This window comes from Saccopteryx bilineata, chromosome 2, assembly GCF_036850765.1.
Source record: "Saccopteryx bilineata isolate mSacBil1 chromosome 2, mSacBil1_pri_phased_curated, whole genome shotgun sequence".
NCBI lineage: Eukaryota > Metazoa > Chordata > Mammalia > Chiroptera > Emballonuridae > Saccopteryx > Saccopteryx bilineata.
Window position 1 is genome coordinate 391,534,231 of NC_089491.1, and position 70,899 is coordinate 391,605,129.

At 53.0% G+C, this 70,899-nt stretch overlaps 1 protein-coding gene across 1 annotated transcript; it reads right to left on the bottom strand.

The window, feature by feature from the left end:
* Positions 1-23,324: 23,324 nt before the first annotated feature.
* On the bottom strand, positions 23,325-57,329 carry PMP22 (peripheral myelin protein 22). The gene is made up of 5 exons (XM_066264313.1): positions 57,174-57,329; positions 55,301-55,413; positions 53,924-54,023; positions 34,220-34,360; positions 23,325-24,725 (listed from the first exon to the last, which is right to left on the bottom strand). Exons 2-5 carry the CDS (start codon positions 55,376-55,378, stop codon positions 24,562-24,564), a joined length of 483 nt encoding a protein of 160 aa, XP_066120410.1. The 5' UTR covers positions 55,379-55,413; positions 57,174-57,329; the 3' UTR covers positions 23,325-24,561.
* Between the last annotated feature and the right edge of the window lie 13,570 nt (positions 57,330-70,899).

Below are 70,899 nucleotides of genomic sequence, written 5' to 3' on the forward strand. Positions count from 1 at the left end.
GGACTCAGAGCACACCTCGCTAACAGACTCCTGTCTGGAGCCCTCTGCTTATCATGCTTAATTCAATTTAGGATAAGGCAGAGACATCCTCAAATTCCCTCCCTGGAGCGGAGCGGGATTTTTTTTTTTTTTTCTTTTTTTCCCTGAATATCTTCAGCAGGAAGGGGGCGGGTCAAGGGTTCTTTCTGCATCTCGTTTCCTCATAAACAGTTTAAAATCAATACCCCAAAAAGGCAGCTCCAAGCTGGCAAAATCTTGGTTCCCTTGGTAGGTTGAAAAGCCTACCCCCCCCCCAATCATAGAAGTCAGTCTGATGTTACCGTTAGACACCTTTTTTCTCCTGCGACTCAGAAATGGCCCTGTGTTGCTGATGTAAAACGACTGCCATCCTTCATCGTTACATTCCAATAACGAAACGTTCTGTGGGAGGACATTTTCAAAGTTGGCTCCCCATGATCATCAAAGAACTATCGTATCTATACTGTATATAACATATTTAATATATAATAGATAGTGTATGACAGAGTCTATTCATTCAGCCAACAAATATATAGTGTCTACATTTAGACCCACGCCGGATGTGGGGGGCGGGGATCCACAAGTAATCATGGCGGCAGGCTCTCTACCCTCATCTCCCCGGGGCTCGGGGCAGGGGGGCGGCAGGGTCTCTACCCTCATCTCCCCGGGGCTCCGGGCAGGGGGGCGGCAGGGTCTCTACCCTCATCTCCCCGGGTATCCGGGCAGGGGGTTGGCAGGCTCTCTACCCTCAGCTCCCCGGGGCTCCGGGCAGGGGGGCGGCCCAGGCCACAGGCCCTGGCAGATTGTGATGGATACAGGCTGGGGGGCGACAAGCAGGAATGGCCGTGGAGGCCCCCCACACCGAAACGCAAGGTGAGTGACCCACCGGTCAGCCAGCAATGGACGGCAAGGCGGGTGAGGGCCAGGGAGCTGTGGGTGACCATGGGGGGAGCAAGGGGCAGAGCCAGTCGACTGTCAACTAGGAGGGGAGAGAGGAGCGGAGCTGGGGGCCGCGCAGGCGGGCGGCGAGTGGAGGTAAGACTGTCTGAGAAGAACACGTGTCTCTTCAGGGGGCTTTCTGCCGAGTGGGCTCTAACCCCGTGTTGACGTGGGGGTGGGGGTGGCGATAAGGAAGGGAGACGGCCGAGAAGTGGGAGCCAGCCGGAAGCAGCCCCGGGTTCTGCGGGCAGGGGTCTGTCCACCGGGGGGCCGAGGCTGAGGACAGCTGGGGCTCCTTTCTGTCCTCTGTGCCCGCACCGCGGCCCTGCGCCTCTGGGACTCGGGGCAAGAGGGCGCACCTGCTGCCTACGACTGTCCTTCAACCGCAGGTGCCAGGGGCAAAGGGGGTGCTCTCGGGATGGCTCTGGGGCTGGGGAGACAGGACCCAGACGCAGCAATAAAGAGGCTCCCGGCCCAAAGCGCGTCTTCCCTCAGCTCGCAGTAGCCTGCCGAGGCGTCCCAGCGGGGTCACGGCTTCTTATGACCCACAGAGAAGGAGAGGGATTCAAGGTCGGTGCCCAAGCCCCACCGAGTCCCAGGGAGGCTGGAGCCTGCCGTGCTGGGCCCGGTCCAAAGGCACGGGAGCGTGCTGGGCCCGGTCCAAAGGCACGGGAGCCGAGACCCGCGCGGGGCGTCCCCTGGGCCGAGGAGGAGGGAGGGGCCGCAGGAGGGGGTCAGCTGAGGCTGAGGGGGCAGGACCTCGAGGCCAGAGAGGCGCCAGGGGAGGGAAGGTGGTGCTGGGGGAGGGTCCCCGCCCCGTTTGTCTGTGTCTAGTCCCCAGGGGCTTCTGCTCTGGTGGCCCTCGGGACCCGGCCCACCAGCCCTGCTCTGCGCCTGCCTGTGGATCGCGAGTGCCTCCTCTGTCCGCCTCAGTCTCCGCTCCGCGCGGTCAGCTCCTCCCGGGGCTCCGGTCCTCCCAGGGCTCAGCTCCTCTCGGGGCTCAGCTCCTCCGGGGCTCCGGTCCCGCGGAGGGTTCTGCGCTCCAGGTGCCCCAGCGACACCTCGGCCACTCTCCGCAGCCACTGGCCGCGCCATCGTCAGCCCTCCCCACACCTCGCTGGGCAGTGTCTCCCCTCTTCTCTCCTGAGGGAAAGAAATTAAGGGTTTCAGATTTACCTGCGTGGGAAAAGGGACAGACTGGGCCTCCAGGGAACCCTCTGATTGGCAGCTCAGCCTCTGCTCTGCCCCCCCGCCCCCCCCACACGCACCCCAGGGACGGCAGCCCATCTGCGCTCACATCGTCCGCAGTGGCTTTAACCACCGTGCTGACCTCTCCGCGTCCTGGACGGCATCCGTCCTGTCCAGAAGCTCAGATCATCCATTCCCTCCTCTGTGCAAGGACACACTAAATTTTTGATGAATGAATTTTGCTGCATATGCATGTATATCATCCATATTAACCCAGGCGACGTCCTAGTTTCTCTTAATGAATTAATTATGAAATATATTCTAGTACTATCAAATGGCATAATAACACAATTATATAATCTATACAGGTACCGATGAATGAACTATCTCTTCCTGTAAGAATAAGAGCCCCTTGAAGACAAGAGGTGTTTTTTTCCATCTCTCTAAGTCAGATAGCTAAGACTTTAAAGAAGGGCCGATTAAATGAATGAATCTGTTACAATCTTGCTGTGGACATAGAGGCCTGTTATTATAGTTATTTATTTTTAAGTATTTTTTAAAGTCATAAAGCTATCGGGCTTTTTTTGTTTGTTTCTTCTTGTTTTTATAAGAAGGCAAGTATAGAGACGGGGAAACTTTTCCCTCATTTTTTAGTTCTTGCGGGTGGCCATACAATTTTAACGATACACAGCAGATTAGCAGGAGAAAATAAAATCTAATATATGCACACGAGGAAGTCACCTAGACAGGACAACTCCAAAGATAATAAGGCAAAAGGAAGGATGCGTGTCACTTTGTACCCAGAGGGCTGGGGAGGAGGCAGACAGCTCACAGGTAGATGAGCAAACACTTGGTGAACAAATCCCTGCCCGGTCCCCTGGAAGAGGGGGACCCAGTGGGGAATCCAGCAACCAGGTTTTCGCTTGGGCCCTCCCGGTCCGGCACATTCACTCCCTTTCCTGAAACAGTTTTGTTATCATCTGAATCTTCTTAGGCAGGTAAGGGGGAGGTAAAATAAACAAACAAACCAACCCACAACCCACAGCTCTTCCTGAGTGGATGGGGTTTAATTGCTTTCAGCTGGAAACAGTCAGCATGCATGGGGGGGAGGGGGGGGCTGGCACGTTCCAGAGAGACGCTCTTGCCCTGCCACACAGGAAGCCACTGATTTACCAGTGTGTTTGAGTTTGGGGGGTATATACCCAGTAGAGGGATTGCTGGGTCATATGGTACCCCCAAAACTCCAACACACTGGTACGTCAAGACACATGCAGCCCCATGTTCATTGCAACATTGTTGACAGTGGCCAAGACATGGAAACAACCAAAAAGCCCGTCAATAGATGACTGGATAAAGAAGATGTGGCACATATACACTATGGAATACTACTCAGCCATAAGAAATGATGACATCGGATCATTTACAACAACATGGATAGACCTTGATAACATTATACTGAGTGAAATAAGTAAATCAGAAAAAATAAATATATGATTCCATACATAGATGGGACATAAAAATGAGACTCAGAGACATGGACAAGAGTGTGGTGGTTACGGGGCGGGGAGGAAGAGGGAGGAAAAGGAGGGGGCAGGGGGAGGGAAGGGGCACAAAGAAAACCAGATAGAAGGTGACAGAAGACAATTTGACTTTGGGTGATGGGTATACAACATAATCAAATGTCAAAATAACCTGGAGATGTTTTCTCTGAACCTATGTAGCCTGATTTATCAATGTCACCCCATTAAAATTAATTTTAAAATAAACTGATTTACAAATGCTGACATTTCTTCTAAACAGACCATAAATTCCAGACTCATAAAGAGGAAGACTGAGTCATTTATACACAAAAAGGTGTTTTTAAACCTCTGTATTATCAATAAAAAATGATAATAATAAGATCACCTGACCAGGATAGAGAGTCAACGTGGGACTGCTGAGGACCCAGGTTCAAAACCCCAAGGTCACCATCTTCAGCATGGGTTCACTGGATTGAGCATGGAGTGGCTGGCTTGAGCATGGGGTCATAGACATGACTCCATGGTCACTGGCTTCAGCCCAAAATCGCTGGACTGAAGCCCAAGGTCACTGGCTTGAAGCCCAAGGTTGTTGGCTTGAACCCAAGGTCACTGGCTTGAGCAAGGGGTCACTGGCTCAGCTAGAGCCCCCCAGTCAAGGCACATATGAGAAAGTAATCAGTGAACAACTAAGGTGCCACAACTATGAGTTGATGCTTCTCATCTCTCTCCTTTCTTGTCTCTCTCTTTCTCTCTCTCTCTCAAAAAACTTTTTAAAGAATTTATAAGGTTGGTGTAAGAATGAGACGGCACTCGAATGTAACATCCACCGGGTACAAGAACAAACGTCGGAGACTTTCAGGAGTTAAGATGTTACTTTATTGGCCAGTTTAACCTGCGCAGGGGCAAATTCCCGAAGTGTCCAGAGACACTGTGCTCACAAGGAGCTGCAGATGGGAATCGCACCTAGCGCTCACAGCTAAATCTTTTTATAAGCTAAGCAAGCAAGCCTAATACAGAAGCAGATGTGGCGGTAACCTACTTGCTAAGGGGGCTGCATATAGCATAGCAACAGGGGCTGGGGTCTAGCTCATTGGCGAATTCCAAACCTAAACTTCTGATAAGGGTCTCTGACCTTCTTTGTTCCCAGCCTCACAGGAGCCATATCAGTCTCTGCTTCTTGAACGACCTTGGGCATGTTATTCCTAACAGAACAGGAGCAGGACCTGCCTGTAACCCTTAAGTTCCCTGTTCCATTAGTGCCCTGCTTATTTTCTAATCTTCTCTTGGTCCTTACATCGAACACCAGGTGTGCAGGCTTTATTAGAGGAGAAAGACCTGCCGGGGCACTCCTCCAGGAGAAGTGCACCCAAACAGATTCTGAGGCTAATTTTCTATAGGGTCAAGGGAGAGCTTTGAGCAAGTGTGTGTTGCATCAGCAGTTCTGGTGTGCTCCCTCCTGTAGTTTTATGATATCGGCTTCTTGGAACGCTTCTCCTTGGGGTGGCTGACCAGCTTTCTAGAACTTTTCTGTTTCAGGGGCGATAGTCCAGTAAGTCAGGGTGGGGTCAGATAGACAAGCGGAACAGCAACAGGGCAGTTTGGAAGTTTTGGTAAATTCATGTATCCATCAGTTGGTATAGCGCGCATCTTGTAATTTACTAAACGTTTCACTGTAAGACTATTTAAAATAGTTTGTTCATCTGCTTCATTCTTCTTCGCAGATAACACTTATTGCTGACATTTTATTGGAGTGTTAGATATATATTTTTTTTTCCTCTTCTTCACTTGAACAAAGCTCCATAAAGTCATGACCTTGTTTTGCTTATGGCTGCATTCTAAGGGCATAAAATGATGCTCAATGAACGTTTGTGGAGTGAATGAATAATAAATAAGTGATGGGTCCTGCTTCTCACCCCATCCTGTTGGCGGCCAGCCACTTCCGGGGTACAGAGCTCAGTGTGAGACCATGGTGAGGAGAAATGTATACACATGTATCCAGGCTTAGAAAGACAGACCCATCTCTGCAGGGCACTTACAGTTTGACCGAAGTTCAAGGGGGCCAGGCTGCACCCCGAAGTGGACGACAATAGTGACACCTGCCGTTTTCTCAGCCCCTGTCCTAGGTCGCACGGGGCTGCTGCCACACTTTGTTCCACCCGTGACGTATGTGAAGTTGGTATGAAAATCTGAACTTACAAAACAGGATAATTAAAGGGTGACTCTTTGTATTACAAAAGGATTCTTTGCTGTATAGGGTACGGAAGGATTAGTGTAGGGCTCCTTTAAACAGCATCCTCCCCCTCCCCAGTGTATCAAACTGTTTATTTATAGATCATTAACTGCTTGACCAAGATGCCTCAGGGCAGAGCAGCTAAAAGACAACTGGTCAGAGGGCCCTTCCCATTGGTGGAAGAATAATTAAATTTGAAGACAAGGAGTCTCAGAAATGAGGCGTCAAGTTAACGAGGAAAGGGGGCTCACTTGCCCAGATTTGTTCCCCCCCACCCACCCATCGGGTGGACGGCATACCTACCTATGTGTTCCTGTTTACACTGAGCCGAGGCAGACGCGTTCTCCGCGGCGTGTGGCTAAAGCCCAACACGTCCAGGGTCACAGCTCTGCTTGGCCTCCTTCTGGTTGTGCTGTAATTAAGAGGTAAAATTATTAAAGTGGCAGATGTTTCTAGCCCGAGGACCTGGGCCCCCCTGTTATATCAAGCAGATGGTCCCAAGCAAGATAGCATCCTTTAATGAAGAAGCATTTGCAATTCATGAGCACTCACGATGTCCATTTCTCTTATGCCCCCATGTTCTGCTTGTCAGGGGTCCCATTGTGCGGCGAGGACGCATGATGAATTAGGCAAACCCCTTCTGGTTTGGGACGGAGTCTTGCGCTGATGAAAATTAAAAGTATTATCTCCCAGAAGATCAAGAGATCCAGCTCTCCCGAGTGGAGACTTCTCCTGCCTTCCCTCTTCTCTGCCTGCTGATCTGTTCAGGGTCAACATCTACCTGACAGGCCCGACCCAAGATATGCTTTTGCCTCAAGGACCCAGAGCTGTGGGAAAAGGAAAAAAAAAAAACAACTTTCTAGCTCCTCCATTAAAGCTGTAACCATGGAATTGGCCCCGGTCACATCTGGGGTTCACGTTGATCCTTTGCCAAGAAGACTGGCAGGTAGAAGCTCAGGAGAGACTCGGGCAGAATATCCTGACCAGATACTAGAAAACTTGGATTCTGCTTCTGATGCCTAAGGGCAAAGTGCACACACACACACACACACACACACACACACACAAAATCGGGGAATCACAGTTACTCCATTTTTATGTAGTCCAGTGGTGGTCAACCTGGACCCTACCACCCACTAGGGGGCACTCCAGCTTTCATGGTGGGCGGTAGCGGAGCAACCAAAGTGTAAATAAGAAAGATAGATTTAACTATAGTAAGTTGTTTTATAAAGATTTATTCTGCCAAACTTAGCGAAAATCCAACATAAAGTACTTGGTAAGTAATCATTATTATCTGCTTTAACTTGCTGTCACTCTGCTTTATAAATTTTATAAAGTAAAGTTACTTCCCTATTTATAAATCACCATGACTGTGGAACCAGTGGGTGGTTAGAAAATGTTACTACTATCAGAGATACAAAAGTGGGCGGTAGGTATATAAAAAGGTTGACTACCCCTGGTCTAGTCAATAAATGGTTATTAAGAATCTGGGCACTTCAGTTAAGAAAGGCGGGTCATCAAATGTGCCTTCTTTATCTCACAACAGAACACTGAGTACCCAAGGCGACAAATGAAAGGACACTATGTCCAAGCAGGACTGTACGTCAATTTAAGAGTCAGCGGGTCAAGAGTGACACCAGACCAGGGCATTCTGCTCTGTGGACTGTGTCCAACGGACAGCAGCACCGTGTGCTCACAGACACATCACCTCGTCACACGGTGGGGCATCACACGGGACGGGATCCTAAGCTCATTCACTGGACTTCATGCCTCAGCCCTTTTTAAAAGCCGGAGTCTGTAAGCGACAGCCACCGTTGTGTATGAGAGAAGGTTCAGGTGCTCTAAGTCCAAGTTCCTGAATCTCTCTTTTCTCAAATATCAGGTGGACAGCAAAAAAAAAAAAAAAAAAAAAAAAGAAAGAAAGAAATTGGATGCAGGCTTCCCTGGAGTCAGGCTGATCCGGTAGGTGTCTCTCTGCCTTTCTAGCACTTTCTCCCCCTTCTCAGTCCCCCTCTGCCCCCTCTGTCTCCCACAACCCCCCAGCATCCTGGCATGTTCAGGGGACTCCGTGCAGTGACCCGGGGAGGGATGCATCAGTCTTGCAGGAGAAGAAAAGAGCGATTCTTTTCATTGCACTTCTGAGTTCATCCCCTGCAGGGATGGTCTAGCCCTCCCTGCATTCTCCAGAGAGGGGAGAGGACTGGAAATGGAGTTAGTGATCAGTCGTGACCACAGGAGGAAGTCACCCTAAAACCCAACAGTTGGGGTTCAGAGAGGCGTCCAGGTCGGTGAGCACAGCCACACCGGGAGGTGATGCACCCCAACTCCATGGGACAGAAGCTCCTGGGCCCGGGATCCTCCCTGGCCTCGCCCTTTGCACCCCGCCCTCTGTTTGCTCACCTGAATCCTTTATCAAATCCTCTACTGAACTGGTAAGACGCACGTAAGCGATTCCCTGAGTTCTCTGAGATGCTCTAGCAAGTTCGTCGAGCCCCTGGGGCGGGGGTCACGGGGACCTGGTCTGTAGTCCCGTCAGACTGGAGTTGTGGGCCAACCTGGGGACCTACAACTTGCAAATGGCATCTGAACTGTGGGGATGAGGCTGTAGTCCGGCGAGCCTCAGCCCTTCACCGGTGGGAGCTGATGCTGTCTCCAGGCAAGACAGTGTGAGAGTTCAGCTCGGTTGTAGGACAGCCGGCCACGGTCCCAGAGAATTGTCAGTGGGGATGCCGTCACAGAGGGGGTGTCAGAAGTGCTGTGGCTGTGGTGATGATTTGAGAGTGAAAGAGACACACACAAGCACACATGGTCACAGGGCTTGACGGCATCCTCGGAATCTCTCTCGCTCCCTTCACCTCCTGGGAAGTCTCGCCTGTGGTTGGAAACGTCCCGTTAGGCTCTCTCCACACGGCAACACGTGGCCTCCAGAGCCACCGGCCCCTCCGGTCCTACGGGGAACATCCTTTTTGATCATTCTTACGAGGCCAAGTTCTAGGCAAGGGCTCCGAATGGCCGGACCTGGATTGTGCGTCTATCTTTGAACCAGTGTCGGTGGGGACTGAGAAACTAATTCGCCGGACCTGCATACCACAGGCTGGGTAGATTAAACAACGGACTTTTATTTTCTTGCCATTTCGGAGTCTAGAAGTACAAGGTCAAGGTGTCAGTGAGGCTAATTTCTTCTTCTGAGACGTCTCTCCTTGGCTTGCAGGTGGCTGCCTGCTCACTGTGCCCTGGCACGGGCTCCTGTCCCTACAGAGCCTCCATAGTGTCCCCCTTGTGTCCTAATCAGTCTTTACAAGGACACCAGCAACGCTGGATTAGGGCTCAGCCTAATGATCCCACTTTAACTTAACCATTCCTTTGAACGCTTTATTTTTAATTGTAGTCACGTTATGAGGGAATGAGGGTTAGGGCTTCAACTTACACATTTTGGGGTGCGGCACAATTCACTCCGTGATAATCAACTCCCTCACCCTCCAAGCAAGCCAGAGAATAAGGCTGCGAAGTCACTGACAACTGTCATGTTAAACCATCCGAGAGCAAGCGTCCGCACAGACTCCACTGCTGCTCCTCTTGAGCACAGAGACTCCATCTCCGAAACGAGAGAGCAGGCAACGCCAGCAGAACACAGCGGAGCGAGCATATTCATGTCAGAGGGAGCTGGATTCAGGCGAAAGGCTAATGGAACAAGGAGTGCTGGAGTTCTTTATTTATTTATAAAAGGAACACTGTACAATAAAGATATAACATCATAAAATTTTATGTGCCAAATAGACGTAACCCCGAAGGTCACTGGCTTGAGCAAGAGGATCACTGGCTGAGCTACCCCCCTCCCCCTGTCAAGGCATGTATCAGTGAACAACTAAGGTGCCACAACTAGGAGTTGATGCTTCTCATCTCTCTCCCTTCCTGTCTGTCTCTTTCTCTTGCTCTTGCCAAAAAAAAAAAAAAAAAAAAGAACAGAAAAAAAGAATGCCAATATCATATACTCCCTCTTTAAAAAATATTTATAGGCCCTGGCCGGTTGGCTCAGTGGTAGAGCATCGGCCTGGCGTGCAGAAGTCCCGGGTTCGATTCCCAGCCAGGGCACACAGGAGAAGCGCCCATTTGCTTCTCCACCCCCCTTCCTTCCTCTCTGTCTCTCTCTTCCCCTCCCGCAGCCAAGGCTCCATTGGAGCAAAGATGGCCCGGGCGCTGGGGATGGCTCCTTGGCCTCTGCCCCAGGCGCTAGAGTGGCTCTGGTTGCGACAGAGCGACACCCCAGAGGGGCAGAGCATCGCCCCCTGGTGGGCGTGCCGGGTGGATCCCAGTCGGGCGTATGCAGGAGTCTGTCTGACTGTCTATCCCCGTTTCCAGCTTCAGAAAAATACAAATATATATATATATATATATATATATATATATATATTTTTTTTTTTTTTTTTTTTTTTTTCAAAGAGAGGAGAAGGGAGAGAGAGAAATGTCAATTTGTTGTTCCACTTAGTCGTGCTGTCATTGGTTGATTCTCATATGTGCCCAGATCGGGGATCAAACTTACAACCTCGGCACGTTGGGACAGCACTGAGCTACCCAGCCAGGGCCACCTCTAATCCCTCTTAGTGCAGACACTGCCACTGTTCTCTCAGTCAAACGGCTACTATAGAACCCTATAAAAACTGTCTTCCGGGTAGGGAAGACTCAGAGAGAACAAAGACTTCATTGGCTGTTGAGCTCCGAAGCAGGCCTTTATAAATCTATATTTTAAATACAGATTTAAAAGACATAGCTTTTCAGCAAAAAAAAAAAAAAAAAAAAAAAAGATGAAAGCTTTGATTTCTTAGAAACTTGGCTGCCAGTGGAGGAATCAGAAATGAAGCTTATAATATCTATTGGAGTATGGGGGAAATCAGTCATGATATAAGAGTCTTCTCTGCCCAGAACAAGAAAAGATATCAACCTCAGGTAAGAAAGAAAGAATGAGAGGCTATTTGAGGTTGGAGGTGATGTTGAAAACGCATATGCGTACAGAATCTTCAGAGGACAAGGGTCTCAGAGCGGAACAGGCTATTTTCAGACCCAAAATGGAGTCACTTATACTAACAAACCGAGACGGAATTATATATAGTTTTTGGCCCTCTAAGAAACGGGATGTTAACGCCCATCAATCAGGAATCACCTGGTCAGCAGTCCTAAGATAATCGGCCTCCTGGACCCCTGCCGTCCCACAAAGGAAAGTGACCTTGTAGTAACCAACCTGCCTTTCCTGCCTCGTGCCACTTCCTTGTTCTTTCTGCCTGTACAAGTCTTTCATTCTGTCTGGTGACTCGGAGCTCCTCTCTTTAGATGGGATGCTGCCTGACTCGTGAATTATTGAATAAAATCAGCAAGATCCTTAAAACCTGTTCAGTTGAATTCTGTCTTGTAACAGGCCTACGTCCAAGACGACAGAAATAAATCGAGCCGTGGGTGTTAAGCTGCCCTGGCTGAGGTTGGCATGAAGCCACATGGATGTGAAGGGGGACTTGCAGGTTCCTGGGGGGGGGAGCAGCTCAGACGTCCCCGCCTCCCACCCCCTTCACAGAACCTGCCAGAGGCCGGAAGCCCTTGCTTTCTCCGCTAACCCGGCTATGTTTCTGGAGGTCCTTCCTGTCTCAGGACGCTCCCCGGTGCTGTAATGCAAGGAAGGCCTGTCCTTGGCTGGTCCTAAAGGGCCTGTCCTACCAGAGGAAGAACACGGCAAGTGGTGGGTGGTAAGAATGAGGTCGCACAAAACGACTACACCTTTCCCAGTGCTGCTCACAGCAGCCTCGAATCGGAGTTATTTCGAGCTGAGAAAAACGGTGTCCCGAGGGAGATGGAGAGACTTTACCCGAGGAAAACCAAGCTACGGAGGGGCGGCAAGAGCATGCGGAAGGCAGCTTCTGTGCTTCCCTGCTGGTCACCTCCTCCCTCCAGCCTCTCTGGGCAGCGGCGATGGTGATGGCTCCGGCCAGGATGAATGGCAATGAACTTTTAATGAGGTCTTAATCGAGCGCTTCATTACTGGGACTCTCGGGGAGCCCTTAGGAGACAAAAGCCAGTATTCAAGCCAAGAGGGCTTGGGAGAGCTCCCAGGTTCTGCCCCCCTTTCAAGGACATCACTGTCCGCTGTGTCACCCCTTTGCTCCCACTGCCCCGAAGTCCTGGACGCAAACGAAAGGGAGCCCTCGGATCTACTTTGCATGATTAGCTCTGGACTGACTGCCCTTGGCCTTGGTGCCTAATGAAGGAACGGAACAAATCCCCTCTGAGAAGTGGCACGGCATTTGCATACGCTTAGCGCTCCCAGGGTCCCCACTTCCTAGACTGATGTGACCCTCATAAAACCCCAGGAAGCCACATTTTTCTTTCCCTTTCTTCCTCCTCCCCGCCTCTTTCCTGCTCTGGCTAGCCTGGCCTGGCCTGTTGAAGGCCAGCGTAACAACAAAGGTTAGCCCCTGGCGGGTGGGGGGTGGGGTGGGGGATGGGGGGGTGGGGTGGGGGGGGATGGGGGTGTTCACACCACTCAAAGGCGGAAGACTCCTCTGCCTTTATGTCGAGCTGTTAACAGCAGTGTAAAAATCCCAGCTTGACCTCATTTTCTGACTGGATACTTTCCCTCAAAGGCTCAGGCCTGAGATATGCTCACAAACTGATAAAGCCACTGCTAGATTAAGGGACGTTCCCCACAAGCACTTGGTTTTCCTCGGCTTACCCAACGCTGTGGGTCTGTCACACACATTATGTCCGGTTCCCGAGATCAAACTCGAGGGAAATTCTTACAGAAGTTTTCTGTACTCTGCAGGCCTCCTCGTCAGATGCTTCGAGCACGGGGGCTCTGAAAAGAGCAAACTCTAAAAATTCAGATCTTGATGCCGAGTGCACGATGCTCGAATGGCGAGGTTGGCGTCCTGCAGACTCTGTGAGCACTAACGTGCTGGAAACACGGACGGGTCGGTGAGAGAAGGACCTCCTGAGAACACCCACCGACGGAAGGGCCGTAGAAGCAGTGCTGTGGTTTAGAAACAATAATGACAAGGCCTCCAGCGCATCCTTTTTGCTGTGTCATCTCTGTTAGCGTTAGGGACTCACTTTAGCATCAGCCAGGAAGCGACAGAGAAACAATCACCTTACGAGTCCCTCTAAGTCTGGTCGCCTCCTCTAGACGTGGTCCCCTCCATCCCTGTCCCCACCTTGCCCCCCAGTCGCCTCAAACACGGGAGGAAGGGGAGGAGAGGAAGAGGAGGGCTTACCATGTAGCTACATTGTATCATCAGTGAATGAATGCTCATTGTTTTTGCTCCCGCCAGTCCTTGCTGTGTCTTGGTTTCTTCCCGGCCATGTCATTGTGATGGGATGGGGCCAGAGCAGTTTTAGAAATAGAGAGAAGTTGTATCCTGAGGAAAAGGAAGGGTCGGTTTCCCAACCAACCAGGTCCAAATGCTCAGCAGATGCCAGGCAGAGGACAACCCAGGGTGATTTCACGGGAAGGAATTTTATTGCAAGCACAGAATGCACTGGGGATTGCTCCCAGAGCTTGTGTGACCTGAACAGAGCATCCGACCCAGCTTTATTGGGGGGGGGGGCATCACGCATAAACATCAAGGTAGACTTCGTCATCGCACAGACACGTGGGGACATCCCCACATGCCTGTGCATACACATCACATGTTCAAACAAGGCAGCATCAGGATAGACAGATGGCAAACGAGCAAGTGAACAGATACTCTAAATCATTAGCCATGAGAGAAATGTAAGTTAAAAGCACAATAAGAAATCAACACACACCTGTCAGAATAGCTAAAATAAAACTGGAATGAGACACACACCTGTTTGTTTGGCTATTATCAACAAGACAGGTAATAACAAGTGTTGGAGAGGCTGTGGAGAAAAAAGGAACCCTCACTCACTGCTGGTGGGAATGTAAACTGGTGCAGCCGTTATGGAAGACAGTATGGTGGTTCCTCAAAAAATTAAGGATAGAACTACCATATGACCCAGCAATCCCTCTACTGAGTATCTACCCCCAAAACTTGAAAACGCTGGTATGTAAAGACACGTTCACCCCCATGTTCGTGGCAGCATTATTCACAGCGGCCAAGACATGGAAACAACCAAAGTGTCCCCCGATAGAGGGTTGGATAAAGAAGATGTGGTACATATATACAATGGAATACTACTCAGCCATAAGAAATGATGACATAATGACATTTACGACCCCATGGATGGACCCTGAGAACATTATCCTTTGTGAAATAAGTACATCAGAAAAAGCTACGAACAAGATGATTTCACACATAGGTGGGATATAAAACTGAGACTCAAGGACACAGATAAAAGTGAGTGGTTACCAGCGGGAGGGGTGGGAGAGGGAGGGGAGTTAAGAGGGACAAATATAAGGTGACAGAAGATTATTTGACTTAGGGTGATGGGCACACAACACAATCAACAGTTCTAAGGCTAAAGAAATGTGTTCCCGAAACCTAGGTGCTCTGATCGATCAATGCCACCTCGTTATATTTAACTTTCTAAATAATTTTTTTTAAAAAGGAATCAGTAAGTAAACACTATTGTTTGGCACTGCGAAGACAACCAGGGTTTGAATGTATGGATATTAACACACTTTTCCGCCTAACTCAGAGATGTCACTTTCCTTACCATTCAGAATGTTCCACTCCCAGGGAGGGTGGACGAGCTGCAGGGTGGGGCTTCAGGGCCCGTCATGCTGGTGGTGGAGGCCAGGGAGGTCCACGCCAGACTCGGGCAGACGTCGGAAGAACCGTGGAACCGGAAGGCTTTGGGCCACTCCCGTTGATTGGATTCTCGCGGAAGTGGGCCAGGGAGTGGGCAGTGGGCGAGCAAACAGGGAACATCGCCCCCTGGCCGTGGGGAGGGGGGAGTATCTGTAGCCTGATATCGGCTACGCACACAAGAGGGGCCTTCTGCCACGTGCTTTCGTCACCGATTAGGCAAAGTGGTTGCAGCCGGAAAACGAGAGAGCCAGCCTGCCTACAGCCTCTTCCCCCGCCGTGCCCATCTCTGCCAAGGCCTGGCCTCTTCACTGCACCCATTCAAAGCTCCAGCCACAGGAAGAGCATGGTGGTGAGGAGGGTTGGGTGGACTTAATTCCCAGACGCACACCGGGCTCTCACTCAAACAGAGCCTCTCAGCCCATAGGCGTTCCCAAACTAGGGCCCGCGGGCTGCATGCGGCCCCCTGAGGCCATTTATCCGGTCCCCTGCTGCACTTCTGGAAGGGGCACCTCTTTCATTGGTGGTCAGTGAGAGGAGCACTGTATGTGGTGGCCCTCCAACGGTCTGTGGGACAGTGAACTGGCCCCCTGTGTAAAAAGTTTGGGGACCCCTGCATGGCAGCAAAGTATGTAAGTGGCGATGGGGCCCACAAGCCCCCAGGACAGATGGAAGGGATTTCCAGACACTCTCAGGTGGAAGTCACCAAAGCCGGGGTCCTGGACCCTGGGAGACACCTGCTCTGAGATCTAGACAGAGAAATGGTCATTCAGTTCATTTTGGCCCAAGGGAAGCTTGTGTTTAGTGCACAAATATAACGGGGGGAGGGGGGTTAGAAAAAAATATATAAAAATAAATTATATTCAAAATCTTTTAGTCTGTAAGTTTTCACAAAGACACACAAGAAAGAAGAAAGGGTCCCTGCCTTCCATTGCCCGAGCAGGGGCTCCCCCTGCTGGAAATCTATTTTGGAATCCACAAACTGTGAATGACTCCTCGAATGAAGACCCAGGTAGGTAGGGGACCAGGAAAAGCAGCTGCCCGAGGCTGCAATCTTTCCTCTCACCTTGTAAGTTCTTCCGGCTGGGTGAGTACTCAGAGGAACAAGGGCAGATGAGCAGGAGAAAGTGTAGAACGTTTACTGTGGGTGTGCATGCTGGGCTGTCACAAGATACCAGACCTCAGATGCATCAGGCAGTTGAGATTTAGATGCCATTCTGGACAAAGGGGAAGTGGGCAGGGGCGCGGGTGGACTCGGGGGTCTGGGAATCCAGAGAGGAAGGAAGGAGGTCAGTCACGGGGAGCAGAGAAGAGCAAGCGTGTGGTCATCAAATTGTGGCTGGGCCGTTTAGAGACATTGGGACCCAGAAGAAAGCGGGCTTTGCTAGATTTCTTCTGGATCGTCACGTAAATGCGAATTTATACATGCAGAGGTGAAAGTGCTAAGATTCCCTTCCTGAAGTAGGTTTTCTATCTGAATTCCTTTAGACAGGAAGGGAGGGTCAAAGGTTTTTTTCCTGAGTTTGTCTCTTTCTTTCTTTCTTTCTTTCTCTTTCTTTCTTTCTTTCTTTCTTTCTCTTTTCTTTCTTCCTTTATAAACTGAAAGGAGGGGAGATATTCAATAGTAAGACAGACTCTCACATGTGCCCCGACTGGGATCTACCTGACAACTTCCTCCTTGGCCAATGCTAAAGTACCGAGCTATTTTTAGTGCCTGAGGCTACTGTGCTCGGCCCAACCAAGCTCTCCTCAATGCCCAGGGCCATGCTCAAATTAATCAAGCCATTGGCTATGGGAGGGGAAGAGGGATAAAATGGGGAGAGGGAGAAGCAGATGGTCACTTCTCCTGTGTTCCCTGACCAGGTTTGGGAATCAAACCTGGGACATCCATAATGTGGGCCAACGCTCTATCCACTGAGCCACCAGCCAGGGCCAAATCTTTTGTGTGTGTTTTTTACAGAGACATACAGAGAGTCAGAGAGAGGGATAGATAGGGACAGACAGACAGGAACGGAGAGAGATGAGAAGCATCGATCATCAGTATTTTGTTGCAACACTTTAGTTGTTCATTGACTGCTTTCTCATATGTGTCTTGACTGTGGGCCTTCAGCAGACCGAGTAACCCCTTGTTCGAGCCAGTGACCTTGGGTCCAAACTGGTGAGCTTTGCTCAAACCAGATAAGCCGCGCTCAAGCTGGCGACCTCAGGGTCTCGAACCTGGGTCCTCTGCATCCCAGTCCGATGCTCTATCCACTGTGCCACTACCTGGTCAGGCAAATCTTTTGTTTCTTAATAACCAGCTTAAGTCAATATCCCCAAAGGCACACTTTGGGGTGACAAAACTTTTATCTCCCTTACATTCATAATTTGAACTTTCAGGATTGACATCACCTGTCTAAATAGATACTAAAAAGCCTTTCCAATACATTTAGAGCTAAGTGGCCGATTTAGTAAAGTAACAATATTCATCCGCTCAAGGATGAACATGGAAAGATGCTACGAACCTGAGGGAAATGCTCCTAGAGAATGCTCTTCTGTTGTTGTTGTTGTTGTTGTTGTTATTAACTTGCCAGAGCAATAAAATTATTCTGGGAAACAGCCAACAGAACCCAAAGGAGAGAAAAAAAGAGAGCAGAGAAGGATTTTCTACTCAGCCCCCGACGGGCATTTAGAAAATGTTTCTCGGCTGCAGTTTTATCCGAGATATGAAACTCACTATATATTTCTCAAAGTTTTAGGTCCTGAAAAAACGTCACAGGCACCTCAAGATGATGGCCTTACCTCTCCAACTCGTAAACCAACCTGCCTGGTCAATGCAGATAAGCACACTGCAGATTTTTTGTATTAAATCTGTAACGCAGGGACAAGGCTTGCGCATTAAATCTCATATTGCTTTTTTTCCTGGCTCCACACGGGGTGCTTAAAAACCCGCTATAAACTCCGAACCGTATCCATTCGCAATTCTCAACACCCAGAGTTAAATCTTGGGATCCGCCGATTAGACTGTGCATGATAAGAGTCTGAAAGGCATGGCCGGTGCCGTCAAATCAACAGGTCAATCCGTTGTGGACTGGCTTAGAATTTCCAGCAGCCGTTTGGCACAGAAATGCACAGGAAGCAAAAACTTCTAAAAATAAAGGTAAGGAAGACGAGTCTTCCCATCCGGTGGCCAATGAAACAAACGGACATTTCCTCTGTCCTCACAGAGACTGAGCTCATGCCACACGTCAGCCTTGCACACCAACTACGCTCACACGGTCTGACCAGCTGAGCGAGATTGAAGATCAAGGTGAGGAACGGCAAGTCAGTCCGACGACAGTCACAGAGCGCCTTCTGTGGCCTCCGTGGGAAATCTGCCTGGAAGACTGTAAAAGACCTGTTCACAAAGAACTTACCTGGCTTTCCAGAATGCACGTGAAGGGAGTTTTACTCGCTGACGCATCGCACCGGAGACCTGTGATGCTGTTAACATGTTGATTTGGCATACAAACCAGTTTAGAGAAATGGCTCCTCCTCACAGAGAAAATAAGTCTTCCTCCCCCGAAACCCACGACAGTACTGGAGACGATCAGTAAAAAGGGGTGATGTTGAAATGGGTAGAATTATAGTGAAATACTGTTTGATAGCCCACTTTATTCGAGCATGCAGGGTGATCATATTTCCATTCTGATCAATTCTTCTGCACCAACATATAATATTTGATGACAGCCCGGTATGCCACGTGCAGAGGCATCAGAATTCACTGCAACGGTCTTTTCCCATTGTTTCCAAGTGTTCGTGTTTGAAAGGGTCTAAAACGTGTATCTGTAAAGCTAAACCTTCGCACCTGGCCTTCAGTCAAAAGGAGAATACTTTTGATGCATATTAACAAACTGTTCCTCAGAAAGGCCCCTCCACTTGTGTAACTCTAAACTAACTTCTCTTTTTCAGTTTAGTATACAAAAAAAAAATCTCATTTTAATTTGTAATTTTTCAGTTATGTTTTTAGCACATTTTAGAATTCGCTATCTGCAAATTCCCTGCTTATAACATTCACCTGTTTTTCTACTGGTCTATTTATGATTTCTTATTGATTGGCAAGAAATGTTTAAACACTTTAATCAAGAATAAGAACTCATTAATATACATGTGTTAGAAAATTTTCCTCATTTGTTTATTTATGTAATACAGAAATATGTATTAAATGCTTACTATGTGCAAAGACATATACTAAAACCCATAGGCAGCATGAGAAAAAGAAATCAGGCAATCTTTATAAGAATAAAAACATGGCTGCTCATTGGCTCTAACAGCTACGCTGAATGAACACCCAGAGGCAATAATTTCTCTAGCATTTTAAGGAGGAAAAAAAAACTGTGTAGGTATTCAGATAACGGAAGGTCATTCTCAGTTATTCGCAGATACAGAAAACACCGCACCCACGTCTTTGGGGGGGGGGAATAGTTGAAGATATCCTACAACATACTAAGAAATAAAATCCATTTAAGAATTCAAGAATGAGGAAAGTTATGGCATAAAAATACGGGGTGAGGTCTAAAAGCTACGAGAACAATGATAACGAAATGATTGATGATACAGTTTAAAAAGTATAAAAATGATTGTTACTGCCTCCTTCTAAAGCATAGGTATAGTAGAAAAGGTAATTATATGAATTATAAGAACCCATTTAAAGAGGAATGGTGCAGAGAGGAATGCTCTCGTCTGAACGCTTTTGCCCTCCCAAAATCCATATGTTGACATTTTAACCCCCAAAGTGATGAGATTAGGAACTATTTTCTATTTTGTTAATTTCTGCTGCCATCTTTGCTATTTTCTTCTGCATGTGTAAGTTCAACTTGCTTTTTCTCCCCAGTGTTGTAAGATGGAGGCTAGATTGTGATTTTGAGCTCTTCCTTCTTAATATAGTCATTTACAGTTATATAATTACATTTCACCTTAACCATTGCTTTAACTGCATCCCGTACATTTTGATACGTTGTGTCTTTGTTTTCATTCATCTCAAGAATTTTCTGATTTTTCTTTCAATTTCCTCTTTAACCCATTTGTTATTTTAGCGGTGTGTTGTTTAACTTCCACAGAGCTTTCTCAATTTCTTTCCCCGCTATTAATTCCTCGTTTCATGTTATTGTGGTCAAGGAACATACTTGGTGTTATTTTTATTCACTTAAGTGGATTGAGATTTATTTGATGGCCTCGCATGTGACAAATCTTGGAGGCTGCATTTGTGTACGCTTGGGAAGACTGTACGTTTTTGTGTTGTTAGACGGGATGGCTTATAAACTTATGTTAGGTCTAGTTGGCTTATAGAACTTTGCAAGTATTTTATTTCTGTGTTGATTTTCTGTTCACTTTTTCATCCATCTGGAAAGTTCCATATGGGTATTTATAGCTCTAGCTGTCATTGTTTCATTGTCTATTTTCTCTTCATTTTTCTTCAGTTTTTGTTTCAACTATTTTGGTGCTCTAATATTAAGTGCATATATATTTATAACTGTTATACCTTCCAGGTGCATTGAGCCTTTTATTGTTATAAAATGTTCCTCTTTATTTCTAGTATTGTCTGTATTAATTTATATTATTATTATTATTATTATTATTATTATTATTTTGAGAGAGAGACAGGAACATCGAGCCGCTCTTCTATGTGCCCTGACTGGGGACTCAAACCAGCAACCTCCGTGCTCCAACCAATCAAACCATCCGGCCAGGGCTAATTTTTAATTTTTACTTAAAGGTTATAAAAGAAAGTTTATGAAATACAAATTCAGGCAAGCCTCATTTTATTGCACTTCACAGATGCTGTTCATTTGTTTGTTTGTCTTCTTACAAATTGAAGGCAAGAGCCTCCAGCAGAAAGGTCATGACTCGACTGATGGCCGTGGTCTGGAACTGACCCGTAGGGTCTCTGAGGCACGCCTGCACACCTGTACAAAGTTTAAGCTGGTGAGGTAAAACTGCCCGCTGTCCAATCGCCTCTGTCTCCCCTGCCCTCCGTGGCCCTCTGTGCCACCGTAAGCAATCCGCCAGACTCGGAGGCAGGGCGAGCCGGTCACTCCTGGAGACCTCAATCCGCCAGACTCGGAGGCAGGGCGAGCCGGTCACTCCTGGGGACCTCAGTCCGCCAGGCTCGGAGGCAGGGCGAGCCGGTCACTCCTGGGGACCTCAGTCCGCCAGGCTCGGAGCCAGGGCGAGCCGGTCACTCCTGGGGACCTCAGTCCGCCAGGCTCGGAGGCAGGGCGAGCCGGTCACTCCTGGGGACCTCAGTCCGCCAGGCTCGGAGGCAGGGCGAGCCGGTCACTCCTGGGGACCTCAGTCCGCCAGGCTCGGAGGCAGGGCGAGCCGGTCACTCCTGGGGACCTCAGTCCGCCAGGCTCGGAGGCAGGGCGAGCCGGTCACTCCTGGGGACCTCAGTCCGCCAGGCTCGGAGGCAGGGCGAGCCGGTCACTCCTGGGGACCTCAGTCCGCCAGGCTCGGAGGCAGGGCGAGCCGGTCACTCCTGGGGACCTCAGTCCGCCAGGCTCGGAGGCAGGGCGAGCCGGTCACTCCTGGGGACCTCAGGAGGAGGGAGCCCTTCGTCACTGATGTGCACAGGAGTGTGAAGAGCCTGAAGGCCACTTCCCGCTGGGTCCTTGCCACTCAGCGTGTGACCGGCAGCACCAGCACTAACCGGAAACACGGAATCCAAACCCCCACCCCAGACCCACGGAGCCAGAGCTTGTATTGTATTTGACAGGAGACACATTAACGTTAAAATCTAAGGTCGGAGGCTGTCATCCCTGGCTGTACGCTGTCATCCCTGGCTGTACGCTGTCATCCCTGGCTGTACGCTGTCATCACCGGCAGGGTTCTCTAACCCTCTCCAGACAGGGTGGGTCTGATGCCCACCACAGACATAAGGCATCAGATCTCTGGGGTGGGCCCAGCATGGGGGACCCTAATGTGCAGCCCAGCGTTGAGATTTTCCGATCAATATCTCCCTCCCCCACACCTCCAGGATGACATTTCTGATAAACACTGATTTGTAGAATCTTTTCTATCTACCATGCCAAGCATTTTACACCTGTTACCTCCTTTTAACCTCGACGAGATCAACACGGCATTGACGTCTTCATCTTACAGATGAGGAAAAGGAATCTTTTTTTTTTTTTTTTCTGAAGCTGGAAACGGGGAGAGACAGTCAGACAGACTCCCGCATGCGCCTGACCGGGATCCACCCGGCACGCCCACCAGGGGCGATGCTCTGCCCACCAGGGGGCGATGCTCTGCCCATCCTGGGCGTCGCCATATTGCAACCAGAGCCACTCTAGCGCCTGAGGCAGAGGCCACAGAGCCATCCCCAGCGCCTGGGCCATCTCCGCTCCAATGGAGCCTTGGTTGCGGGAGGGGAAGAGAGAGACAGAGAGGAAAGCGCGGCGGAGGGGTGGAGAAGCAAATGGGCGCTTCTCCTGTGTGCCCTGGCCGGGAATCGAACCCGGGTCCTCCGCACGCTAGGCCGACGCTCTACCGCTGAACCAACCGGCCAGGGCGGAATCTTAAGAGTTTAACTAGCATCTGACCAGGCGGTGGCGCAGTGGATAGAGCACTGGACTGGGATGCAGAGGACCCAGGTTCGAAACCCCAAGGCCACCAGCTTGAACGCAGGCTCATCCGGTTTGAGCAAGGCTCACCAGCTTGAGCCCAAGGTCACTGGCTTGAGCAAGGGGTCACTCGGTCTGCTGTAGTCCCCCAGTCAAGGCATATATGAGGGAGCCATCAATGGACAACTAAGGTACCACAACAAAGCATTGATGCTTCTCATCTCTCTCCCTTTCTGTCTGGCGCTCTCTCTCTCTCTCTCTCTCTCTCTCTCTCTGTCACAAAAAAAAAAAAAAAAAAAGTTTAAGTAGCGTATCCGTCCTCATGCCGCTGGTCAGGGGCAGAGGACAGGCTCAAGCGCAGCCGGCTGCCTAATTTATATGTTCTTCATTATAAAGCAGATGCTCTGCTTGCTTGCTTGCTTGAGCCTCTCACAGAGATGCGACCTTTCCACGTTGAGAATGACATTATTTTCTCTCGATCTCTGGTGCCAAGTTCAACCTAGGTGCTCACTGAATATTGAAGAACATTAAATGCATCATGACCTTGATGTAGGTCAGAGGCACACGCTAAAAGGTCCAGGAGGTAAAAATATAAATGAGACACACAGTTCAGCAACTAGGAGCAGGATGACACCATCAGCCCTTTCCCTTCCCCAGGACGGCGCTAGGAGCTCAGCCGATGCCACCCAACGTGATATCCGCAAGTTCGGCCTCCACTGTATCCTCCCTCCCTTCCTTCTGAATGTTAGGTCTGTGCAGCGCATACGAACACTCCCCATACGTGAGGTGAGTGCAGGAACACTCCTGTGGTCCCCACGCCGGTCACCAGAGAACAGAGCAGGAGAGAGGGTTGACTAAACGGACCCTCGCGTCCCTCCTGGTCCATCTATCAATACAATTCCCGTTTCAGCTGTGGTTCTCGGCCCTCTCCAGCAAGTAGACATTTGCCCGGGCTTCCGGAAGGTTTGTACAAAAGCGAGATGCTTTTTTGGTCCCTTCACACCAAACCTACACTTTCCGCTGGGGTTTTCCCCCCCTCCACGCCCACAGGTGTTTCACACTCACACCCAGGTCCCCCCCAAAAAAACCCGACAGAGATCAGTGAGTTACTCTGATGTTTATTTTAATGCATCTTAGTCCACACTGTTGGTATAAAATCAGGAAAAAAGCAAAGCGAGGGGGGAAAACAAAAGAAGGTCTGGAGTCTTAGCATCAGAAGGCACCACGTACACATCTACAGTCGGGGGCCAGTACAAGTCATTGCCAGACAGTCCTTGGAGACAGAGGACAGGCTAGACCCCCGCTGAGCCCCAGGGACTCGCGGCTCCAGGGGGTCCAGAGACTCGTCCAGAACGCTCCGACCGCAAGAAAAGTGTGGGAGGGGTCACAGCGGCGCCTTTTGTGTATTTATTATAGTGATAAGAGCAGCCTCGCTAGTTAGAAAAGCAGTTATAAACTGTTTATATTACACAGAATTACTCAGGTCTCCCCATTCTCCTTTAGGGTGTAAAACGGTTAATTGAATTTCCAGTGAGTCGTTTAGACGATTAGTGATAACAAGGAATGGTAAATACATAGCACCATTTCATAGGTTTTCGGTTTTCTGTTGTTTTTGTTGTGTGTTTTTTGTGTGGTTTTTTTTTTTTGGTCACCAATTTCTCATCGAGATGTGTGGCCGGGACACTCACCCCTCAAGGGCAAGACCCCCCAGAGCCGCAGCCGTGATTTCTGCCGAGGGCTCCAGTTTTTCAGGGTCTCGGCCACGCGTGCGCCCGGGAGTGTGGGCCGTGGTGTCTCTGGGAGAACACTAGGTTGCCCACAATAAGTGGGCTTTTTGGCCATTCGGGGTTTCTACCCACATTTTGGTTTTCTAAATGAGGTGGCGTGGGAGGGAGGTATCTTCTTTCAAATGAAAGGGGAGGGGGTGAGATGGAGTTATTTTCTTTCTGGGCAAAATCAAAAATAATGAAAAACAAAACAAAACAAAAATACTGAGTGCGGTTATAAGATTAGGATGTCAAAGTTCCTTAGCTACTTCTTTAAGGTTTCAACACAAGGCTGATGGTCAACATATAAAGCAAACAATACTATGTACATATATGTAAAAAGTGTTATAAATAGGTTTTATAAACCGTAGATATTATATACATCTTCAATCAACACGGACCCCTCCCCCCACCCCCCCACTGCTTTCTGCTTGGTTTGGTTTGAGTTTGGGTTTTTTGGCTAGCTATTTTTTTTTGGTGGTTTGTTTGTTTGTTTGTTTGTGTGTCTGTCTTGGGTGTCCTTCCTCCCTTCCCCGTGTACGCTCAGAGCCGCGGACCAACTGTCCGGGCGCCTCATTCGCGCTTCCGCAGGATCACGTAGATGACGCCGCTGAGGAGGGCCAGGGGGAAGGCCACCCAGGCCAGGATGTAGGCGAAGCCGTAGGAGTAGTCCGAGTTGAGGTGCCACTCCGGGTGTCTCACCGTGTAGATGGCCGCCGCGCTCATCACACACAGACCTGGGGAGAGGGGGACACGCGGAGTGAGCGGGGGACCACAGTGGGGACCCCTCTCCACCACCCCCAGGCAGGACCCCAGACAGCCGCCCACACCTCTTGCTGCTCCTGACTACACACACACACACACACACACACGCACGCACACACACGCACGCACACAGGCCACCGCACGGGCTGCAGGGGGCAGGCATGCCGTGTGCGAGCACACGGGGCTCTAGAAGGATCTGCCGCCAGGTCCAGAGGCGAGAGGAGGAAGCCTGCAGATACAGGAACGTGGAAGGCGGTCTGCACACCACTTCCCATCTGTGCGACCCCGCCATCGTCCTTGTCAGCTTTGTTTGTTTTTCATTGATTTGTGAGAGGAAGGGAGAGAGAGGAAGGGAGAGAGAAAGGAAGAAGGAGAGAGGAGGAAGAGAGAGAGGGGAAAGAAGAAAGAGGAAGAAGGAGAGAGGAGGAAGAGAGAAGAAGGGAGAGAGAGGAGAGAAGCATCAACTCTTTCACACAGCTGTTCCATTTGGCTGTGTACTCACTGATTGCTGCTCATGCATGCCTGAGTAGGGGTCAAACGCAGGACTTCTGACATGCCAGGACAACTCTATTCACTGAACCACCCAGCCAGGGTCTTTATCATCTTTTCTGCCCTATTTCTCTTGCTCTGTCACCAACTTCCAGCAGGCACAAGGTCGCCATGAGAATTTGGGTTGCAAGATACACCTGCCTATCTCTTTCCAAGGATGGCTGGGTGTGGAAGCTGCAGACCTGTGGAGCACTCTACCGACGAGAAGGGTGTTATCCGGAGAGCCAGTGAATGTGAAATGACACTTGGCCATTCTCTGAGTCACGTCACGGACACACCATTGGGCCCCTGGCGGAACACAGGGGCAGAACCCCAGGCTAACCCTCTTAGCAGGACGGCCTGCCATGTAAGAGACAAAACACGCCGTGCCTGTGGGCACGGCTGGGCAGACAGAGAGATCTCCGGGGATGACGGGGTGAGGAGGAAACCAGGAGGGCGGACAGGACAGGAGAGGGACACTCAGCCACAGAGGGGGGAGCCGACCGGGGCAAGCTCACTGCCCCGGGTCCCTTTCCCCAGTTCTCGGTGCCTCCGAGGTTGGGCTGGGAGCCAAAAGAAGGCTGAGACGACAGCACGTACCCTGGCGGAAGAGCGAGCCACCCTTCCTTGCCACCGCAGCCCTTTGGTGCGGGAAGGAGAAGAACAGCCTCCACCTTGGTCCTCACGGAGCCAGCAAGTTCCGGCGCGACAGTCCCAGCCCACCACGACAGCCAGCATCCCTTGCAGGGAGGGGCCTGCGCCGTCAGCACGCCAGGCTGCGGCCGCACAAAGCGGCTCTGTTTCCTCCTGAAAGCAGGGTCTTTGAAAGGCTCTGAGTGAGTCCATTATGAACCCAGCAGGCCGCGTGGGATTCCTGTGGTTCCAAAGCTCCCCACGCGCTGGGCCGCCCACACCTAACCTCACTGCTATTTGTCGGGACACTGCAACTTTGTCTGAATAAAGTGCAGAATGGGGACTAGGTCACATTCGCCACCCTGATAAGACCGTCCTTCTGCATGTCAGAAGAACAGAAAACTCCCACTGAACTGGCCCCCGTTGAGAAAGCCACACAACAGTCTCAGAGCGACGGTGGGAGCAGATCCAGGACCCCGCCACCTTACTGCGGGCTGGGAGACACCGAAGACCTCTGTCTGTGTCAGAGGGGCCACCACCGCCGGCCGGTTTCTGTTTGAGAAAACACAGTTTTGATCTACTGGGAACACACTCCGTTTGCCTTGAGATCCACGATCCTCCGTGGTCTTCACCTACGACTCCAGGGCTCACCTCTCCAAAGTGCTAAGTCCTGTCTCGAAGAGATACTGAAGTTGTCTCTTGGGCTAGAGCACAGCTACCTAAGGAGGGCGGGGCTACAACAAGAGAGGCGAGAAGCAGGACCCAAGGAGAGAGGGAGGGATGAACAGCATGCTAAAAGGCTGGGACAATGCTTATTGTTTCTGCTGAGCTTCCGAATGGGGTGTGTGCCTAACCAGCGCTGGCCTGAACAAGGCCACCGTAGCCATGGAGACCAGCTGTGCCCAGATCTCACTGGTAAAGAAAATGCCAAAGAGAAAACATCCTGTCTAGGACCAGGAGGGAGAGAGAGGGGCAGGACACAACACATGTGCGATGACTAATCAGCACTTCATTAAAGCTTAATTTATGACATGTCCCCTCGTGGAACCTCAGGAGTCAAGGAATGTAGCTTTTCCTTCAAAGAGCAATCGGCTTACTTACAAAGCCAAAGACACGCTACACGCTTTATCATGGCTGTTCTCAGGGGACTGAAGTCTTAGGGAAATGCGAGATTATAAGGCTGTCTCTTGGGAAATGCCATAGATGTACCCTGGAACCTGGAGAAGTTAATGTCCTAAAATAGTCCCTAAAAGTCAAACATTGCTTCTCACAAGTGAACTGTGACTCCCTTTCTCAGCAACCAGCAAGTGAAAATGCATTGATGAAGGTTCCCCATGATGAAGGTTCCCCATGATGAAGGTTCCCTGTGATGAAGGTTCCCCGTGACCAAGGTTCCCCGTGACAAAGGTTCCCTGTGATAAAGGTTCCCCGTGATAAAGGTTCCCTGTGACGAAGGTTGGTGAAGCCACTGGCACAGTGGCAGGGACCCTGCTTTTCCCACTGGGGAGCAGTCTGTGTTTTAGCAGCAACGGGGATGCCCTGAGGGTCTGTGCTTTGCAGTGACAAGAGACACCTTGAGAGGGGCCTGCTTCTGGGAGTGTAGGTCACCCTTGAGTGGAAGGACAGAGACCCTTCCAGATAACACAAAAGTACCAGCCATTCAAGAGTTCGCAAGAGTTTCCACCCATTTCGGGATGGCCGAGTCTGAGACAGCTCCCAGAAAATCCTCCCTAAACCCTGGTGACGAGGAGACCTCAAGACCCTTTAACGATGACAGCCACTGCAGAGGACTGAGGTAGAGCCCAGAACTTTTGGAAGGGAGCGAGGAAGGTGCCGGAGGCAAAGGAAGAAATGGTGGGGATCCTCCAATTTCCTTACCTCTATTCTGTTCGGCTCCACAAACCCGTAGCGAGGACCCACTGTGTGCAGGCGCCGTCCTGGGTGCTGAGAGCACCCAGATGAGCGAGGCCAGGGCCCCGCCTTCAGGGGTCAGCGGAAACATCCAACACCGTACAATGTGAGAAGAGAGGGAGAGAGGAGAGCACTCCATGCCCAGAGAACACGGGGGGCACTGGGTCCAAACCGGGGGCCTGGAGGAATCTGGCGGCGGAGACGGGGCCGGCCTGGGACCAAAGGGTGCGTCCGAGTTGGCCAGGCGGAGAGAGGAGGGAAGGGAGCCCAGGGAAGGAGGAAGACCAGAGCGAGGCGAGGGGGACTGAGTGTCCCCGCAGTGCAGAGAGAGCCTGCCCCGGCCGGGAGAGGGGCCGGAGCGGCGGGCTGAGGAGGCCGTGGTGGGGAGCCCATCCTCAGCGGAGGAGAAAGCAGGGTCAGAGGTGGGTTTCAGGAGATCAGCCCGACAGCAGTGTGGGAAACAGCTTTCGGGGAGGGGACAAGAGAGGGGACAGCAGGGTGCATGCGCTGGCTTCTGCGTGGCTGCAGAGGCGTCCGCGAGGACGAGAAGAGAAACGGACGCATCTACGTAGGATGGCGCCCACGGGCCGGCCTTGGTGGTGCCTCGGCCAGGGGAGGAGGGGGAGGGGACCCTGGCAGGCCTGTCCGGTGGGTTAACTGGGGTCGCTAGGAAACAGTAACGGCTTGGAAGCCTAGAGAATAAACAGTTTCAAGTAGTGAACAGTCAACAGTGTTGAAAGGAGTTGTGGGTGAATTCTGCAAAAGGTTTAAAGGTGGAGACCTCGGTAACCTTTTTGCAAAAGAAGTTCATTGGAACAGAAGCCAGAGTGCGGTCGGCCGGAAAGTGGACGTCAAGTGGGACCCCCGAGCCGGTCAGCAGAAGGTGCCTCCGTGGCGTGGGTCTGATGCGTGAGAGCATGCCTTTTCCTTGCCCCGCCTCAGCCTGAGGGTGGCAAGTTGGGGCAGGAAGAGGCTGGAAGGGCCAAAGCTCTGAAGGCACTGGCCTCCACGTCCGAGCTGCACCAAGCCTTCTCTGTGCTGCCGGCCCCGCTGCCACTCCAGCACCCAAGGGACCCCGGCAGCCTGGAAAGTCACCCACAGCGTTCTAGATTCTGCTCTGGGCGTGGCCAGGGCAACATCCGGAACGGCTCTCTCAGAAGGAGAGGTTTCTAAACGGGGTATCCATCGGTCTTTGAACAGAGGGAGGTCGCCAGGCTTTGCTTCACTTCCCAACTTATTGTACCCTCACGCCCTTTCTCTAGCACATCTGCATCAGTCTGTCTGGCAGAAGAAATGAAACAAATGGGAAAAAGAGAATCTCCCTCGGGAGAGCACTGCTCCCATTTTCTGTCCTCTTCATGACAGTAAACAGTAACGACACATGTGACTCGAGTCTGACTCCGCCCACGGGACACAGTGATGCCGTCATCCAACCAGTAGGTGACCCGGGGCATTCTGTTACGCGGCAGGCTCAGAGCTAGCTCACTGCTGGGTGCAAGAGGTGAAACAGAGGAAAACGTGCCTCTCTTTCTTTCAGGCCTGTATCTTCATGAATTTCTTCATGTTTTCCCATCCAGTGTGACCCAGCCCAACAGAGTTAGGGGTAAGGGTAGCTACTGTCTGGGGACAGATGTCTCCGGGCTCTGAAAATAAGAATGACACCAGAACCCAGATACAGGATCGGGACGGCCCTTCTCTAAGAAGGGGGCTCAGAAGAACCAATGGCTCGTGACTAGGATGAGCCGTCTGGGGAGAAATGTCCTAGAAGACCTTCAGTGGGACGAGGGGCAGTTGAACGGCCACCCTGGTGGCTCCCGACCTTGCACGAACCTCAGAGCAGCCCCGCCCAAGAGCTCTTAAGTAGGACACTCCAGGGATGAAGTCTGAGCACCGGGCATTTTTTTAAAAAGCACCCCGTCTTTTACAGGGTCGTTCTGACATGCAGCTAAGATGGAAAAGCACTCCACTAGAGGATGACACTTAGGAGGCAGCCTGCCTAAGGCATGTGCAGCCCAGGAAAGCTCGTTCCCCAACGGGAGACCGGTGGCTCATTGTGAAAGGGGAGGAGCCTGATGCAGCCCAGCAGGCGGACCTGTAGCCCGTGCAGAGCCGGGGTCCGGACGGAGGAAGGCAGAGACCGCTCCTAAATACCTAGTCAGCTCCGCAAGCCCCACCCCCCGGCCTTGCACCGGCCTTTCCTGTCCCCTGGGTGTAAAGTCTGTAAAGATCACAGCCAGGCCCTCCGGAAAGAAGCTATGCAGACATCATCCAGCCTGCAACTGTCGCCAGAGAGACTCGGCGAAGATCCTGGTGCCTTCCACCTCAAACGCCTTAGGCTTTCAGGACGCACCTGCCCTGCCCGGACCTTGTCTACTGTGGCAGGAACACTCTTAAGATTGTACATCCCATGATGGTGGGGCTGCTTTCTTTTTCCTTCCTCCCTCCCTCCCTCCCTCTGTCCCTTCCCTCCTCTTGTTGTGTGTGTGTGTTAGTTTTCTAATTGGTTCGTCAGTATCAAGCTGCGAGTTCTCAGGGCTGGCCCCACTTCTCAACTCCAGCAAACCTCCCCCTCCTTTCCTCTCTGGTCACCGACTTCTCCCTGGGTTCTGAGTTGGGAAACACACAGGACACGGCCGGTTTAGAACTGTCAGGCATTAAGAGTCAGGCAACCTCTGAGTCAGATCCTTCCGTCTTTTTCGTGCTGAGTTTTAACGGGGAGACTCTACAGCAAGGTCAAACGCGCAGCACTCCAGAGGCCTGAGTGTCCTCAAAGACTGCCGTTCAGATCCCGCTGGACTGGGGAGTTCGCGGGTTAAGAACAGAAAACTCTTAGGACCTAACAAATGACAGCTATTGTGCTGGCTCGCCATCTCCCACGCGAGATAAGGTCCCCTTCCAGGGCGGGCGGCTACGCTGACACAGCGGTAAGGGGACCGTGGGCCTCGTGAGAGGCGAGCGGCCAGGTCTGCGGAGGATCAAGGGGGGGCAGCCCTACGTGCCTTCTCCAGCTCGGTGGTTTTCACGGCCAAGTTCCAGAAGGCCCCACCGAGCTCCGAGGAGAAGTGAGTGTGGCCAGTAACCACGCTTCGTAAGATCAGGAAAATCTAAACACAAGGAGTTTTTTGCTGGGCTGAATACTCGGACACACAGGGCAGCCTCAGCGTTTCATCTGCAGCTGACTTGACGGTGCTTGTCTCCGGACCCCGGGTTTTGACCTAAAACGATGCTGTTAAAGGGCATCGTTGTTACAGAGTTTAAAGCTAAACTATCTCAGCGGGGGGGGGGGGGGGGGGGGGGGGGGAGGTGCAGAGGAAAAGTGCCGTCCGCTCGGAGAAGCCCCTTCAACAGCGCCAGCTTTTCCGAGCCCAGTATTTGCGGTTTAATCCGTCCTCACTGTGCAGGCACTTGCGAGCCAGCCACCGAAGTGTGGGACTCGGGAATAAAGTACAATGCAAGTCTGCACTGACCGTTCACTGTACGTCCATTCAATAAAATAGGACCAAAAGCTGAGTGTCTACCTTGGATATTGTGTTCCTTAAAGATTTTTGGTGTAGTCTGTGTCTCTGACTATAAAAATGGTACCAAACTGTCCTCAGTCCCTGTGCTACAAGAAGTGTAAACACTCACTCTCCTAGCAGGGTGGCCTTGCACACTCAGTGTGTTCTCCGCCGGGTGGCAGCTTATTTATCAGTAAAGTAACAACCTTGTCTAGATCAAATAGAAACATTTTATGAGACTTCTGCTTCGGAAGACTATATTACTTTATCTTGAGGATACATCCATTGATACAGTGGATGAGATCACCATTTGAATTTATATCACATTCAAATGTGGTGAGCCAAAGCAATGCCAGCATACATTCTAGTTTTATGTATAACTTCCGGAAATTTGAGTGAATAACGGTGACTCCGCTTCCAATATACCTAGAAACGGCCTTCACGGAATCATTAGTAACTCAACCAAGCTGGTGACAACCCAGGAGCTTGGTGTGATGTAGTAAAACTATGGAAGTAGAAAAGCACTACTTGTTTATGAAATCCTGAAATTGTATATATTGAAACGTTATATTTAAGCATGTAATGAGAAGTGGATCTCCAGGTTACTTCCTTTTTTCCTGGAAAGGATAAATACATCTCTGGCTTCTAAAAAAAAATCAACATTCAACTTCGGGCTGTGTCTTACCATACAGCTCTATGCAAGCCATTAGATGCACTTATCTGCTCATCCATCAAGGGCACATGGACCGTTCTCAACCCTCACATGACTGCTCCCGAGCACAAGGGGGTGACTCAGCACTAGGGACACTCTGACAAGCACTTAAAACAAGAAATGCTAGTGTGACCAGATGGTGGTGCACTGGCTAGAGCAGGGGTCCCCAAACTTTTTACACAGGGGGCCAGTTCACTGTCCCTCAGACCGTTGGAGGGCCGGACTATAAAAAAAAAACTATAAAAAAAACTATAGCCCTGGCCGGTTGGCTCAGCGGTAGAGCGTCGGCCTAGCGTGCGGAGGACCCAGGTTCGATTCCCGGCCAGGGCACACAGAAGAAGCGCCCATTTGCTTCTCCACCCCTCCGCCGCGCTTTCCTCTCTGTCTCTCTCTTCCCCTCCCGCAGCCAAGGCTCCATTGGAGCAAAGATGGCCTGGGCGCTGGGCATGGCTCTGTGGCCTCTGCCTCAGGCGCTAGAGTGGCTCTGGTCGCAACATGGCGACGCCCAGGATGGGCAGAGCATCGCCCCCTGGTGGGCAGAGCGTCGCCCCTGGTGGGCGTGCCGGGTGGATCCCGGTCGGGCACATGCGGGAGTCTGTCTGACTGTCTCTCCCTGTTTCTAGCTTCAGAAAAATGAAAAAAAAAAAAAAAAACTATAAAAAATCCCTATGCACACTGCACATATCTTATTTTAAAGTAAAAAAACAAAACGGTAACAAATACCATATTTAAAATAAAGAACAAGTAAGTTTAAATCAACAAACTGACCAGTATTTCAATGGGAACTATGGGCCTGCTTTTGGCTAATGAGATGGTCAATATGCTCCTCTCACTGACCACCAATGAAAGAGGTGCCCCTTCCGGAAGTGCAGCGGGGGCCGGATGAATGGCCTCAGTGGGCCGCATGTGGCCCGCGGGCCGTAGTTTGGGGACCCCTGGGCTAGAGCATCAACCTGGGATAGAGGTTTGAAACCCCAGGGTCACCAGCTGGAGCGCAAGCTCATCTGTCTTGAGCATGGGGTTGCTGGCTTGAGTGTGGGATCTTTGACATGATCCTATGGTCACTGGCTTGAACCCAAAGGTCACTGGCTTCAAGCCCAAGGTTGCTGGCTTAAACAAGAGGTCACTGACCCAGCTGGAGCCTCCCCCCATATCAAGGAACATATGAGAAGTAATCAATGAACAACTAAGGCGCCACAACTATGAGCTGATGCTTCTCATCTCTCTCCCTTCCTGTCTGTCTCTGTCTCTTTTTAGCAAGAGATGCTCTGCCATTCGCCTGCTCAGTCAGAACGCAGAACATCGCACGGTGCCCAGCTGTGCTCTGGCCCGCAGGGAGTTCACCATTCATTAACCTGGGCTACAGAACCCACCACCACATTTGCCTCTTACGTCTCGACGACGTCCTGCTGACTCAGTGAGCCGGCGGTCTACGGACAACAGGACGAGAAGTAGGACGCGGTCAGACTCTAGAGAGGGGACGGGGAGGTGTCGCCCTCTGCAGCAGAAGTCTCGAGGGCTCTGCACACCATACATCTGGACAGCCTGTCCGGGGGAGGGGGAAGTTTGGGAAGGAGATAAAGACCTCCTGGTGTGTCGGCAGGGTCCCAGAGTTGGAAAAGATGGCAAGTTTCACAATGGTGTCAAAATGGAGACACCTGCAAGTGACAACAGTAAGTCAAAGCCCCGCGGAACTGAGGAGCGGGGGCAGAGGAGAGTGAGAGCTTGTGAGTGTGGTTTCATCGGGGCGGCGCCACTTTCTGTGCCGGGGCTGGAATGGCTCTGCGGGGCATAACACGATCTGTGTGAATCCACCCTCAGGGCTGGCCTCTGCCACACTGCACCCTCAGCGCTCAGGGCGGATGTTGTGCCCAGACTGCAGTGTCCTTCCCGGCGAAGGCTCTGGGTTTGGTTAGGGACCTTCCTTCCAGAGCCCCCGGTCCTACTTCCTGTGCATGTCATTCCCACGAAGAAGGGGCACTTCCTGAATTCTAAGGTAGATACACACGCGTGCGTGTGCACACAGACACGCACACACACACACACACACACCTGTCCTTCAGGAAAACTGTCCAGCGGGCAGACTCGGGAAAATCAGTCATTCCGGGCCTCGTCCCTCTACCACTGACGGCCCCACAGCCGCGGACAGGCCTGGCCTCCCCGCGGACGGTGGCGTCTCACTTACCGGCCAGGATCTGGAAGAAGCCCGTGAGGTAAAAGCGGCCCCCCTTGGTGAGCGTGAAGAGCTGGCAGAAGAACAGGAACAGGGACAGGACGCTGAAGATGATGGACAGGATCATGGTGGCCTGGACGGACTGCAGCCATTCTGGAGGGAAGAGACGCCGCGTTAGGGCCGGCCGGCCGTGGCCCGGTCTGGGCTCTGTTCCCCGCAGGGAACCCCGGGGCCGGGGGCGCCGTGACCCTGGAGAGCCGCAGTCCTCCCGGGGGGCGCAAGCCCTCTTTCCTGAGCACCCCGACAATTCACTTTGTACTCTTGCAAATCAGCTGTGGATGCTGGAAGGAAGGGTCGGAAGGCAATGCCTGCAGCCTGCTGCTGAGCTGTGAAACTCCAGGCAAAATAAAATATGGAGTCGCCATCCAATCTGGTTTTCCCCAAATGTATCCCTTACACCAGGGGTCCCCAAACCCTTTACACAGGGGGCCAGTTCACTGTCCCCAGACCATTGGAGGGCCGGACTATAAAATAAACTATTAACAAATCCCTATGCACACTGCACATATCTTATTTTAAAGTAAAAAAACAAAACGGGGACAAATACAATATTTAAAATAAAGAACAAGTAAATTTAAATCAACAAACTGACCAGTATTTCAATGGGAACTATGGGCCTGCTTTTGGCTAATGAGATGGTCAATGTGCTCCTCTCACTGACCACCAATGAAAGAGGTGCCCCTTCCGGAAGTGCAGCGGGGGCGGATAAATGGCCTCAGGGGGCCGCATGCAGTCTGCAGGCCGTAGTTTAGGGACCCCTGCCTCACACAGACGGGTATGTGTGGAAGAGGGCCTGGGCCCCACCCCCTGCCTTCTCTGGTCTTGCCCTCGGAGGTGTTTAAAGGGCGTATTGGAACGCCTGTAGTACAAGAATAGTTTAAAACTGCTGTTCAACATATCAGTGTCCCCCGAAGACAGACAGGGGACGGATGGGAATAAGAAAATGGTAAAAAATAAAATAAAAATAAAAAGGAAGAAGGTGCTAATGGAGAAGAGCTCTGGAAACCCGTTTCCTCAGCCAAGTCCGTCTTTCCTTGGTCCGTCCTGACCCTCATCCTTGGCCTCCGCACCGAGCGGGGCGTGCTGGGTGGAGCCTGTGCTCGGAGACCCCGGATTCCGCCCCCGCATCGTGACCGCACCCCCCAGCCGCACAGCACACCTCCCGCTGCCACCAGAAACTCCGGCAAGGAGGAGAATCCTGCAGTTCATCATCTACCGCTAAATAATGTCATTCCAGCAAGGGGGGGGGGGGGGCACGGCCTGGGTCCAGCGCTCCGGAGGGAGCTCGGCAGCGTCCGCCTGGGGGAGCTGCCTGCGGCCTTGCCCACCCGCCGGCCACGCCCTTTCTCGGACACTGCTCTACACGGGGAAGAGCAGCTGCAGGGCCACAGGCCTTCACCCTCTGCACTCGGGATCGGGCGGGTGTGTCATGGAAAAACCACATGGGCGCTTAACGCAGCCTTCCAAGCAACGGCCTGGGGATGGTTTACAATCGCCACCCAATAAAATGAGCCTGGTTTGAGTGACACGTAGGGAGCTCGTGGCAGAATTTTACAAGGCGCTGGTTAGCCCCGGCCGGATGGCTCAGTTGGTTCGAGCATCGCCCTGAAGCACAGAGGTTGCTGGTTCAATCCTGGGTCAGGACACAGAGAAGAACCGGTTGATTTCTTCTCTCTTTTCTCCCTCTCTCCCCTCCTCTCTCTCTCTCTAAAATCAATCAATAAATTAAAAGTTTTAAAAAATAATAACAAGGCCCTGGCCGGTTGGCTTAGCGGTAGAGCGTTGGCCTAGCGTGCGGAGGACCCAGGTTCGATTCCCGGCCAGGGCACATAGGAGAAGCGCCCATTTGCTTCTCCACCCCTCCGCCGCGCCTTCCTCTCTGTCTCTCTCTTCCCCTCCCGCAGCCAAGGCTCCATTGGAGCAAAGATGGCCCGGGCGCTGGGGATGGCTCTGTGGCCTCTGCCCCAGGCGCTAGAGTGGCTCTGGTCGCAACATGGCGACACCCAGGAGGGTCGCAACATGGCGACGCCCAGGATGGGCAGAGCATCGCCCCCTGGTGGACAGAGCGTCGCCCCTGGTGGGCGTGCCGGGTGGATCCCGGTCGGGCGCATGCGGGAGTCTGTCTGACTGTCTCTCCCTGTTTCCAGCTTCAGAAAAATGCAAAAAAAAAAAAAAAAATAATAATAATAATAATAATAACAAATAAAGGTGCTGGTTAGATTAAACATTACGAGAGCCTCACATAAGATTTTCCAGAAGCCTTTTGGACTCGGAAGAAAACATGAGAGACCAATTCACCTCCCTTATACGGAAAGAGATTTCCCGGGATGTGTGGATGAACCCAGTTGGCACGGCCGAGCCCGGGGCCCTCGGTTCCCATTCAGTGTACTTTCCACTATGACAGGACACATGCTTTTCAAAATGTTTTTCAACTTCTTTGTCAATTAAGGTAAGAAGCTGATGTCTAACAGGTGCTGAGCCATGCCAGCTCCATGTTTATATATTCTTCATCAGATGTGTTTGCCGCTATCCAGCCTCATGGTTCTCCTGGAAGGACAGTCTGCAATAAAGCTAATGTTGCCATTAATATTGTTTAAAAAAAATTATCCATCACTCTAGTAGGAGAAGCTGGAAGCAAGCCCACAAATCCACAACGAAGGCCGACAGCAACTTGGCTTTGCAGGGGGTCCCCTCAGCATGCACCTGCAGACACAGGGGTCCCCTCGGCGTGCACCTGCAGACACAGGGGTCCCCTCGGCGTGCACCTGCAGAAGCAGGGGTCCCCTCGGCGCAAACCTGCAGACGCGGGGGTCCCCTCAGCATGAACCTGCAGACACAGGGGTCCCCTCGTGCACCTGCAGACACAGGGGTCCCCTCGTGCACCCGCGGACACAGGGGTCCCCTCAGCATGAACCTGCAGACACTGGGGTCCCCTCGTGCACCTGCAGACACAGGGGTCCCCTCATGCACCTGCAGACGCGGGGGTCCCCTCGGCGCGCACCGGCAGACACGGGGGTCCCCTCGGCGTGCACCCGCAGACGCGGGGGTCCCCTCGGCGTGCACCCGCAGACGCGGGGGTCCCCTCGGCGTGCACCCGCAGACGCGGGGGTCCCCTCGGCGTGCACCCGCAGACGCGGGGGTCCCCTCGGCGTGCACCCGCAGACACAAGGGGTCCCCTCGGCGTGCACCCGCAGACGCGGGGGTCCCCTCGGCGTGCACCCGCAGACACGGGGGTCCCCTCGGCGTGCACCTGCAGACGTGGGGGTCCCCTCGGCGTGCACCTGCAGACACAGGGGGTCCCCTCAGCGCGCACCTGCAGAGGGACAGCAGTGGGTACAGGTGACGTCCAGGAGTCTCCTCTCCTGTTCGGAGACCTTACCTTCGTCTTTACCCTCCACCGTCATTCACAACAGGAACTTTTACCAGATCTCATTTTTAGAGAAAACTCCAACTCTCACACGTTCCATCTACATGAATAGGGCACGTCCCTCAGCTGCTTCAAGTAACCAAATCCTTTTCCAAAACTCAGCTTACCAATAATTTAAACCTTAGTTCCCACCTCATGACCCCTGAGGCATTCTGCCAAGAACTGTTTCTCAGACCAGATCAGAATGAGGGGACTAAGGAAGTTTCCACTCAGTGAGCGTTTGCTGAGCACCCACTGTTTGAGCCAGGCCCCTTTCGGCGGATTCCGGGGCTACCAAGTTGAAGAAGAACATTTTCCTCCACAGGCTCCAAAAATAAAGCACACACATGAAGGTAGTGAGTCCGATTCTATCAACAACCTCAGTATGCGTGACTGGATTCAAATCACTCGTGATACGATTTAGGGTTTCATCCTGAACTACATAATTCTTATCTATATAGTCTTACATAAGAGATGCACCTAAATCAAACAAGTCAAAAATCAAAGATTTTAAAAAGAAGCCACCAGGCGAATACCAACGGAAGGAAAGCAGATATAGTAACAATAGTTTCAGACAAAAAAAAATTTAAATAGAAAAGAAGTAGCCAAAGAGGGATAGTCATAATGAGGAAAGATGCAGTTGACCGTGAAAAAAAGTCAGTCAGAAACCTTTATGCATGTAACAAGGCCAGGGAAAGAGCAAAAAGCCAAAAGTAGTTTAAGTGTGAGAAGACACTCAAATAAAGGTACACTCCCAGTGAAAAGTGGACCATATCTGCCTCAGAACAGGTAACTCAAATCAAATATACAGTAGAATATAGATTTATATAACGAATCAGCCAACCCAGTTTGATAGGTATATAGAAAACTTGTCTCCATATAACAAGGAGTATAAATTATTTTCAAATATGCATGGGGCAGTCTTACAGACCGTGTTCTCAACAAATCTGAAATGAAACAGACAGAAGACAGGCACAACAAAAAGCAAGCAAGAAGCAGAAATTAAAAACAAGCTCGCCAAAAATAAACTCAGAAATTCAAAAACAGTATTCCAGATAATCCCGTGGATAAAGGAACCAAGATGAGAAGTAAAACGTTCTCCAGCAGGAACAATACTGAGCGTTCTGCACAGCAATCTGGTGGGCTGTGGCCAAGCAGTGCTCCGAGAAATGTGTGTACCCATAGAGCACTTGCTAGAAAGCACAGAAAAGAATGAACTAAACTCAGAAAAACATTAAATCCAAAATTAATTGACTTCATACTAATAAAAGCAGAGATCAATGAAATAGAAAAATATGACAAAAATATAGTTAATTAAAGAATCTGGATTTTTTTTTTTTGGAGGGGGAAGGAGAAATCAACAAAGTAGATAAATTTTATTAAAGTACATAAGAGAAGTGCTCAAGAAACAGAAATATACTGTGCTTCCAGATAGAAACTCTCAAAGTTGTAAAGATGTCACTTTTCTTCAAAGTAATCTACAAATTCCACGTTATCCTAATTAACATCTCAGCTAAATGTCGACAAAATGTTTCAAAGATTCATTTAAAACAATAAAAATAAAGAAACATAATGAGCAAGAATAGCCAAGAATGATTTTGAGCCAAACACAACAGCAAAGAACAAAAACAGACTCATAAACAAACAAAACTCATGAGGCCAGCCCTGGCCAGTTGGCTCAGTGGTAGAGCGTCGGCCTGGCGTGCAGAAGTCCTGGGTTTGATTCCCGGCCAGGGCACACAGAAGAAGCGCCCATCTGCTTCTCCACCCCTCCCCCCCTCCTTCCTCTCTGTCTCTCTCTTCCCCTCCCGCAGCCGAGGCTCCATTGGAGCAAAGATGGCCCGGGCGCTGGGGATGGCTCCTTGGCCTCTGCCCCAGGCGCTAGAGTGGCTCTGGTCGCGGCAGAGCGACGCCCCGGAGGGGCAGAGCATCGCCCGCTGGTGGGCAGAGCGTTGCCCCTGGTGGGCCTGCTGGGTGGATCCCGGTTGGGCGCATGCGGGACTGTCTCTCTCCGTTTCTAGCTTCAGAAAAATACAAAAAAAAAAACAACAAAAAACAAACAAACAAAAAAACCCATGAGGCCAGACACCGCACATTTGATGTCAGATATAGAGATAGACACAGCTCATATTTTCACGATCAAGTTTCAGCAACTCAAACAATGTGGTATTAATCATGAAAGAAAAATAAAACAGGAGACAGAACAAAGACGGTGGAAGTACACACGTGAATTCAGCGCACAATAAACACGTGAATTCAGCACACAATAAACACGTGAATTCAGCACACAATAAACACGGCACAGAAATCAGTCGGGAAAGAGTGTGACACAGATAAGTGGTGCTGTGATCTGTTTGTTTGTCAAAAGAATAAAAATTAGCTCTCTACCTCCCACCATTCACAAAGTTCAATTCCAGACGCATGAAACAGCCACATGTAGCATTTAAAAGCCATATAGACATGTGATTCACAAAGGAGAAATCTGAGCAGCCAGCAAACGTATTGGAAGGTACTCGACCCACTAATAACCAGGAAAATGCAAGTAAAATCCACGAGGAATGTGACATCAATGTTGATCCATCAACTTGTCAAAAATACCAAAATGATTGAAATGAACAGAATATGTATGTGATAAATACCTCTATACAATGTTCACAGGAATGATGATATAATAATCCCTTTGTGACCAGCAATTTGGCAGAATATATTTAAAATATTTAATGCCTATAACATGACTCCACAATTTAATCACTATATTCTGGATAAATACGCATAAATTCAAAGAGAAATGAATATGGTTGTTCATTGTAACACCATTCTCATGGGTGAAAACAGATTAGGGTATATCCCCTACAACGGTTCAAAACTCATGAGTTAGAAAATGAACCACCTTTGAAAGATCTCCAAGGCAATGAAAAGACCAGAGTATACACACAACAGGAGGTCAATATGTAAATACACACCAAAAAACGATATGTGTAGAGAGATATACACATGCAAGCATGTGTGTATGCGTGTGTTCATTGAAAAAAAGAGCCAATAATGTGTTATCAAAACTAATATCAATGATTTACCCCTAGGAACTGGGGCTGGAATGAAGAGGTTGGTTCAGGAGGCCTGTTTCACTTGATCTGTATAATTTGATTTATTTTTAACAAGGAGGATATTTTCACATCATATGTAAATAATTAAAACCAATTTAAAAGATTATAAGGTAAAGAAGATACAGCGGTCAGTCATAAGTTAAGGATTCCAAAACTCGAAGAGCTACCGGAATCCTGGGACAGGACTGAGGTCCAGGGGCTTTTTTCTTTCCCTGCCTGCTGTCTGTCCAGAAGCTATACAGGGGCGGGGGGGGGGGGGGGAACAGAGCTGGCCAGAAGGAAGCAGCTGCCCGTCCGGCCCCAAAGGCTGGCTGGAGATGGAAAGGGGCCGTGGGTATCGACTGCTCCGAAGGGAAGCTCAGGATCCCGTGGGGAGATCCCGAGGGTCGGAGGACACTGCTGCAGAGCCGGGATCATTCGTTGGCACTGGACTCGACCACGGGTGGGCAGTGACCAAGAGGAGCCGTCACACCCTGTGCCCCATTTGGAACAGGCCAGGGTGGCTTTGCTCCCTAGCTCAGCTGACCACCTTTCTGACCTGGTACTTAATCTCTGTTGGTCTTATTGAAATGGAGGGTGTTGAGGGGAAACAGCATTTACAGACTGTTCCAGGGTATGGCTTTTATTTGGGGGAGGGGGTCACCTCTACGTGGGCCACCAAGCGATGGAATAATGGCGACCGCAGTGTTTACATACGCTGCACGTATTATTAGGACGCCATCCTGAACTCCGAAAAGCATTTTGGTGCAGCTTTTATAGCCCTTTCTATTTTAATCGTCCGCAGAGGGGCGGGCGACGCATCTGTGAAGAGTTGGATGGTAGATGGTTTAGGCTCGGCGGCTCACGTGGTCCCCACCGCGGGCCGCTGAACTTGGCCGTTTGAGCACGCAATTGCCTCAGTCAAGACGTGAGTGATAAAGACGTACATTACAAAATCAGGTGGCTGGCCAGCTTCGGTCTAATTTGCCTACCTCCACGGCAGCCCGACAGATCAGGTGTGCGGACAAGGACTCCTTAAGTCAGATGCCGCGGGCCAAGCCGTCCAGTACAAGCCTGTTTCCTACAGAGCAGACCCAGCTTGAGGCCAGCGTTCCCGGTGACGGATCGGAACACCTCCTGAGCTGCCCGGACGCGTCTGCGGTTATCAACAGAAGCCCAGGGCCCGTCCCCGTCCCCCCCCCCCCCCCCCCCCCCCCGTCACTCTCGGGGCCTGGCTCGGGGCCGGCGAACATCCCTGGAATTCCCAGCGGCAGCGTTCCTTCCCCTCGCCACCCTCGGTGTGGAGCACAGGGATGAAAAGGTCCTAATGCTCGTTGCTGACCTGCTACTGTTCCAGCAAGAGTGACGGGCAAAGTGGCTGGTGGACGGCTTCTGGACACGGGCCTCGGCCGCAGGCTGACCCAGCTCCCCAGGCCGGTCAGGGGGAAGGCTGGGCCGCACGGTGGTCACAGCCTGCTTCAAGGTCAGACCCCCACACACACGCCCCCCCCACTGCCGCTGGGAGCTGAGCAAGGAAGGAAAGATATATTACATATTATGCCCCCGCAGCTGTATTCTTAGCCTGGGGCCTAGAGTTGAGTAAGTTAACGATGAAGCCCTTCTGCACGACCAGTTCATTCAGGTCCTTGTCTGTGTCTTCCCTCCCCAGGAGGCAGCGCCCACCCCTCTTGTCCCCTGGCCCCTCCCTCCCCCCAAGTCCCACTTCTGGTCAGTTCATAAAAGCTTTCTGACTCAATTAAGAGAACAGGTTTTCTGGAAAGGGGAAGGAAGGCCCGTTGCAGAATGGTCACAACACACATTGAAGAGGCCGGGGACAGAAACAAGCCATGGAGGAAAGGGGCCATCAGAGGGGACAGACCCCGCCCACGGCCAGGGCCAGCACTACCCATTGCATAATGCCAGGCTGTTCTCCGAAGCACATGACCCACGAGGCCTGGACCCCACCCTCACACCTCCCGGCCCACGGCCATCACACAAATCCCCATTTTTCTCGCTTCTCGGGGTGAATGTCATTCCAGAAATAGCTGACTGGCCAAGAGGCCTCCCTCCTAACAATGTGGCCTTTGCACTTGGCTTCGCCCACCGCCAGCTGGAACTTGTGTGGGGCCCCAGCCCGGTCCCTTCCCCAGAGGGGACTTCAGCTTCCTCCCCGTCTGGACCAGCGGCTGGCTTTGAAACAGGGTTCGGGTCTCACGGCGACGTTGCCGGGGCCCAGCGGGGACGCAGAACGCAGGACGCTGTCTGCGGGCCCTCCGCCCCCAGACATGGACCGGGAGCTCACAGCGATACGGACGTTGTTACAACGTGAGAGGCTCCATTTCGGCTGAACCTGCCTCCACCCTTCAGTTAACGCACTCCAAGCTCAGGGGCTTCCTGGGAGGCACAGAAACTGCTTCAGAGTCCAGCTGGTACCTGTGGTGTGACACCAAGAGTCTCTTGTTCTGCTAACTAACCCTTGGACTTAAAAGGCATGTGTAGCACAGCCACTGAGGTACCTGGGCTGCCTGAAAATCAAGATTCCCTTCCTTCATTCCCTGCTTGGAAAACTCTAGTTGGATCAAGAAGATCGGGTTAGGCTGTGTTTCCCAAAGCATTGTTGGGAGACTTACACCCCCCCCCTCCCCCGGTTAATTTTAAAAAAGAAATAAAAAATAGAGGGAGTGGGTTCCACGGTCAAGTGTATCAACCTCCCTCCTCGGACGTTACAATGAACAATGAAATAGTCAAGTATTCATCTCGCCATTGGGGACATGGGGGGGGGCGGAGCCTGCTAAACTTTAACTTTCGTTACCCGAATTTTTTTTTAATAATAGAATCGCTCACTTGGAAATGCTGGGTGGTCCACAGAAAAAGACAGCGATGAGGGGAAGGACGGGTTTCATCACCTGACCACCCACCCGCGGCACTGACGGAGAGAGCCCGGGGGAGTATGAGGACTGCGTTGTTTGCAGACCCTTCGGGTGGAAAAGGCGTTCTCCTGAGAAAAATAGTCGGAAGCCCCCTCTCTCCCTCTCACTCCTAAAGTACAAGAAAAGGCCAAGCATCCTGCAAATTCAGACCTAGAACAGGGGTCCCCAAACTTTTTACACAGGGGGCCAGTCCACTGTCCCTCAGACCATTGGAGGGCCGGACTATAAAATAAACTATGAACAAATCTCTATGCACACTCCACATATCTTATTTTAAAGTAAAAAAACAAAACAAAACGGGAACAGATACAATATTTAAAATAAAGAACAAGTAAATTTTAATCAACAAACTGACCAGTATTTCAATGGGAACTATGGGCTTGCTTTTGCCTAATGAGATGGTCAATGTGCTCCTCTCATTGACCACCAATGAAAGAGGTGCCCCTTCCGGAAGTATGGCGGGGGCCGGATAAATGGCCTCAGGGGGCCGCATGCGGCCGGTGGGCCGTAGTTTGGGGACCCCTGACCTAGACTCACCCCAGCGCTCCTCACCCCCACCGCTCTCCAGTCACAGCAAACCAGGGACATGTCCCTCCCCGGGCACAACCCTCTGCTCCCCCGCCCCCACCAAGCCTCCGGAAGTCCTACTCGATCTCCAAGGCCCAGCATGAGACTGCCTCCACCCAGAGGTCCCCCACGTCACAACTACCTCCTGAATGGAAGGGGACCCCGGGACTCACGTGGGCACCCACGCCAGGTCCTACACCGCCAGGCCCCCTTCCCCAGCCCCCCAGTTTGTGAGAACAAGACCCGGGCAGAAAAGCAAGGACTCCCGACGCCCGGTCTACTGGGTTTTCCAGTTACAACAGACGGGGGGGACCCTGAGAAGTTCGACAGCACGTTTGAAAGCTAATGAATAAAATGATGCTGTAACGATTCCTTTATGTTTAGAACCCACAACAGATGGGGAGGGGGGGGTGCAGAGAAAGAGACTCCCCTAACCTCCGTGCGTCCACAGGCCAAGGGGACCCCCGACCCTGCTCCAGCGGGGCCAGACCTCCGGCCCGCTACCCACGGGCACTCCCGGGCGCAGACGTGACTTCGGCGGAACCTCACTGGCGCCCGAGAAGCCGCCTCGAGAAAGACGCGTCCTCAGGAGAAAGGAAGACCCCCGGGGAAGATAAAGCCGTCGTCTCCAACATGTGGAGAAACAGTCCAGGGACACTGAGGAGATTTAAACTCCTTGAGGACAAGCCAGGCCGCCGCATAAAGCCACGTCTCACCCGTCAGGTGTGAGCGAAGACAACCGGAAATGGCCGGACAGAAGGGGGGACAGACGGGGTTAGCTAAGTAGGGTCTTAATGAACAAGGCCTCATAGCATGCCCCCTATACGTGGGCCACTCCTCCCTGCTCTCATCAGCTCACCCCCCCCGCACCCCCAGGAGCCCCCCGGGCAGGACGAGACTCTCCCGTGGGCCCTGTTCCCTCCCTTCTGCCCTCCCTCTCGTGCAGTCCCCCCCCACTAGTAATTTTGTTCAGCACCATGACATTAAATGCCCCCCGGAGAGACCAAGATTCCAGCCCAGACCTCTGCCTTGAAGGACAGACGCCTAAATCCAAGTGCACAATAGACGCTCTCCACAGAACAGCCGGACGAGCTTTCAAAACGCAAGGCGAATCCCGCACTCTGCTGCTTGACACCCTTCGGTGGCGGCCCAGGGGTGCTGCTCAGGACGTCTGTGAGGCCCTAGTACCCCACCCCGGGGCTCCTCCAGCCAGGGGTGCTGCTCAGGACGTCTGTGAGTAGCCCCCCACCCCACCCCCACCCCAGGGCTCCTCCAGCCCAGGGGTGCTGCTCAGGACGTCTGTGAGGCCCGGGTAGCCCCCACCCTCACCCCGTGGCTCCTCCTCCCAGGGGTGCTGCTCAGGACGTCTGTGAGGCCCTAGTGGCCCCTCAACCCCACCCTGGGGCTCCTCCAGCCGGGCACACTCGGTCACCCTAGCTCTGTCACTGACAGACACATCAGCTCTTTCCTGCCTGGTGGGGGGGGGGGGGCCTCCAGCCATTTCCATTCCCTCCAGCAGTTTTCGTCCTGAGGTTCTTCCTGTGACCGTCCCTCTCGGTCTCTAAGTCTCAATCCACAGGACCGTGACAGGAAGAGGCCTCTCGAGACCAGCTGTTTCCTCCCCAGGGCGACTCTCTGTCGGCACCCTATCTGTCCCCCGCAAAGCCCTGTCCACCAGCACCCTATCTGTCCCCCGCAAAGCCCTGTCCACCAGCACCCTATCTGTCCCCCACAAAGCCCTGTCCACTATCCACCCCCACGATGGACTCCTATGTTCTCTGTCTCCCCCGAGGAACTGTGGGCTCCAGGGGAACAGGGCCCGTCAGCTCGGTGCACCCCATCTGGAGAACCAATGAATGAATAGACCACGCTGTTAGCTCTTGGCATGACAGGGGGGCTCTCTGGAAAGGTAGTGAGCTCCCCGTTACTGGGAGGATAAACACGTGGTAGGCATACAGCAGAGGGGTCCGAAGCTGGGTGGGACAGGGTGTAGGAGTGGGCCTGATGACCGTCTGGGTCACTGCCAGCACTGGGCGTCCGTGTGTCTCAGTGACCACACACTCAGGGGCTTCCGGACACACACCTTTCTCCCGCTGGAAACCAACCCCTGCCCCCTCAGGCCATGTCACGGTCCATCCCTGCCCCCTTAGGCCGTGTCACAGTCCATCCCTGCCCCCTCAGGCCGTGTCACGGTCAATCCCTGCTCCTGCGGTAGCACAGGGAGGCTCCCTGACTCTGGCGAAGTCCCAGGAATGCCATTTAAATTTCGTAAAAGGCAAAAATAAATAAATAAATAAATAAATAAATAAATAAATAAATAAATAAATCTGTGAGCTGCAAGAGCCATATGGTTCAGATCCGGGTTTGAATGAGCGTTTCCAATCAGCTGCTGGCTGTCGGCAGCCGGTGACAGAGCTGAGGGGTTGACACGTGGGCATCGTGACACCACAGCCCAGCCCCGGGGCCTCTCTCGCTGGCCAGGGCCCGGGCATCCCACAAGGGTCTGGAAATTCAGGAGACATTACTTGGGCCGAGGGTGTGGGTTGGCCCAGGGAGCCACAAAGATTTCAAATTGCAAAACGTGAAGCCACAAACGCGGAGGGCCCCCTGTGTCGTCTAAAGCCTGACCGAAAGCTGAGCCACAGACGAGGAAATGGTCTCATGCCCCGGAAGAGAATGTCACCACCCACTCAAGGGTTACACCGGATCAATCCGGAGGCACAGGGGCCACCGGCAACAGGAGACCTCCGAGCGCCAGAGCCCCGGGGCTCCCCAGACGGCCAGGGTTTATTTTTTTCCTTCTAATTTTTGTTCCGAAGCATTGGTCTAAGGCTGACCACAACCAGCCGGTCACTGTGAGTTTGTCAACATCGTTCAGAATGGAAGGCAAAGGCAGTGTGGGCTCATTTTCTTGGCTCCTGATCCCACTCCCCTGGGAAACGGGGGAGCCTGTGCACAGCCGCCTCTGAACAGAAAAGGTGACAAAGGACAGTGGACAGACCAGAAGGAGGCCCAGTGTCCCCCTCCCTGCTTCTGCGCTGAGCACAGGCCTCCCCTTTAAAAACGACAAAGCCTCAAGAAGGGACACGCTTTAGGTGCCTACGGTCTCAGCGTGAAACAGTCCACCAGCTCCCTTCGGAGACAAGCAAGGACCTTGTACGTGGGGACAGGGAACGGAGGTGGGTCGGGCGACAACGCCCTCTGCCTGGGTCTCGCCTCCCTTGGACTCCCTGAAGCTGACGAAGGCCCAGGCCAGGGGCAGGGCCAGGGCTGTGCCCTCCGAAGGCCCAGGCCAAGGGGCAGGGCCAGGGCTGTACCCTCCGGCTCTAGCCCTCCCGGCAGCCGGACCCCGGGCCTCCAACCCGTCCGGCGACACGCCAGGTCCCCACCATAAAACAAAGACTGCGAGAACACCTACACGTAACCGGGCTTCAAATGTAATTCCGAGAACTTGAAGCAAAAAGCATTCGTCCGCTCAACGCAAGGCCAATGTTTTTACTAACCTTTGGATCGCTAAATATTCAGCTCACCTGTGGTCTGAAGGCCCCGGGGAGACAGGCACCTTCAGGACTCGAGGAGGAGGCTGGGTGCACCCCATTCTTCACGAAGGCAGAGAGAGCCTTACGTGTTACCCAGTAGGAACTCCCTAACACAGACTATTGATTGTGAAAAACAAAGGCATCTCCCTGAGGGGACGGAGCCAGGCAGCAGAGGAACAGAAGGTAACCAGGATGATGACCTAGCACGACCAGTCGGTCACCAGATGCCTACCAGCTGTGAGGAGCCTGCTCGGTAAGGTTCCTACGCTATCCCGCCTTCTAAGGGCCCTGGACTGTCATTCCAACCTGGAAGGAAACGGACAGGAACACACAGAAAGCAGAACGGGCCATGTGACATTGTAGAACCCAGAAAGGCGTCCAGCTGCACCAGAGTCCTCACCTGGGCCCCCAAGGGTGCGGGGCCATCTCACTACACACGCCTCGCTCTCTGTGCCGCTCTGCCCTCCGCTGCTCGACTCGGCCGGGTCCTTCCCTCCGCAGCGATCTCGCCCTCGCTGCTCCCTCCGCCTGGAGCCTCTCTGAGAGATTCCGACAGCCGACTCCTGACCACCCCCCTCCCAGAGGCCTCCCCTCCCCACCCAACCCCTGCTTTCTATCACATGACTCCGTTTTATTCCCTTCGTAGTTCCTATCCGAGCCCCCACGTTGTCCTTGTTTATGGGCTGTTTCGCCTGGGAGAAGCTAAGTTCCGACTCCCTGCTGTGCCCTCGGTGTGGACAGCGGCACCTGGTTCACGGTAGGTGTTCAGGAGAGCCCTTCCGAAGGGGAGAGCAGAGGAAGGGGCTGGGGCAGTCCCGGGACAGGACGCTCATGATCAAGGAAGGAAGAGGAGGCCAAACTTCCAAGACGAAAGGGAGGGGAGACGGAAGATGAGACGCCGTGGGAAACAGGAGCAGATCACGCACGGAGATTTCTCTGTAGGCTTTGGTCAAGATTCCCAGCTGAAGAGTGAGACCCACAGAGGCCTCTGAAATGTTTTGATTTGAGAGTAAGAAGGTGAGGTTTGGATGTCTAAAAATGTACTACCTTCTGCCCTGGCCAGTTGGCTCAGTGGTAGAGCGTCGGCCTGGCGTGCAGAAGTCCTGGGTTCGATTCCCAGCCAGGGCACACAGGAGAAGTGCCCATCTGCTTCTCCATCCCTCCCCCTCTCCTTCCTCTCTGTCTCTCTCTTCCCCTCCCGCAGCCAAGGCTCCATTGGAGCAAAGTTGTCCTGGGCGCTGAGGATGTCTCTGTGGCCTCTGCCTCAGGTGCTAGAATGGCTCCAGTTGCAACAGAGCGACGCCCCAGATGGGCAGAGCATCGCCCCCTGGTGGGCATGCCAGGTGGATCCCGGTCGGGCACATGCGGGAGTCTGTCTGCCCCCCACTTCTAACTTCGGAAAAATACAAAGAAAATAAAAACGTACCACTTTGGATTCAATATGAAAAATAAGTTACAAGGGAGCAGGAGAGGCTGGGAGCTCAGAGGCTGGCACAGAGCGGGCATGTGCGGCAGCCTGTTACATAATAAGGAAGGGCCCGTGGGACCCGTGATGACTCTGAGAAAGGGGACACAGGAGGACACACATCAGAAAAGACTCTGATGTTCTAGCTTGCTGCCTGGGGGAGCAGCATTCACCAAACTACCAGAAACTGTCAAAGGGTAGACTTGGCAGAGGACAATGAAGGCTGGCTGACTCGGGGTGCCCCTGAGACACACCCCTGGAGGTGTCCAGTAGGTATGGCTGGATATGTGGGTTCTGAAGCTCGGAAGGGAGGTCTGGGTAGGAAGAAAACAGAGATTCAAGAGCTACCGTGAAATAATCAGAGTGCACTGAGTCTAGGGAGGTGGGGGAGAGAGAGAGGGGGGGGGAGAGAGAGAGAGAGAGAGGAGCCGAGGGAGTCTGTCTGCCGTTCTAACATGGGTCACTGTGAGGACGGAGTTGCTACCACTGCTGCTAAAGCCCCCGTGTGGCAGAGACAGAGTCTCTGAAGAATCCCAAATCCGCTCTGAGATGGCATAGGGGCCCAGCAGGGCTGTAAAAAGGTATGACTGGACATGGAGAGGGTGGTCAGGGAACAGGAGAAAAGTGTCCCAAGCCAGCTCACTGGAAGGTGCTGGCTATTAAATTTTCACAAAGAGGCCCTGGCCAGCTGGCTCAGTGGTAGAGCATCTGGCCGGCATGTGGATATCCCGGGTTCGATTCCCGGCCAGGGCACACAGGAGAAGCCCGTCTGCTTCTCTAATGCTCCCCCCTTTCTCTTCTTTCTCTCTATCTCTCTCTTATCCTCCCGCAGCCATGGCTCAGTTGGAGCAAAGTTGGCCCCAGGTGATGAGGATGCCTCCATGGCCTCCACCTCAGGTGCTAAAATAGCTCAGTTGACGAGCAACAAAGCAACACCCCAGATGGGCAGAGCATTGCTCCACAGGGGGCTTGCTGGTGGATCCCAGCTGGAAAGCATGCAAGAATCTGTCTGTCTGCCTCCCAGCACAAAGTGAGAAGCCCATGAATGTCACATGGCCAAATGACTATGCTCTCAGCCTCTCTTGCAAACTAGGCGTGGCTGTGTGGCTCATTTTCGATAAAAGACAGAAACAAGTGGGAATGTTTCATTCAAAGGGAAGAGGATGCACTCATTCTGCTCCTCCTCCTTTCTCGTATTGCTGGAAGCATGGATGAAGTGGCCGGCGCCCCCGCAGGCTTTGAGTCCATGAGGATGAACGCCAATAAGCAAAAACAGTGCTTGGCAGCTGCAGGAAACCGCCATGCTTCCCTCTGGATCGGCTACTTCCAGACTTCTTTTGAAAGAAGCACAAAAGCACTATCTTATTCAAACCGCCGTCAGTTGAAGATGCTGTGTTCTCCGCAGCGAATCCTCGTCTTAACGGGAACGCTGGCTGGCCGGCTGGTCACCCCGCCTGCCGTGCTCTCCCCTGGCCTCGGGTCACAGCCTGGCCGGGACAGAGAAGAGCCTCTCTCTGCCTGTACTTATTTCAGTCCTGCCCGCGCTCTGGAGGATAGATCGAATTCCACCTCCCACACGAGACCTCCCTTCCACTTCCCGCCCTGGACTCTGGCCCTGCCCGCCTGGCCCCATTCCTCGGGCATCTGGCCGAAGCGGCCTTCACAGTGATTCAGCCCCTCCACATTTACCTCCTGACGGCTCGGAGGGGTTCAGGACCACCAACGGCACGGTGCCTACATTCTGGGTCCTCGGATTCCCGGGGGCCCAAGAGGCACTCAATACGAGGTCACCGTGACTCTGTCCCCAGGGGACCTCGCTCGCCTTGACCTGCACCGCCTAGGATCAGGGTGGGCTCAGAAAGTACGCAAGTAGATTCTAAGACTGGAAAGGCAGGCAGACTTGATGGCAGTTTGTAAGAAATCTAAAACCACTTCTAATAGGAAGAGGCAACGAGGAGGCAAGATCTGGCACAGGCCTCCTTCAAACTACGTAAAAGAAACGTCTGATGGCCACGCGGGCAGCCGGGCAAGGGGCACCATTCGTATCAAAAACCAAGCGAGCGTCAACCCCCAGAAAGGGGTCATGTCATGACCCCGCACGCATAGAAAAATGAGCCCCTTCAGGAAAAGGAATAGGTCGTATAAACCAATGTGTTTTCACATAGCACACTTGCAACATCCTCTGTTAAACTGTTATCAGTAACAAATTACTTTTGATTTAAGCTAAATAAAAAAAAGAGCATATTCCACATTCAGAGCAAGGTAAACGGCTTGTGACCGATAGAGTTCCTTTACAAAGACGGTCTCATCTTTAAAAGTTATCTATGTTCCGCTTTACCGTCTGCCCCAGAAATTGTTAAACCCCACCAAAAAAAGGCAACGGGAGGCCCAGAGGATTCCCCACCCCCGTCAGAGCTGAAGTTTGTAACACGTGCTGACCCATCAGGAAGACGTCACCAGAGACAGCGACCACCAAAGATGCTGAAATGGAAACTGCTCATTCAGTGGATAAGCCCACTTCCTGATGACACCAGGGGATGGGTCAATTTTCCTCAGAATGCCCTTGTTGTGGGAGCTGAGAAGGTAGGGGTGAGCCCGTGCTCCGGGACCCCCGCAGAAAGCTGCCACCACGCTCAGAGTCGCCCCACCTCAACCCTCAGGGCGCGGCTGGTACGTGGAGAGCCAGCTGAGAGATAAAGCAGCTGTCTGACTGCAGTAATACCCGTGCCTCCCAGAGCTCTGCTTCTAGCACGGAACAACGGCTATTTACAACACCACAGGGGCTGCCAAGTGCGGGCGGTCAATCTCAGGCCAGGAGCCCGGCACCGCCTTCCTTCCTGCGGACAGTTGCAGCACAGCTGAGATAAGGACCCCTCTGCCACCTCATTTCTGCTGAAACCCAGCTGGGGTTTCAGGACGCTGCTCCAGCTGCCCTCCTTCCGGGCCTCCGAGTCCAGGGTTCCGTGCCAACCCCGCATGGCCAGACGCCACTTGGGAACGGACGGACACTCTGTGGAAGCGGCTTGGCAGGAGGAAGAGCCTGCCTTCCGGACTGAGTCGCCACGTGTGACCACCAGGGGGCGATGGCGAGGGAGGAGGCTCCCACCCCCCATCCCCCCACGAGGTCTGGGGGGCACTTCTGCCAGAACCCCGAAGTGGCAGAGGCCGGACGCTGTGGCTTTCGGGGACAAGCAGTCCAGTCTCAGACCCTCAGGCACTCGTGAGGATTTCCTGTGCTACTTGCTGCGCACCATGCAACCTCATCACGCGACTTCTAGGAGGGTTTTAATTCGATACCCTCCCTACACTTAGACAAAAGAAGGACCGCTGGCTCCCATAAGGGCTCGGGCCCTGCTTGGTTCTACGTCCCCAACCCCCCCCCCCCCCAGGAAAGCAGGAACATAAAACACGCTTTTCTACCCTTCGCCTACCCTCCCCGTATCAGCTACCACATGACTATTCTAGCAGTGTCTCCTGCTCCTGAGGTTCCAGCTAGGTCGTTTGCAAAGCTTCAGCGACAGCTCGGGTGTTCTGGGTGTGGAGTCCACGGGAGGCACAGCCTCCCACAGAAACTGGACTGTCCGAAGCCAGAACCGGGGGCTCCCTCCCAGCCGGCTTTGATGAGCTGGGTCTGAACTGGTTTCTTCGTCGGGTATGGCATCTTCAACATGAAATACTGGGTCGATAAGTCCACTGCAGACACATCAAAACCCATAGGCTCTGGGTCATCTAGCCTCAGGATGTCAGCAAGGCACTGTCACACCTGTCCCTGCTTCCTTCTCCGGGCTGAGGACCCTTCCTTCAGAACACAGGGCTGCAGCCGGGCCGGGCTCACTGTACGCATCCTCGACGCCGAGCACTGTGGCTCCCTTCAGGGTCCACATTGCCGCGAAACGTCACCCAGCCACCAAAGAGAAGGCATCCTACTTCCACACCTAGACACAAGGCCCCCTGCAAAGCACACCTTCCCCGCTGAGAACCTGGGGTACCTGGCAGCTTCACTGCCAATTACCCCCTTCACCTGAGCCCAGTGTCCAGTGTCTCACAAGCAAGGGTGCAGAGGACAGAGGACAGAGGAGAGAGACAATCTTCAGGACGAGGAAGCCTCCCAGGTTCCGCGGAGGGTTTTACAAATAGTTTCAAGTCCCCATTCTGCACAGAGAAACACTTAGAGGTTCTGATACATTACTGAGTCCCAAGACGTGGACAGGCAGTTTTATAACTGGGGGGGAACCAAAGCTGACCCAGCTATTTTTGGAACAGCCCCCCTGTCCAGGCACCAGGAAGAGGCGGGGCATTTCTGGAGAAAGTCAGCCACCAAACCAAAGCCCCAAGGGGTCCACCCGAGCTCTTGCCAGTACGCCACCTTTATTGTTTGTTTATCTGCATCCACATGTCTCTTACAAGACGCAGCGTCACCCTCAGGGGTCAGGGGGAGCTCAGGGGCGGTGTCTCGGTACCGAGGATGTACAATGCTACCCAGGACCCAGAAATCACTGCTCTCTCTCCCTTCATCTTAATCGACGGCCCCCTGTCACATTCCACCCCACCCCCCACAACCACTTTGGAGTTTACACCTTCCGGAATCAAGGGCTTCCAGGTCTGGCCCGGGACACGTGCTACAGACAGAGAGGCACCAGCCGGTGGAGCAGAATGCCCGTCTCACCGTTTGCAGATGTCAGGTAACAGTGGCGGATGCTGCCCGAGGAGGAGGTGCTACAGTTCTGCCAGAGGTCGATGGCGTGTCCATTGCCCACGATCCATTGCTGGAAAGAAGCAGACACCCTAAGTCAGGAGAGGCAGTGAGGACTGACAGGACGGGGCTAGGCAGGGGTGGCGGGGGGAGAGGGGAGAGAAATCCAAGGGAAAGCAAAGAGCTGCCCTATCAACCTGTCCACCCGGCCCGCCCCTGCCCCTGCCCCTGCCCCTGCCCCTGCCCTGTGATGCCCGCCAGAGGCCACAGAGTCAGGCTGGAGAAAGGAGAGAGGTGTTGGTGTGGCTCAGACATTCTGTGGAGGCCAAGGCCAGTTTCTGCAAGTAAAGGGCACTTTGTGAATGGAAAAGTACCCGCCACACAGCTGTGACGGGCAGAGGTGTGCGCTACAGCAAAAGGAGCCGCCGGAGACTCCACCGGGACACCTGCCCGCCAGCTGCCTCTCCTCCCTGGATCTTCTGGGTCTCAGTCCCCCAAACCGCCACCCCTCTGAGCCTTTTACTCTATTTATAACCCCCGTCGGGCATTGATCAGGCACCACGGAAAGGCCGGAGAACGCTGACAGAATGCACAGATCCCGAACGTAGTTCTTTCTCAGCCCTGGAAGTGTATCATGCCTGGGCTTTGCGCGTATTAAGAGGTTAAAGCCCCAGCCCTTGACCCCCTGAGTGCTCAGCTTCAAGGCCAAGAATATAAGGTTTAGAACCCAATCTACTGGAAGCTTTGCAACTCAAGGTATCCTGATGGCCTGTTCACACAGTGCAGCCTTGACTGACCGTGAACTCTTGTCTGCAAAAAAAAATAAAAAAAAAAAATCCCATTTTAACTTTCCAATTTTAAGTCCTAAAAAGTGTTTTGTGAACTGAGCCATCCATCAGACCTAGGACATTGGGGGGGTGGGGTGGAGCAAGCTTCCTAAATACTCCATCTGCCTTCCTCCAAACAAACCTGCCTGAAGAAAAAAAAAAAGCTAAACAATGTTACCAAATAAAGGTCTCAGAGCCCTGGATCTGCCCTGAAATGACTGGGCTTAACCAGAGGCCTAGGCAGCTAACCTAGTCCAGTGACCATGTCCCTGCTTCCCCTTAATCCGCTCCAGTTTTCTCAAAACAACTTTAAAAGGGGGCAGTTCGCCAGAAAGCGCAAAACGTCTGGAACATCTGAGACTTTTTCTTTCTTTCTTTCTTTCTTTCTTTCTTTTTTTTTGTCTACAAATAACTAGGCAGTCCTGGACTAGAGGGGGCCGCGGAGGAATCCTGACCCGCGGAGGCCGAGCACTGGGTGAGGGCTGGGTGCCCGCCGCCCCCCCGCCGTCGGCCAGGCACTCACGCTGACGATGGTGGAGACGAAGAGCAGCACCAGCACGGCGACGTGGAGGACAATGATACCCAGCAACAGGAGGAGCATTTTGGCGGCCAAGTTCTGCTCAGCGGATTCTCTGCCTGCAAGGAGAGGGCCAACGTTGGACGCGAGGCCGAACTGACCGACTGGTCCAAGCGGGCGAGGGCGGAAGGAGGGAGCAGGGAGGAGGGAGGTTCCCCGCGCTAGCGGAATGCCAGGGGCTGGCGCCGCGCCCTCCCGCCTCCGAGCTGGGGTCGCCTAGACGCCCGGCAGCCTGCCGGGAGGGGGCAGCAGCGGACCACGGGATGCCCGCCTGGCCATCAGCGGGTGTGTGTGTGTGTGTGTGTGTGCGCGCGCGTGCACGCCGAGGGGGGAACGGGGAGGAGGAATCCTGCGACAGAACATCTTTTGCTTTGGGGGGAAAAAAAAACATGTGGCAAGTCACTCCAGGAGAAGTTTTTCCAGATTGACTAGCAGGCTGAGGCCACAGCCCGCCTCCACCCACCCCGTGCGCCTCCTGGGACACCCCAACTTGGGGAAGGAGGCAGAAGGCAAAGAGCGCACGTTCCCTTTCCGAATTAAGGCGGGGTGAGGGGCTCGGCGTCGCCAGACTTCTGCACGCAGAGGCCTGGGGACCCCAGGGGCGGGCTGCGAGGGGGAGAGCGCCCGGCAGTGGGTTGGATTCCCAGCTCCCGGCGCGCTCCGCATTCCGTTAGTCTCCAAGTTTCCACTCGGAGCTGCCAGCGCCCGGGCAGCCGGCCTGGCCCCAGCTCAGCCCGCCAGACGCTGGCGGCCCCGCAGAGAGGCGCAGGGTAGTTGGGGAGGAAAGAATGGCCCGAGAGAGTGATGGGGACCCTGCGCCCCGCGTCCAGCGCCCACCGCCCACCGTGCGCTTCTCCGAGGCAGCCCCTGTGGGTAGGGGCGCCACTCCGATCCAGCCCCCGCGCACGTTTGCCCCCGGGGCCCTGTGGGGCCCTAACACGCAGCGGGGAAGCTACCCGGTCCAGCAGACTTGGGACGCGAAGCTCTTTTCTGAAAAAGCCAATTTTAACGTTCCAACTTTAAGTCTTCAAGGGTGTTTTGAGACAGAGCGGAGCAAATGCCCGGTGGGAAGGAGAGGCGGGGGGGATTAAGGGTTGAGTCCCTGGAGAAGTGCAGCGCAGCCAGCAAGACCGCTACCCGCAGCTGTGCGCCCCTCGCCCTCACCCCCTCCCCGTTTTACAGACCTTGGGGAAACCTGTTAGAGGATGTGTAAAGCTGAGAGACCACTGCGTCTTTGGGGACCATTACAGATGGGATCTTTGGCTAGGGAGATGTTCTCAAAACTCGTTTTTGTTTTAAAGTACCCAATCCCAGGCCTCTTCGTTTCTCTCCCTGAGCAACGCATTCAAAGATGTTGAGGAATGCTCAGGAAGAAAGAAGCACAGTTCTGCCCTGTCTCCCCGAAGGTTTGGATTAAATCCAGTGGCTCGTAATGCCTGGGGCGGGCAAGAGGAGAATGGCCGGGCACATAGCTAGAAAGTGGGGGGGAAGCTGCAGTACCCCCGCGATGCCCACGGCAGGCACTGCTTTGCCAATGCGTCCCGGAGTGGGCTCCTTTCTGGCAAGGCAAACGGCTCCGCCCCTGCCTCCCATCCCGACCCCAACACCCGCGCCCCTTAGGGCTTACAGACCACACAGCACCCCACACTGTCTCCCTACAAGCCCCATAGGAACCACACGGCACAGACCGATCCGGACACCAAGTTCAGGGACCTGGCCAGCCCCGCGCCTGCGCCTGCTGCGCGCTTTCTGGCACCATCGACGGAAGATGCCCACGTTTCTCCTCCATCTTCTCTGCCTTCCCGACCAAAGCACTTACAGCCCAAAGGGATCGCTGTCCCCGGTCCTCACAGCGGCCTCAGGCACAAACTCGGTGCGTTCTCGCGGCTGCTGGCGTCCCCGAAGACAGCTGCGCTGCGGGGCTGCAGGCGCGAAGCGAGGGACCAGAGGGAGGCTCCGGGCCTTCCCCTTTAACGGGAACAACGCCCTGTCTGCGTCGCCGCGGTAGGGTGTGTCCCTGGGTCAGCGTGTGCGGGGGGCGGGGCTCGGGGAGGAGAAAGGGCAGGAAAGTGGCGGGTGGGGGAGAGACAGTCACTCCGTCCTCAGCCTTCCTCGGGAGAAAGTCGATGACTGCAGAACCGCTGCGACTCGACTGGAAACTAGGAAACAGCGGAGCTTCTCACCTCCACTTCCCCTGCTCCGCCGAGTTCACCGAAACCGAGTGTTGACCAATAAACCGGCCCATCCGCCCCCTCAGCCCACGTGGGGAAAGCCAGACAGAGTTGGCTCCCACGGGTGCCCAGCGCTGGGCTTCGGGGGCTCGCTCACGCGGACTGAGTTCACTTGGGGACCCAGGCTGGATTCCATTCCTAAGTGGGGGTCGGGGGTTGGGGTGGGGACGTGGGCGGACCCTTCGGCTCCGGAAGATGTCCTTCCTAACCCTCTCAGGTCCTGGCGCACCTGGCGGCCCTTGCCTTCTTGGCTGGGCACATCTGCACCCCGCGCGCCCGTGCCATCCGTGTCTGCAGAAGGCCGTGAGTGGGGTTTCTAGGAGTGAAATGGGCCGACCTAGCGGGCCCGCTTGAATGACAGCGAGGGGGCGGAGGGAGAACCCTGGCCACTCTGAGACAGCCTGTCCCGGGGTCCAGCTCCTCCGAGCCCCGGCTAAACCAGAATACAACCGGGTATGCTCCAGGCGAAGTTTGCCTGGCTTGGTTCCCGGGCCCAGCTGGCGTCCCTGCCACGAGGTGGGGAGTTGGCCATTTGGGTTGGGGGAAGAACAGCCAGGGAAATCAGCTGATTCATAGCCGCCTGAGCCTGAGCGGGGCCCGCCCAGCGTCGCAGGCAGAGACCAGCCCTTCCGGGTGTGGCGGAGATGCGCTCAAGTAAGACACGGGGGTGGCCAGCCCAGGTGCAGGAGCTGAGAGCCTGGATGTGGATAGCAAACGTCTTTGCCTGCTAATGCAGTTCACACACACACACACACACACACACACACACATCCCTACCCGCCACCAGTTTAGTGAACTGCGTCATAAAACCTCATCACTCCAAATGATTTAAATCACCTTATTTTATAATTCGAAAGGACATAGCTGCTCCTTAGTTATCTAGTCTTATCTTGAAGTGAAAATAAATTCATTTGAAGAAGCCCTCAAACAATGGTCTTTCACGTTTTGTTATACTATCAGATCAAATAGAAGAATCCTAGTACAAGTTGTATTCCGTGTCCTCACAGGCAGACACTGGAGCAGGACTTATTTACACCTGGTCTGTGAGGGGCGGGGTGTCCACTGGTTAGGCTCTGCGGCTCTGGGCTCACGCAAACCGGATTACCCTGCTTACTAAGGGCTGATTGATTTGAGCGACAAGCTAGCCTTCGCCGAGTTCCTGTCCTCTCGACAAACGGGACTAACAATGCATATTTTAAAAGGTGGGAAGCCGTGAGCATAGTGTCTGAACCCTAGGAAGGGACCCTTGCCCAGTAAGTGGTCACCGTTCTTATCATGATATCACATTTAACTCTCACAAAAAGGTCAAGCCCTAGTGCCCCGCACTGAGATAGCTCGCAACCCCCCTGGCTTGAAAACACACATACAAGTAGAACCACTAAGTAAAGAAATGGAAGTGTTTTTATTTTATTTTATTTTCCTTCCCTCGCCCCAGGTCATTTTATGGTCAGGTTCGCCCTAGGAGTTATTGCTTTGCTTTAAGCCATTTAGACTTTTTAATTTATTTAACCAACCTTTATGTGGTCATTGTGTACCTGGGACGATTCGAGGCACTTTATAAATATTAGCATATTTGACTCAGGATTTTTTTCTCTTCTTCCCTCTCCCCACCCACCAAGTAAACTTTTTAATGAAGTAGCTACATCTAGAAAAGTGTACACATTGTAAGACACAGCTCACACCTTCCTTTCTTCTGAACCAAATAGTTGAATAAATACCAGGTCACAGCCACACCGTGGGCGGCAGAACACGTGAGCCGGCCGTCTGCCCCTCCCTGCCCCTCCTGCCTCCCGTGCTCCCAGTGGTGGCAGATGAAACGCTGGTCAGTGCAGTGCGGGCAGGCACTGCCACACCCAGGGCGGGCCAGGGCTCACCTACAGGTGGGAGCTTCCCTCGAGCCTGCTTACTGAGGCGAGGCGAGCTCACCGGCCGGGTGTACGTGCTGAGCTGTTTCCCGTCGGGGAGAGAGCATCGGGACCCCCTCATCTCTTCAAACCTGAGGAACTGGGCTTTCTAGACGCCCCGAGACAGGCTGGCACACCAGCCAGAGTATGTATGTGTGTATATATATATATATATATATATATATATCCCCAGCTCTCAACCCAGGATCTAAAGCATTCTGACACCCCAGTCAGTTCCAGCACAAATGCACTGTCTCCTCCGCAAACCTTTCCATTTGCGGTTTGCCTGGGGGGGTTGGGGGGTGGATTGGGCAACAGATACTCCACAAAGCATAATGTACACAGCACCCAGAGGCACAGGCTGCAATGAAACTCACCGGGCCAGACAGGGTCACCCCTTCCTCCAGGCGGCTCTCTCTGCAGTCGAGTGCGAAGGATGCACAGGCCAGGTGCCCTCCCCACGGGGCAGCAGAGGGACCTTCAGCTGGCACGCCAAGCCCCACGACGACGCTCCCCGTCCTGCTCCCGGTCACTGAGAGCCAGGCCAGGCGTCCTTCCAGTTATTCAAGGGCTGGTCCAGCGCTAGGATATGTCATGGTGGCCTGAGAACATCTCAGCCCCTACCACTTAAAGAGACAGTGCCCGGCGTTGTGTGCTTCCAGACACAGTGACCCGAGAGGTCCCGCAGGGCACACAGAACCTGAAACCAACAAGGAGACGAGCTCTGCGTCTGTGCCCAGAACCCGGGGCACCAAGGCCGTGCCCGCTGGCAGTGCCAGACTGTGGGAGAGCACAGAGGTCTCCTGGGCTCTCAGGGGCCACCCCACCCGCCCACCTCCCAGTCGGCTCTGCAAAGACAGAATACACTGTGTGCAGACTCTGTGTCCATGTGTTATAGGTGTGCAGACAGATGTCATTTTTCATCTGCATCCTTTTAAAGAGCTCCAACATGGCACAGATCATGTCTCCTGCCATCAACCCAGGGAACCAACTATCTCAGTGTTGTTCCCCCCACACACACCGCTGTCCTTATTAAATGTTGATCTTTGGCCCTGGCCGGTTGGCTCAGTGGTAGAGCGTCAGCCCGGCATGTGGAAGTCCCGAGTTTGATTCCTGGCCAGGGCACACAGGAAAAGCACCCATCTGCTTCTCCACCCTTCCCCCTCTCCTTTCTCTCTCTTTCCTCCCTTCCCACAGCCAAGGCTCCATTGGAGTAAAGTTGGCCCGGGCACTGAGGATGGCTCCATGGCTTCTGCCTCAGGCACTAGAATTGCTCTGGTTGCAACAGAGCAACGCCCCAGATGGGCAGAGCATTGCCCCCTGGTGGGCGTGCCAGGTGGATCCCGGTCGGGCACATGCAGGAGGCTGTCGGCCTCCCTGCTTCTCACTTCAGAAAAATACAAAAATATATATATTGACCTTCATGAAATAATTCAATTCAAGTAAGCAAGCCTCTATCGAAAGCCCTCGAAGCCATCAGACACAATAAGCTAAAAGCGCCATCAGAACGTCATGGGGAGACGGACAAGTGAAGGGACACAGTGTCCTCGGCTTCTCTGTGGCTGGAACCCCTTCCAGCTCTCAGAAAGAGTCCTCCTGTCTCTCACAAGTTCTCCTGGGAGGAAACTCTAAGACAAGGGGACTCAGTCTTACTGAATAAGTCCCCTGAGATTCTGGCAGTTTCCCCACCTGTTGTGTTAGGGACTCCCAATCTGGAATGCCCCGCACAGTGTGGGGAAGTGCCCGCAGCCACAAACCCTTGGTTCTGCTGGGCGTGGGAGTGGCATGGGGGCTCCAAGTGGCCCTCTGTCCTGTCCTGCTCCCAGCCAGCCTCCCCATCCCAGGGCAATGTTAGCCTTTTCCCTTCGGGCCCGTCTTTCATTCTCCCCACAGTGCTGCTCAGCCCCGGACACTCTTTCTTCTGCATCACTTGAGAGCTTTGCAGCCGCCTCTCTGGGGCCTGAGCTCCCAGAAACCCCTTCCAGCTCTCAGAAAGAGTCCTCCTGTCTCTCACAAGTTCTCCTGGGAGGAAACTCTAAGACAGGGGTACCCAAACTTTTTACACAGGGGGCCAGTTCACTGTCCCTCAGACCGTTAGAGGGCCGGACTATAAAAAAAACTATGAACAAACCTTCCCAAAAAAACAAACAAATAAACAAAAAAACTATGAACAAATCCCTATGCACACTGCACATATTTTAAAGTAAAAAAACAAAACGGAAACAAATACAATATTTAAAATAAAGAACAAGTAAATTTAAATCAACAAACTGACCAGTATTTCAATGGGAACTATGCTCCTCTCACTGACTACCAGTGAAAGAGGTGCCCCTTCCAGAAGTGCGGCGGGGGCCGGATAAATGGCCTCAGGGGGCCGCATGCGGCCCGCAGGCCGTAGTTTGGGGACCCCTGCTCTAAGACAAGGGGACTCAGTCTTACTGAATAAGTCCCCTGAAATTCTGGCAGTTCCCCCACCTGTTGTGTTAGGGACTCCCAATCTGGAATGCCCCGTACAGTGTGGGGAAGTGTCCTCAGCCACAGACCCTTGGTTCTGGGCGTGGGCGTGGCATGGGGGCTCCAAGTGGCCCTCTGCCCCGTCCTGCTCCCAGCCAGCCTCCCCATCCCAGGACAATGTTAGCCTTTTCCCTTCGGACACGTCTTTCATTCTCCCCACAGTGCTGCTCAGCCCCGGACGCTCTTTCTTCTGCATCACTGGAGAGCTTTGCAGCCGCCTCTCCGGGGTCTGAGCTCCCAGCAGCTGCCCCCGAGGTCCGGGGTGGTGCTGAGGTGTGGTTAATATCTACTGCTCCCCAGGATGGTCCAGGGTCCAGCCAGATTGTTCTGTGCTGTCAGATGTCAAGTGGTTCCCGATTCCCTTCCAACTGCCTTCTGCTGCGGAGCTCAAATCAAGGCAAGGCCCAGGGTGGGCTGCGGCGTTCTGCAAGTTATAGTTCACTGTCCTGCCAAGCCAATCACAGGTGTGTGTGTGTGGGGGGGGAGGTTGGAGGAAGAAAGGAAGGGAGGGAGGGAGGGAGGGAGGAAGGAAGGAAGGAAGGAAGGAAGGAAGGAAGGAAGGAAGGAAGAGGGAGGGAGGGAGGGAGGGAGGGAGGGAGGGGGGAGGGAAGAAGGAAGGAAGGAAGGAAGGAAGGAAGGAAGGAAGGAAGGAAGGAAGGAAGGAAAAGGGAAGAGTCTTTCTCTATCCTCTCCTAACGTGGAGGGGGACCTGTGTGGGTGGTTTTCAGGCCTCCCAGACAGCCACCTTCCAGGGTGTCCCCCACAGTGAGACTGTGAAGGCTGCGGCCTTTCGGGCCAGGATGACATCTGGAGACCCCTGAGAAGACCGTTCCCGCTCAGAGGAGGTGGGGTGGGGGCGTGCACATTGCTTCTGAGGAGACAGGGCCACTCTGATCACCCTCTGAGCTCTTCACCCTCTGAGCTCCACGTCTCAGGACCTGCTGCCTGGCCCGTGTCTCCTGTGACCCCCCTCCTCCCGCAGCGAGGCCTGGAGCACTGCCGGCTTTCGGCTGTGCCCTGTGTGACCTGTCCGTCCTGCTCCTGAGCCTTCGAGGCCGGAGAGCTGGTCACAGCTGCCCTCCATGGGGCCATCCACCAGGTCCCAACGCCCTGGCCTTCACCCGCCCCGAGCCAGACTCTGCGTCCCCGCAGTCAACCGAGGAGATGCCTCTCTGGTCCTCTCTCTGCCTCCTGCGGGGGCGGCGGGGGCAGGGGGGGGGGCTCTCCTCACAAAACAAGAGCCCCCGCCAGGCGTCTGTGTGGGGCGGCGTGTCTGTCCTCGGGGCTCGCGCAGAACATCCCATGGAGACGCTGCCGCAATAGTGGACATAATATTCACCCAGTCTGACTTCTCATTATCGTCACTGTTTCCTGCCATCCCATCTCACAGACTGAGAAGCAGCACGGACGACTTCCCGAGGAAGCTCAGCGAAGTCGCCTCAGAGCCTCATTAGCCGCTCCAGCTTCTGAGCGACGGACACGTCATCCGAAGTCGCTGATCACAGTAGCTATGGGGCCAGTAGCTCATGGTCACTTGGCACTGGCTATATGTGCTAGGCACCGTTCTGAACGTGCTGGGTGGGTCCGGCCGTCGCATCCTTGCAGCCGCCTATGGCACACGCAGCCCACCCCCCTCTTTTATGTCAGGGGGCAGTGAGGCGCAGAAAGACATCCGGTGACTCTCTCAGGACACCCCCCAGAGGAACGACCGAGCCAAAGCAGGCATTCTGGCGGCCGGGCCACACACCACGCCCTGCGCCTGCTGTGCCCCTGACCCTGTCCAGCGGCCGCAGACACCCACACGTCTTTCGGCTCCCACAGACACTGGGTAATCTAACTTCCTTCTCCTGCCTGAGAGCCTGACACACCGTGCCTGCCTGAGAGTCACACTTCCCTCTCCATCAATAAACGGGGAGAATGCCCTAAGACCTCCGCTGACGGCACCAGTCCTGTGCCCCCGCCCGTCAGCGCCCTTCTCCCTCACCCTGCCCGCTGCGGTCTCGGTGCCCCTCACTGGGACAGCACCAGTACCAGGTGGATCCCGCACAGAGGGGCAGTTTCCTGTCACAGGGCTGTCCCCTCTTGTCACCCTGGGAAGTGAAATCCAGGCAGACTCGGAAGTGGGAGGCAGACCCTTTATTTTCCACGCACCTCCAGCTGCTAAATAAAATGCCATTTCGTGTCGTGTCTTACTCGGCGGGGAATCGTGGCCATTTTCTACATGAAGAAACTGAGGCAACGGAGAATTTGCCGTGTTCCCTCCGGGGACCAGCCGGTAGGTCGTGCCGAGGCTGCGACCTACATACAGCCCGTCCCTCTGATTTCCAAACCTGTGACTTTTTCCTCATGACGCGGACCCTCCCCCCCCACACACACACACAGGAAACGGAGGGGAGTCTCGGTGGGGCGCGTGTCCAGTTGACGAAGTCGTCCGTGGTGCATCGGTCTTGCCAGGTGTGGGGTCAGGAGTGGGGCATGTTTACACGGCCAGCGAAGCCCTTCCTGTTCCGTCGCCGCCGGCCAGCGGCCCGTGCGGGTGCTCCTGGCGAAGCCAGGTCATGGCTGGTCCGCAGGGTCCTCAGAACTCGGGTTCCAGCCTCATCTGGACGCTGCTGACCTCGGGTTAGAGCAGCCAGTTATTAAAGAGCAAGCGAAAGGGGAAAGATGGCGAAGGGGAAGGGAGGGAGGGAGGGAGGGAGGGAGAAGGAGGAGAAGGGAGAAAGGGAGAAAGGGAGGGGTCTGAAGGAGCCAGCTTGCCTCCCAAGAGCAGATCCCTCTGTAAACAGACACGTTTGAAACTGTGCGACCTCCAGGTTCCTAGAAGTTGTCCTCAGCGCACAGCACAGAAGCGGGAGGACGGCAGCTGAGACACAGGCTCATGTGGCCACCAGCGGCCGTTCCCTAAATCATGTTCCCTTGTCAATTCTCCCCGGGATCCCCGCGTGGGTCGGTCCCTCACCTGTGGGGAGGGGGGTACAGGCACGGAATGATTGGGTCGCGCCTCTGGGACAGGACAAAGGACAAGGGGGTCTTTGTTCCCAGACACCAGATTCCACAGAGGCGAGTGGAAAGGGGCAGACCCTGACACCCCATGAGCCCGCAGAGAAAGGGGTCAAGGGTAAAAGTTAAGCTTCCGAAACTGATTTGTGCTTGGGACCTAAGCTTTTTGTTTTGTTTTTTTTAATTTTTATTTATTTATTCTTTTTTTTTTTTAGAGAGGAGAGGGAGAGAGAGAGAGAGAGAGAGAGAGACTCTCTCTCTTACAGGACTCTTACTCCTACAGGACATTTTTCTACTCCGGCTGAGGCTACGCTCCCTGAGACAGGGACTGTGAGCTCTCTGGACCTCACCCCCATGGGAGGAATAAGAGAGGAACCGATGGATGGATTTTCTAGGCTCTGTGGACCACGCATGAGCACGCTGAGCGAGGCAGCCTGGGCTCAGTGTCAGCGGTGGTCCTCACGGGGGTGGGGCGTGGGGGACAGGAAAGGCAACCGTGAGCCAAGGGGAGGCTTGATTTGGGAGGTAGAGGCCATGTGATCTCCCACAAGCAGAAGGAGGCCCATGTGAACTGTCCTGGAAGGGAACTCAGAGGACGATTCCCACGAGACATCGTTGTACCCACGCCCCTGAGCTGGAGGAACAGGGACTGCAGTTAAAGCTTAAGAGCAGATGTTTTCTTCACCTCCAAGTCCCCGAACCACCTACCAAGTGTGAAACCACAGCTAGAGCCAGGGAAGTTCGCAGACAATGGCCAAATCCTCTCAAAAGGTTCAAGGCAACACAGGGCAAAGCGTTCAGTACTTTCCTACGCTCCATCGTTGAAGACTAGAAAATACCTCATCCAAGAGACCTCAGTGGGCCTCATGGCACAGTGACCTTAGAACTTTGACTCAGAATGAAAGTATATATTTAACCCTGGCCAGTTGGCTCAGTGGTAGAGCATTGGCCTGGCATATGGATGTCCTGGGTTTGGTTCTCAGTCAGGGCACACAGGAAAAGGGTCTATCTACTTCCCCAACCCCCCCCTTGCTTCTCTCTGTCTCTCTCTTTCTCTCTCTCTCCCTTGCTCTCCCTCTCTCTTGCTCTCTCTCTCACTCTCACTCTCCTACCCTCCTTCAGCCATGACTCAATTGGAGCGAGTTGGGCCCATGACGATGGCTCCATGACCTTTGCCTCAGGTGCTAGGAAGAGCTCAGTTGCTGAGCAACGGAGTAATTCCCCAGATGGGCAGAGCATCGCCCCCTAGGGGGCTTGCCTGGTGGATTCCAGTCAGGGCAGATGCAGGAGTCTGCCTCTCTGCCTCTCCTCCTCTCAATGAATAAAAAAAACAAAAATTTTAGAACTGTATCTTAAAATAGTCCTGGCTAGACAAACACGTGGCTCTAAAGGTATTTATTGCAGGAATCTTTACGATGGAAAATATGAACATTCCAAATCTCAAACAATAGGAAAATGACTGGGTAAGTTTTGGTACCATGATAAGAGGAAAAGCCATATAAATATGAAAAGTAATGCTGAGGAAGATTGTTTAGTGAAATGGGGACACTGGCAATGTGGTTAGTTGGCAGACATGTTACAAGTTGGTAAGCCTGTGATCTATTGGACATTTATCAGGCGCTGTGCTAAACCTCTCATTTACGACCTATGACAGTCCCAGGGGGAGTGGTCAGCTATGACCCCTAAGGCACTGAGGGGTGAATGGAGTGCCCAAGGGCACACAGCCAGCACCTGGTGGAGCCAAATGTAAACTTTGACGTGTGAGGCCAAGGCTCTGCATTGTTTTTGATTTTTAAGTGAGAAGAGAGGAGATAGTGAGGCAGACTCCCACATGCGCCCTCACTGGGATCCACCTGGCAACCCCATCTGGAGCCGATGCTCAAGTACTGAGCTAGTTTTAGTGCCTGAGGCGAACGCTGCACCAACCGAGCTATCACCAAGTGTTAGCATCTCTACCTCCGAAATATTTTCATACCTCCATTCTCACGGCAACGACTCTATTTTCAGTGTCTTGCTTACTGTCACATGTTTGCTCCACCTTCATTTTGCCACTTTCTAATCATCATTACTAATCACAACCATCACCCACTTGCTATGTTCCAGATGTTGTGCTAAGTACAAAACCGGCGACATGAAAAATGGCTACTAATATTTATTCCCAACATGACAAAACGATGGGGCTACCCTCTGCATGCAGGAGCCAGTGGGGATCCAAAGGTCTGTGAGCTGAGAGCGGTTAGGACTCGGACCGCAGGTGGCCTGTGGCTGGGGTTTGTGGCCAAGGAAAGAGCAGTAGCACGTGGTGTCACACGCCAGCCCGGCTTGTCCACAAACCAATCGAGACGCCCTGGGACTCTGTACAGCCACGGTGTCCCTTGCACGTGCCGGGAGGCTGGGCAATGAACGAGGTGTTTATAAGTGTGCCGAGGAACACGGCGTATTCCTGCACCCGCCAGGGGCCTGCCTATGAGGGCAGCGGCCCTCCACACACGTGTGGCATCGGGGCGGTGCCCCCCTCTGACAGAAGAGAAACATGATTAGGAACACTCCCTGGCCCAGAACGACCCCCCCCCCCAGAGGGCTCCAGGAAAAGGGTTCTGAACACAGGGACGGCCAGGTCTGGTAAACATCGTTCAGTCCTCCAGATGCTTTGAACGTGACTGAGTGTTCATACTGCCTGGTCTTCTATCAGAAGCCCTCCGGTAGTTCACACAAAACCCTGAGCCTCCTGCCTGCTCCCCGTGACGACTGACCCACTGCCCGGGTGACCAAACACCACGATGTGCGGGTCTTGCTGCGACACAGCCCGGTGAGGAGGCTGACCTTTCAGCCCGAGCCCAGAGCACGGCACTGGGCTCATGCAGGGGCTCAACTCTGGTCTTCTCGCCGCCGGACTCAGGACGTCTCTCTACACCCCAAACTCACTTTCCTCGTGTTTAAATGGTAATAATAGTAAAAGTATGGATTCACGCGCGTGGCTTCTAGGTTTTATAATCGGATTGAAGAGCCAAAAGGGGCCCGACTTTGCCGTAGAAAAGCTGCCAGAGTCCCCGACCACACTGAGCGCTCAGAAAGCACCCTCGGGGCTGGTGGGAAATGACAGGGACCCAACGGCCCTTCAAAGAGGGGTTTCTCCCTGCGTCCGGCATTCTTGAGATATTCCACAGTGCTACATTCTTCTGTCTATCTAGCCAGTCTCCAAGTCTAAGTGACAGAACAGAGCCTGGGTGAGCCCGTGGGTTGGAAAGGTGAAGTGTCTGGAGTCTGGTGAGGCTGCACTCCCTGGTCCATAGACGGCTGTCTTTTTTGGTGGCAGAGGCAGAGTCGCCTCGGAGCCACATTGACAAGGGCACTAATCCCATTCCCAAGGGCCCTGCCATCGTGACCTCGTCACCTCCCACACACCCCTCCCCTGCATACATACGAATCTGATGGAGGGAAGGACACCGCCATCCCAGCCACGGCAGCCAGCAATGCTAGTGCCTGAGAAGAGGAATCTTTTTCTCCGCCTTTCCATATTCAGGTCCACAGAAGAATTGAGGCCGCTCTCTCCTCCCTCGGGAAGTGCATTGAGGAGGCCACGCCGGCCTTTCTGTGCCTGCTCCAGGGGTCCCCCTCGGAAAGGAGCGGTGACCACGAACTCATCAAAACCTGAAACGCATTATGACCATGGTGTGCATGGTCACTGGGTGCAAACCGGTGCTCACGTGTCTCCTACTCTTTCCGGCGTTTGCCGTGGCTGCCCAAAGCCAGCGGGTGGTCCTTGGTCCTGTGGGAGGGCCAGTGGGCTGGGTCAGGAATTCTCCTGAGGTCCCATCTCTCTCTCTCTCTCTCTCTCTCTCTCTCTCTCTCTCTCTCTCTCTCTCCATTGGCATCTGAGTATAGACACTCCCAGACTGCAGTTCTGGGGTGAGCATCAAAAAGTAGGAGACCCCTGTCTTGTCCCAGGCTTGTAGACAACACCTGTACTTTGCACGGGAATAGTGGACCCCTAATGGGTGTCCCCCGATATCCTGTGGAAAAGGACACCCGAGAAGGAAGATGTGTCTCTGTGGCTTTAGTGGAACGTGTGTGTAAACTCCACGGAGAGGCGGAGAGAACGGCTCTCAACCCACTCTGTGTGCATGGGGATATAGTCAGGAGGTGAAAGGACGTGGGTAAATTAAATAATTGGGGCAGCTCTTGCAGTAAAAAACAAAAATAAAATAAAATAAAACCAGCTGGGTATATTGGGAGGGAAGTTGTCTGATAACACGGTGTGTGTGTGTGGGGGGGAGAGCAGATTCTCTGGAAATCATACACTTTGATCTTTTCAGGTTGTTCCTAATTTTCTAAGAATCAAAGAGATAAGTTTGCTACACCGCCAGTCCCCAGGGATACAGAGTTCTGCTTAATTGTTCTCACGAGTCACTGAAATACAGGATCGCCAGGGCACAGGGGCTACCTCCCACCTGCATACTTTACTCAGAAACATTCTGAGCCTGGCCTGTGGGGGGTGCAGTGGATCAAGCGTCGACCTGGAATGCTGAGGTCGCAGGTTCAAAACCCAGGGCTTGCCTGGTCAAGGCACCTACAGGAAGCAACTACTATGAGTAGATGCTTCCTGCTTCTCCCCCCTCTTTCTTTCTCTCTCTCTCCTCTATCCTCTCTCTGAAAATTAATAAAAAAAAAATAAATGAATTAAATAAAATAAATATTCTGAATTAAACTTGCTGGTAAATTACCTTCCCCACCCATCCACCCAAAGAGAAAACATTTCCATTTTGAAGACTAAAAGGGAAAAAAAAGAGATACATTTAAAGTCAACCTTTTGTGTGTGTGTGTGTGTGTGTGTGTGTGTGTGTGTATTTTTCTGAAATGAGAAGCAGGGAGGCAGAGAAACAGACTCCGGCATGTGCCCCACCGGGATCCACCCGGCATGCCCACCAGGGGGCAATGCTCCGCCCATCTGGGGCGTTGCTCTGCTGTAACCGGAGCCATTCTAGCGCCTGAGGCGGAGGCCATCGAGCCATTCTCAGCACCCGGGCCAACTTTGCTCCAGTGGAGCCTTGGCTGCAGGAGGGGAAGAGAGAGACAGAGAGGAAGGAGAGGGGGAGGGGTGGAGAAGCAGATGGGCGCTTCTCCCATGTGCCTTGGCCGGGAATCGAACCCGGGACTCCCGCATGCCAGGCCAACACTCTACCACTGAGCCAACCGGCCAGAGCCTTTAAAGTCATCTTTTATTAAATTTATTCATCCTGTACCATGTATCCTCCCTAATTCATTTAAGTACAGTTTTATGTTCTTTGCAAATTCTTCTTTTTTTTTTAATTTATACATTCTTGTGGTTGAAGTCGCTGTTCTTTTGTGTTGTTAACTCCCCAGTTGTTGAAAAAATCTATTACTTGGAAGTGGTTTGTTGAAGCATGAGCGTAATGAAAATAGTAATATAAATACTACAGTTCAAAATCACATTCTAGATACAAACAGGAAAGAGGACTCGGCTCTGTTCGGATGTAGACGGTACTTTCCTGAGCGTGCTCAACGCGACAGGCAAGGAGGTTTCCACAAACAACCCCAACTGAAAAGGCGAATGGGAACTCCGACAATGAAACTTTAAATCAGGTTTTATCAGCCTGACCTGTGGTGGCGCAGTGGATCAGGCACTGACCCGGAATGCTGAGGTCGCTGGTTCAAAACCCCGGGCTTGCCCAGTCAAGGCACCTATGGGAGTTGATGCTTCCTGCTCCTTCCTCCTTCTCTCTCTCTCTCTCTCTCTCTCTCTCTCTCTCTCTCTCTCTCATTCTCTCTGTCTCTCTTCTCTAAAATGAATAAATAAATAAAAATAATTAAATCAGATTTCACCAGACCAAGGAAGGTATTTGTCTCTACTCCACAATGATGTGTCTGTTCAGAA

Excerpts from the sequence above, each read along its gene's own strand:
- PMP22 (XM_066264313.1), bottom strand. The coding sequence starts at position 55,378 with ATGCTCCTCCTGTTGCTGGGTATCATTGTCCTCCACGTCGCCGTGCTG. Across the intron at positions 54,024-55,300 it reads TCGTCTCCACCATCGTCAGC|CAATGGATCGTGGGCAATGG; the intron begins GTGAGTGCCTGG and ends GCTTCTTTCCAG. Across the intron at positions 24,726-34,219 it reads CTTCTTCCAGATCCTGGCCG|GTCTGTGTGTGATGAGCGCG; the intron begins GTAAGTGAGACG and ends CCCTCTCCCCAG.